Source organism: Myotis myotis, unplaced genomic scaffold (assembly GCF_014108235.1).
Source record: "Myotis myotis isolate mMyoMyo1 unplaced genomic scaffold, mMyoMyo1.p scaffold_m19_p_7, whole genome shotgun sequence".
Taxonomy (NCBI): domain Eukaryota; kingdom Metazoa; phylum Chordata; class Mammalia; order Chiroptera; family Vespertilionidae; genus Myotis; species Myotis myotis.
In genome coordinates this window covers 40313809-40385897 of record NW_023416379.1, presented here as the reverse complement: position 1 = coordinate 40385897, position 72089 = coordinate 40313809, and the positions used below count along the sequence as shown (strand labels likewise).

The 72089-nt window shown below is 43.1% G+C and overlaps 1 protein-coding gene and 1 pseudogene across 1 annotated transcript; both read left to right on the top strand.

Annotated features, from left to right (window-relative positions):
* The first annotated feature begins 39409 nt into the window (after positions 1-39409).
* LOC118660843 lies at positions 39410-39504 on the top strand (annotated as a pseudogene).
* Positions 39505-44877: 5373 nt separating this feature from the next.
* Positions 44878-49974, top strand: LOC118660800 (the record flags this gene model as incomplete). Its single annotated transcript, XM_036318446.1, is given in 1 exon segment — positions 44878-49974. A coding segment is annotated over 1 exon segment (5097 nt), but the record flags the coding sequence as incomplete, so codon positions are not given.
* Positions 49975-72089: the final 22115 nt, after the last annotated feature.

Sequence of the window (72089 nt, the reverse complement as noted above, 5' to 3'; positions counted from 1 at the left end):
ATGGGACTCAAGAAGAACAATAGTAGTAGATCCTGTCTAAGCCTGGATTCGACATTGGTCCAATAGGTGAAATCATCCAACCCAGAAAAGTAAGGTAGACGTAATGTGTTTGAAAATGGATCCTTTTGACAAACCCCAAACTCACTGATTTTATATATCTTACAAGGAGAGATGCCATAAGAAATAGTCTAGATTGTAAAACAATATATAAGCAAAACCAAGTATTTGATTCATAAAGCATTGAAAAAAATAAAAAGGAAGAATAGAACTCTAGCACACAGAGCTAGCTAGCCTCTCTGTGTTAGAGAAGGGAAGCAACCAAATTAAAAGGCATTTTAGGAAGATATTAGTGGAAATAGCGGAGAAAGGACTTCCAAAAATTCTCTTCTCCACGAAGCAATGAGAAAAGTGATTTAAAAAAAAAATCTGTCAGGCCCATCCAGCATGACTCAGTGGTTGAGCATTGAACTATGAACCAGGACGTCACAGTTCGATTCCTAGTCAGGACACATGCCGGGGTTTGGGAGTTCAATCCCCAATGTGGGGCATGCAGGAGGCAACCAATCAATGATTCTCTCTCATCATTGATGTTTCTAGCTCTCGCCTTCTCACTTCCTCTCTGAAATCAATCAATAAATATAAATATATATATATATATAAATATATATATATATATTTTTTAACTTCTGTGGTTAAATTTATTCCCAAATATTTTATTATTTTTGATGTCATTACAATGGAATTATTTTCTTAATTTCATTTTCAGATTGCTCTTTGCTAGGGTATAGAAATATAATGGATTTTTTAAATTGAGCTTGTACCCTGCAACCTTACTGAATTCATTTATAAGCTCTACTATCTAATAGATTTTTTGTAGAATTTTTTTGGATCCTTAAGATAATGTCATCTGCAAACAGAGTTAGATTTATTCCTTCCTTTCAAGTCTAGATTCCTTTAATTTCTTTCTTTTTTTCTCAAATGGCTCTGGCTAGGCCCTCCGGTTCAATGTCGAACAGCAGTGGCATACCAGACACCCTTTCTTGTTTCTGATCTTAGGAAGAAAGCTTTCAGTCTTTTACCATTATGTCTGATGCTGGCTGTGGGTTTTTGAGGCTTGAGGAAGTTCCTACTTCGTTGAGTGTTTTCATCATGAAAAGGCGCAGTATTTATTGAGATGATCATGTGGGTTTTGTCTTTTACTCTTTTAATATATTACATTGATTGAACTAGTAATCAAAAAACTTCCCACTAATAAAAACCCAGGACCAGATGGCTTCAATGGTGAATTCTTCCAAATGTTGCAAGAATTATCACCAATTTGTCACAAACTTTTCCCCAAAAAAGAAGAGGAGAGAACAATTCAGAAATCATTCTATAAGGCTAGTATACTGATATCAAAACTAGACAAAGACATCATAGAAAACCACAGACTAAACCCCTTATGAATATAGATGCAAAAATCCTCAACAAGATGCTAGCTGCCAAGTCCAGCAACATAGAAAAATGATTGTGCACTATGACCAAATGGGATTTATCCAAGGAATGTACACTCAGTTCAACATATGAAAATTAATCAATCTATATCTTAAGAAGATTTCTCTCAACTGAATTTATTTCATGGGTCATGATATATTAGCTGGAATTTAAGGACAAGGATTGTAGAAAGATTGAAAACTAGAATTTTTTTCCAATGAGTCTGCCATGGCAAAACTGGGTCCGGAGTTCGAGGAACATCGCTTACCTTAAAATAACCACCCTATGGCTCAGAATTTGCTTGTTTTCTAAATTGGCTATGGCTGTGATAAGCTTGTATATACTATTAATTTTGGGGACCTTTATAAAAAACGGCAAGCAGCCTTGGTGGTGAATTAATACAACCTCTGAGCCCTGAATACTTTGGCTCCTGAAAGAGAAAAAAAAAAAAAGAAAAGAAAAAAACCTTCACTAAGTAGAATAAGAAATTGAGAGGATAGATTTGGGATTCAATTCCTTTGTACTATAATTGAATTATAACTTATTAGGGTATTTCACTTTTTTAAAATATATTTTATTGATTATTTTACAGAGAGGAAGGGAGAGGGATAGAGAGTTAGAAACATCAATGAGAGAGAAACATCAATCAGCTGACTCCTGCACACTCCCTACTGGAGATGTGCCTACAACCAAAGTACATGCCCTTGACTGGAATCGAACCTGGGACCCTTCAGTCTGCAGGTTGCCGCTCTATCCACTGAGCCAAACCAGTTAGGCGGGCATTTCATTTTTTTGACTTGAATTTCTTCCTAAAAGATTAATAATGGAGGGGATTTTTATTCAAATTTGGGGCATCTCAATGTTGATGACACTTTATTATTGAAGTATATTTAGATATTTAACCTTATTGTAGAACTTTTATATTAGATAGATGTACATGGACATAATTTGGAATGGGAAATAGAGTAAGAAGTATGCTTTCAGGCGTAGATTATTTTAATAATCTAGGATTCTGCACTTTAACCCATTTAAGAGATTCTGGGGGTGGGCGGGGAGGATGGGAGGAGATTTACACTGCTTATCAGCAGACCCAGTAGGTTTTGGGGAGCTGCCTTATGGAGGTGAGAGGAGGAATGCCCTGGTAGACTGTCAATCCTTTCTTCCTCAGGTGAGCCCCTGAGTGATAAAAAGGCTTTATAGGAAAGCCAAAATAACTAAGCCTGGAAGTTGGGCAGAGGGGAGAGAGTGCCACATAATCTCTAGAGTGACATTCCTGGGTTTTCTCATCAAGACTGGCGAGTTTGAGAAAAAGAGATAAGCATGCTCTGTTCATGCCTAGCTCCTCTTTTTGGGACTGGTCCGGCCTGTAGGACACACACATTCCCTGTTCCTTTATGCCTTGAGTTTCTCAAGGGTGGAAGTAGTTTCGTAAGCAAGTTGGAAATATAAAAGTTGTGATCAGAGAGTAAGAATTCTGAATTAGTAATTTCAGAGTAAGAGCAGTAGTGGGTGACAAGAGTCCAGGTATGTGGCAGTGGATTATCAAAGTGGGAGACCACTGTAGGCTGAGAAGGCCACAGTCCAAGTCAGGCATAGCCTGCACATCTTTGATGAAGGAGGCACACCTGGAAGGTGACAGCTGACAGCGGTGAAGAGGAGCAGTGATATGTACAGCTGACCACCATGTACCTCAGTGGAGAAGTTTAAGGTGAGTGTGACACAATGTGATCTAGAAGCAGCAATGAAAAACAAGGCAGATCCCTGAGCCCCCACCTCCAAACTCTGAGATAGAAGCAAGTGAGAGAAGGAAAGCATCCTGGTGATAGATAGACTACAGGGGATGGGTGGAAACATTTCATATGAGATTGCAGACAGGGAGTGGATTTTGCAGGGAGAATGACAGTGGGAGTGATACAGTGTTGAGGAATTAGAGTGCAAGTCTGCCTGTGCAGCAGATGGGGACTAGGAGCAACCGGGATGGGGGTTGTGGAGGCTTCTTCTTTGGGCACAGACTGAGAAAAAGGCTCAGTACCTCCTCGGCAGAAAGGAAACTACCCACAGTTACCGTGATCAGGACTGCCATTCTCAAAACCCTCCAATGATGTACTATTTCTTTGAGGATAAAACCCAACTCTGCAATACAGTTTTCTAAACCCTTCAAGCTTATTTCCAACCCCACCGTACCCCATCTCTCTTCTCTGCCATACACTTGATGGCACATATCAACATACTAAACAATTCCAGGTCATGAGATCTGCAAACTCTCTCCTTCAGTGTCTGAGTCTTTCTACCCTCTAGATCCGTGGCCGGCAAACCGCAGCTCGCGAGCCACATGTGGCTCTTTGGCCCTTTCAGTGCGGCTCTTCCACAAAATACCATGTGCATGCACACACGTACAGTGCAATTGAAACTTCGTGGCCCATGCGCAGAAGTGGGTATTTTGTGGAAGGAGCCGCAGTTTGCCGACCACTGCAGAGAATCAAATATAATTTTCCTATCTAGCCTTCTTCAGGTCTTAAAAACCAGTTTCTTGCCCTAACTGGTTTGGCTCAGTGGATAGAGTGTCGGCCTGCGTACTGAAAGGTCCCAGGTTTGATTCCGGTCAAGGGCATGTACCTTGGTTGCCGGCACAGCCCCAGTAGGGGGTATGCAGGAGGCAGCTGATCGATGTTTCTAACCCTCTATCCTTCTCCCTTCCTCTCTGTAAAAAATCAATAAAATATATTTAAAAAAAAAAAAAAACAGTTTCTTCAGGAAACCTTTCCTAAATCATCTGAGTTGAGTTAGTTGTATCTCTCAAGTGTTCCCAGACTATGTTGTATTCCAATGTCTTATAATTGTGTATTGATGTGTGCTATAAGTCCTGCAAGCTCTGTGAGGGCAAACACTGTATGCTTCATCAGAATTGTACCCACAGAGTATAGCACAGTGCCTGCCACACTGTAAACATGCAATATATAACTCTGGTTAAATGGATTAATATACATCAAGGCCAACAGGGTGTTTTTTTAAAAAATCCATTAAAAGAGTCTAGATTGAGGAGGATCTATCTTAATGTCATTGGCAACATATATGGAAAATATATGGGTGTTTAGTTAATTACAAAGATAATAAAATGATAAAAATCCACTAAAAAGGTACACTATCAAGATCAAGAATTGTGATAGTACTTGAGCATTTTAATTGGAAAGTTAGAGCTATATGTTTTTCATTTTCCTTCTACTATAATATAGTCCAATACATCCCTCTTTCAATGACCTGTCTCAACCAAAATGAGATTCAAAATCTGACAAGTTGGGGCCTAATTGTTAGCACAGTAATTATTCAAATGTTTCAAAAATCCATCTCTGGGATGTTAGGAAAGTCTTCAGACTACAGAGGAACTATAGTTGGTTCCTATTCCAGAGTAGGTACTTATTCTAAACAGGGAATTCACCATCTGCACCTAGAAATCAAATGCTATGGATTGTCTTTCCCCACCCTCTACCCAAGTCTTCCCGTCTACTCAGTAAAATGAGTGAATCTGTGAGTCTGATCTTCCTGTCAGAGACTTTATAAAGTTAATTAGAACAGAAACTTTTCAAAAGGAAATAACATTTGAAAATCAAAGGTTTGCCATTGGCTTTGAAGTTAGAAAAACCTGATACTATTTTCTGAATTTCTATACCCTGGAATCACAAATAAATAAATAAAAACAACATATTGCTGCTAAACTTGTAACTAACAGTTATCCCTCTTTTTCTTGTTTGCTGCTGTTTTTATCATTACTACAAAATCTGATATTCTTAAAAAGTCTTGTTCACTTTGATGACAGAAGGGAGATAATTTCTAAAGAGGAAATGGGGAAAACTTACTTTGCTCAGGATTTCCTTCGCTAATTCTAACTTGTCTTTAAAAGCCCCAAAGGCAATCTTCCGTAGATCTTTAAAAATATATTTTTATTGATTTCAGAGAAGGGAGAAAGAGAAAGAAACATAATGATGAAAGCAAATCATTGATGGGCTGCCTTTTGCATACCTCACAATGGGGATTGAGCCAGCAACCCAGTCATGTGCCCTGACCAGGAATCAAGCAGTGACCTCCTGGCTCATAGGTCAATACTCAACCACTGAGCCATGTACGCGGTGTGCTCTTTCACAGATTTTGACTACTTCCATAGTAAGTTAAGAAGGAAGATCAATGTCTGGATGTTGGGGTTCATTAAATATTAACAGAATTCAAAAAGTTTGAGATCATTGACCTTCAGGATTTGTAGAGAAGAGGTCTCCAAAATGTGGTGCCTGAACCACAGCATCACCAGGGACCTTGTTAGAAATGCAAACCCTGGGGTCCAACCCAGGATCGACCAAATCAAGAAACTTCGGTGTTAGTGTTCAGCAACCTATATTTAATAGATTGTAGGGTTTTTTAAATATATTTTTATTGATTTCAGAGAGGAAGGGAGAGAGAGATAGAAATATCAAAGAAGAGAGAGAATCATTGATTGGCTGCCTCCTGCATGCCCCCTATTGGGGATCGAGCTCACAACCTAGGCATGTGCCTTTGACCGGAATCAAACCTGGGACCCTTCAGTCTTCAGGCCAACACAAATAGATTGTGTTTTAACAAGACCTCCAGTTGATTCTAATGGATGTGACATAGAAGAATCTCAGAACAAAATACAAGGATCATACTCATTTTGATATCATCAAACTGAATAATGGTCTTTAAAGAGATGGCAATAATTACCTGATAGAAACAGAACAAGTTATCTAATTGAAAGTTCAGGAAGGCTAATCTCCAGATTGATTAGTTTCTCTGTTTTCTCAACGGAACTACCAGAAAGAAAAAAACAACTCACACCACTGTACCCCAGATTTGTCTGTCTTTACCAATCTTTTTCTAGTGTTACCTTGGCTGTCTTTCAAGCTATACAAAAATCACTGCTATGAGAGGCGAACTTTGGAATCCCCCATTTCCTCGTGTATTCATTAACAACCTACTATCATTTGAAGATGAAAATTTAATTTTTAAAGCATCTGAGGACACTCTTCTCCTCTGTCTACTCACTTCCTCAGGGGTCTCATCTAGACGAATTGCTCTAAGTTCCCTCCTCCCAAAGGTGGCTCCCAAATCACATCTTCTATTCACATACCCAGGTGGACCTCCAATGAGGATCTCAAACATAATATCTCCAAGTTAAAGTTCATATTTCCTCCTCCCCTCCCTACCCTTATCCTCCAAATCTATTCCCATGGCAGTCCTTCTGCAGTGGTTCCAATAAATGACAATGGCCTACTTGCAGTCACTCTGACAGAAACCTTGGAGGCATCCTTGACCCCTCAGGTTCTCTCACACCTCACATTCAATGCACTCTCACATCTGTGTTTTATTTAAATATGGCCACTTCTCACCAACTCCCCACCAGCACCATGCTCTCAACACCATCTCCTTCACATGGACTGTTTTAGATGCTTCCTGACTAGTCTCCCTGTTTTCACTTTGCTCCATCTCAGTCTTTCCTATCTATTCAGTCTATTATCCACAAAGAGATCCCATTAAAATGGAAATCAGATCATGTCGCTTTTTTGTTCTAAACTCTCCAAAGGCTCCCATTTCCACATGGCCGCAAAGGTTCTTACAACAATCTGCCCCATCACTGCTGGTCACCCTTACCCTCTTTATTCTGCAAGAGACACACAGAAAAGAGCTTCCTTGCTGTCCCTGAAAGAGCCAAGCATGTATTCTCCTCAGGGCCTTTGTAACTTCCCTGAGCCTGTTTTCTGCAAAAGCAGAGTTGGAGACAAGGTTTGCCTACAGTACTGTGGTCTGTGTGGGAAGAAGGCAGGAGTGATAAGAGGAGTATCCCAGAGGAAGAAGGCAGATATAAGCATGCGTGATGGACTGCATCACCTCTGTGGGAGACAGGTACTCAATCCCATGGGACCATTCTTATGAAAGTCTTAGGAAATTCATCTCAACTGTCTACCATGGGTCTTGTTAAAAATGCAGATTCTTGGACCCCACCCCAACTACGGAATCACTATTTGCCTTTGAACAAAATCCCAGGTGACTCACTGCACATTAAAGTGTGAGAAGCGCTGTTCTAGAAAATAAGCCACCTGTTGTCCCCAATACCCCCAGAGGGACTAGCATTTTGATCTCTTGCCCTATTGATGTTTTTCTTATAACCATGTTTCTAGTATAAATTAGTAATTTGTCTGTAAAAATTAGTAAAAACACATATTTTTTTCAAGACATCAAAGGATAATAGAATGTATTTTAATCCTCTAAGAAAAATTATTTTTTCAAAGTATCATTTATTGTTTATCATACAAATGAAGTTTAATGTATACTACCTTGCATTGTTACTTGTTTATATTGGTCTCTCACCCCCTAGATGATAAACCCCCTGAAGGGCAGGGAATGGGTTTTATCTCTCTTTGCAACTCCAACTATAAGCAGTTCTTAATGATTGTAAAAAGAATGTATTCCCTCGCATCTTTTGTCCTAAACAATTAACCTGAGGATGCAAAAAGTTCGAGAGGCAACTGCATTTCTCAATCTCATTGCAAAAAAAACAAAACCAAAATTCTTGTTAAATCAATATAGATAAAATCCGCCATTTCCTTTTGTCCTATCAATCCCATTACCCTACAACAGTAGGAGATAAGATAGTCTGATCACATTTAGGACAGGCTGCCACTACCCAGGGCTTCTTCAACAATTAGATTAAATCCATGATTGCTTCCCCTCCCTCCTCCCCCCCCCCCCCCAATAACATACTTTTAAGGGTCATACTCTTTCTAAATTTCAGATATATCTTATATTATACACAAGTTCTTAAAAATAATCAGTGGCACTGCTATGTGTTGTGGGTACAACAGAGGGGTTTTCTTAAAGTCTTCAGAAACCCTATTTTCCAGTCTTCCCTTGGAAAGGCTGAGTACAAAATGGCTTTCTCACAGTGCTTTTCTGGACACTCCTATAAGCCTTCAAAGTTGTTTTTCTTTAATCCCCACCCAAGAATATGTCCACTGATTTTAGAGAGAGGGAGGAAGGGACAGAAACATCCATCAGTTGCCTCCCAGACTCACCCGGATGGGGATCAAACCCACAACCTTTTGGTGTACAGGATGACATTCCAAGTAACTAAACCTCCCAACCAGGGCTATTTGTATTTCTTTTTTTTTTTTTTTAATTGATTTCAGAGAGAAAGGAAGAGGGAGAGATGGATAGAAACATCAGTGATGAGAGAAAAATCACTGATCAGCTGCCTCCTTCACACCCCACACTGGGGATCAAGCCCGTGACCTGGGTATATGCCCTGACCAGGAATTGAACCATGACCTCCTAGTTCATAGGTCAATGCTCAATCACTGAGCCAGCCTGGCTGGGCTATTTCTATTTCTTGATAATCTACACAGCTACCCCAGTTTCTCTGGTCAACACATTTGCAAAAAACTTATTCAACAAACCATGGAAATATGTAGATTTAATTCTCTCATTTTTTCATATTTGTATGTTCCTAGAATACACACACACACACACACACACACACACACACACACACAATAACATAATATAAGCTCTACTTAGCAACACACTACAAACAAGTAGTTTGTATGATAGACCTTGAGAGCATTATGCTAAATGAAATTAGTCAGAAAAAGCCAAGAACTATATGATTTCACTCATATGTGGAATATAAAACTGAAAGTCATGAACACAAACCGCAGTGTGGTGGTTGCCAGATGGAAGGGGATGGGGGAAGAAGGAGGTCCTAATAGATAGTGACAGGAGAAGATGTGACTTTTGGTGGTGGGAACATGGTGCAATATACAGATCTTGTCACATAGAAACTCACACCTGAAACCTACATGCTCATGTTGACCAATGTCACCCCAATAAATTTGATTTAAAAAATAAAAAAGTAGCCAGAGACAGCACAGACTTTGTAAAATATCCAACCAGAGTAACAGATATTTCTCCATCTGAGGACAGTAATTCAATTCTTTGTATATATTATATCATCCCAAAATATAATAAATCATGCTGTAGCATATTTATTCATTTTCTTTAAAAATCTTACCTCTTTCTCTTTTGCAAGCAGAAAGAAGAAGGCATCTTCAATTTTACATATTGGAAAGAAATCAACAGGTTTTCTAATAAACATTAACATTAGCTTTCTTTTAAATTGAATTTCTCTGCACTGTGTACAGGGAGTCTATAGCTGTGTCACCAAAAAAATCCCTCACAAGACATGTATGCACATGAATTTGGAAAAATAATGTTATTATATTAATTTATAATCACCTCTTTCCAAAAAAGTACTTAAGATGGTTTACAGAAGTGCAAAGCTTCTCACACTTAAAAGCACATACACACACACACACATAATGACACCTGTTATGACCGAGTGAGCACTACAGAGAATCAATTTTACAGCAAAATTCAAGCTTTAGTTCCTATTTGATAACGTGTGCTTCATTTAACTACAGGAGGGAGAATATATAAATATTTTTACTATTTACAAGTTAAATTGCACTTAAGCTCCTGTGCTAGTTAGATTTCGCGAATACTGCTGCATACTTTGATTTCAGAAATATTAAGTAACAATGTACTGCACCATTAGTCATCTTCAAAGCCTAGGAGTTCTTCACACCTTTCTCTCGGTTTCCCCTTGCCAGGACCCAAGAAGGATACCATAAATGTCACGTTGTAAATGATAAATCACATTTTTATGGTCTTGGGAGCTAATTTTGCTTAGAAGCATTTTTATGGACTTTGGAAACTAAAGAACAAAAGCAGCTACGTTTGTAAGTTCAAAAACTTTCTTTCCAGGGGCAGCATTTGTTCTTTGTTCTGGGACCTTCACTGTTCGGTTCAGTTTCCTCTCAGTATTTTTCATTGCTAAGAGGTACAGGCATACGTCGTTTCATTGTGCTTCACTTTATTGCACTACGCAGACATTGCGTTTGTACAAATTGAAAGTGTGTCACAACCTTGTGTAGGTTTGTACGTTGATTATTTTAGACATGTATGCTATTGCACACTTAATAGACTACAGTAAAATGTAAACATAACTTCTGCATGCACTGAAGAACCCCCAAAAATTATGTGACTCGCTTTGTTGCTATTCTCATTTTATTGCGGTGGTCTGGAATGGAACCTGCAATATCTCTCAGATTTGCCTATATAAACTGAAAACAGTATACTTAGTGAAGGCAACTTTCACCAGCCTCCCAACTGAAGAGAATTTAATTTTGTTATGCATGGGAAACAATCAAACAACATTGGAACACCCTCTCCACTGGCCACCGCCCCTCCCCACTGGCCACGGCCCCTTCTTCCTTGCTGATGAGATCGTGATGTTTTCCAGGTGTCCACACTGTGCCACACTGATGCATAATTGGTATTCTTTGCATTAAAGAAACGGCATGAATTGGTATTCATAAAAATATGAGAAAGGCTGCCCAGGTCCAAGGGGTGAAGCTTAATTAGTCTGCAGTGGTCGGCAAACTGCGGCTCGCGAGCCACATGCGGCTCTTTGGCCCCTTGAGTGTGGCTCTTCCACAAAATACCACGTGCGGGCGCGCACGTACAGTGCGATTAAAACTTCGTGGCCCATGCACAGAAGTCAGTATTTTGTGGAAGAGCCACACTCAAGAGGCCAAAGAGCCGCATGTGGCTCGCGAGCCGCAGTTTGCCGACCACTGGTAGGGCAGTGGTCGGCAAACTCACTAGTCAACAGAGCCAAATATCAACAGTACAACGATTGAAATTTCTTTTGAGAGCCAAATTTTTTAAACTTAAACTATATAGGTAGGTACATTGTTATTAACTTAATTAGGGTACTCCTAAGCTGGCCTTTGCTAAAAACGTCCTCAATCTGATTGAGGTACGTTCGCTGAGGTCGACCCCTTCCAACTCTCCCATCCTCAACTCGTGCATGAATCATGCGCCCCTCCCAGAGCTGCATATCCCACGGTCCAACCGACCGACACCCCCCACTTCTTCTAATGCCACTTTTTCAAAATAGACTCGCCCAGGCCGAAAACCGACTTCTGTGCATGGGCCACGAAGTTTAATTGCACTGTACGTGCGCGCCCGCACGTGGTATTTTGTGGAAGAGCCCCACTCAAGGGGCCAAAGAGCCACATGTGGCTCACGAGCCGAAGTTTGCCAACCACTGGTCTAGGGCATTCAGGGTAATGAATGATAAGATTAGGAAAGGGGCATGAGACCTAGGTCTGGTCAATAAGATCCTATTTCTGCCCCTACTTGTCCCTCAAAGGGACTGTAAAACTACACTGGCCATCTTACTACTGCAGGGGAGGCTAGGCCACCTTGACAAAAAGGGTGGGACAGAAACATGGAGCCTGGATCTTTAGTGACACAATTGAACCCCTGAATTACTACCTCTGAAACTGCCATACTTCTGAGCTTTCTATAATATAAAAGAACAAATTATTAATCTTCTAAGCCAAATGAATTAGGAGTTTTGGTTATTTGTACCAGAAAACTAGTATACTCCCCTTCTATTTCATACTGTGAGGAGCTAGGGGGATATTAAACACCTAGGCAGAATTTATTGATATTTCTTTAAGCAGAAGGAGAAAAATGAATACAGGGTCTGGACATTAGGGTTCAGTTCATGTATTAACTGTCTCATTTAACCTCAGTGTTCACTCACTCATTCCATAGTCTGCTATAGAACACCGAATTCCCTGGCATTCTGCTGGGTGCGAAAGATACACAGATTAACATACTACAAGCCTCACCCTTAAAGAACTCATAGACCAATGAATGAGACAGATGTGCCTACCAAAATTTTTACTTCAATATAATTGAAATACATACGTGGGGGGGGGGGGGAATTATCTGTCACAGAAGCCCTGGGTGACAACTAATTAAACCTGATATTGAGGGACCAGTCATTTGGCTGAGTTAAAGGAAAGAGACTGTTTAGGGAGGATTGCAGAAGATTTTTTTTCAAGTTATGAGCTGTTTTCCTTTAATTTGCCCAAACATTTCACATTCATGAAGTCATTTATTTCAGAGCAAATCTAAGTGACCTTTGGAGTTGACCTTGAAGAAAGAATCAGCCTTCACCAGACGAATGCAGCAGGAAAGGGGCCATCTAAAAAGAGAACAGTGTGCACAAGGAAGCAACCCGAGAGCACAGCGGGAACTAGAGGTAACCTAGCAGGAGAGGGCAAAGGCGCACCTGGGGAGGGGGAAGCCATGGCCCTCGGGAAACAGACATGACAGACAATAAAGGTCTGTATCCTGATGAGAGCTATACTGCAGGACTGTAAGTGACAGAAGGACATTTCTATATATTTTTCTAGAAAACCACCCTGGCAATAGAAGGGATGATACATTTGAAAAAGAGAAAATTCAGAGACAGAGAAATAAGGTTCTCAAGCTATTACAGAAATGCTCCCTAAAATAGGAAGGACCTGAGCAAAGGCCCTGGCAACAGAGACAGAAAGAAAAAAAGGGAATATGAGGATGATTTTTAAAAATTGACTGATTGCAGAGTGGAGGGGTGAGGGGGAGGGATCATCTAAACTGACTCCCAGAGGACTGGATTGGAAGTAGTGGAGATGACTATACTGAGAACAGAGACAGGACAAGTGAGACCCAGCATGCGCAGGAGACGTTGCCTGGCCAGTAGCCCTGGGGACAGCTGCCATGTGTCCTGACTACAGATCTAAGTGACCTTTGGAGTTGACCTTGAAAAAGGTCATCACTGCAATCCTAGTCCATCTGAACTGAGTTCCTCTCAGCAAATAAGCTGCCTGTTGCCGTGAATAAACAAGTGTCAGTGGACTCTCTTCCTAACCCCTTGTGATCCTCAATTAACAGAAAACCTCAGAAGGCAATATAAATACATTGATTGTTTTATGATGCATGGCCGAAACACAACATAATAAAAGGGTAATGAAAGTTTAAGTTGAATATCTTTCTAGATCTAGAAGCATAAACAAGCCCCAAATTAAAACAACAAAATTGAAAGTGATTTTCTTCTTTTAGTTTGGCTAGTCTACATCACACAATGTTAGTGCAATGGTTAATCTACTTTATTTACATTGGTTTATCAGGTATGTTGTATAGGTAATAGAGATTTTTTTTATTTTTTTAATATATTTTATTGATTTTTTACAGAGGGGAAGGGAGAGGGATAGAGTGTCAGAAACATCGATGAGAGAGAAACATCGACCAGCCGCCTCCTGCACACCTCCTACTGGGGATGTGCCCGCAACCAAGGTACTTGCCCTTGACCGGAATCGAACCTAGAACCTTTCAGTCCGCAGGCCGACGCTCTATCCACTGAGCCAAACCAGTTACGGCGGTAATAGAGATATTTTAAGATACCGTCAGATTGTATTCTTAAAGATATAGATCTTGCCTCAATAAATTTGCTCACAGCCTTCAATGACATTCTCTATAAAGGCAAATGACCTTCGACCAAGAGAGGAGAAACTAAAACCCCCAAAGCTAGTTCTTTTTGGCTGAAGGCCAGCGCCTGGGAAACAGTGCTATTTCCTCCTGTCCCCTTCGCCCTGGCTGAGGGGAAGCAATGGCTGCACCACTCTCTTTCTCCAACATTTCTGGGTTATTTAACCAATGATGAAGGTTGATTCCTCTCACTTCCTACCTCAGAAAAACTGTTTTGGAGTTAGGCAGTAGGGATGCCTACTGCTCATTCAAAAAAAAAAAAATCATGGGGAAACTATCGTGGGCACAGTGCCTGCTACATGTGGTTCTGCCTTCAGAGCATACAGCAGTATTCCTACTCCACCAAACTGAAAAGAATGAACCAGAGAACACCCCAAGGGGCAGGGCACTTTTCACAGTTGAATGAGTATTTCAACTGAGTCTTAAAACTGAGCAAGGTTTGTAACAGGCAGACATAGGGAAAGGAAACAATATTTGACATTAAATAAACAGCATGAGCCAAGAAATAGAGTCCAGAAAGAACATGGTAAATGCACAGTGTAACTCACATGTCTCCTCTTCGGCGACTTCCCTCGGGCCTCTGATGCCAACACCCAGGCCCCTCCATAGCACCTACCCACACATCTTCTACTGCAGAGTCAAAAGTTATATGTGAATTTACGACTGTGCAGGGGTCGGTGCCCCTAATCCACATGGTGTTCAAGGGTCGGCGGTAGTTATTTCTTACAGCTATCGCTCCCCAGCTAGAATGCTGACTCCTGCGCTTTCTCATCTTTGCATTCAGAGCATTGATGCCACACCTGGTGCATAATTGGTATTCAATACAGCTGGTGCGTGAATGTGGCGGGCCGTGTGCATTGCTAGGCAATCCCACTTAGCCGGGACCAGTGGGGTGAAAAGATGGGAGATGAAAAAATAAATGGACCTTGGAGCCAGGTCATGAAAAACTCAAACTGCTAATTAAAGAGTTTAGACTTGATAGAGAATGTAGACTGTTTTCATGATGAGGCATTGGTGGTGGACAACCAGATAATAACCTATTATGATAGGCAGGAGGCGAGGAAGATCAGGGAATATGAGGCCCCAAATCTTGGCAGCTATTGGAAGTCAGTGCTTACCAGGTGCCAGGCATTGTGCTAATAGGCACTTTGCCATTTCAGTACATCTTCACAGCGCTCTGAAGCAGGCGGCAGTATTCCCAGCCTGAAGAGGAAGAACCTGAGGCCAGTGAGGACCCGGATAGAGTAAGTCTAAGATTCCTTCCCACCCCCATCTGACTCTGAAAACAAAGCATTATTTTGAGCAAACAAGTGCAAGAAACCCCAAATGGAAGAAAATTCCAACGCTTAAAAGAAGCACAAGTGTTCCTATAGAATGGGGGCGGGGCAGTCCTACCCAGGTCAGACTGTCTCCCAGGAAGCCACAGCACATGCCCATTGACACAAACATACCATTTATCTTTGCAGTGATTGCAATAAAGGATTTAGCCTTATGATGAACAACTTCAGACACCACCTTTAACATGTGCACAGTTCTTCTTTTGTTTTGTTACTTGTAGATGGTACAAGAAGGCCCGTGCCCTTGACTAACCTTCTACATAAAAATTCCCAGGCAAGGTAGGTTTAGAGAGCTTTTTGCTCCGTGAAGGCATGGATTTGCTCTTGTTCATTTTTGTATCTGATTTACCACCACCGTTCCCATGTGGAGTGGAAGTTCTGTAACATTTTCCACCAACCTGCGTTTAATCAGTTAAGGACGATAGGTGTGGCGGGCAAGATGACTACCATCAAGTCGACGGGCTCAAACTCTTAAGTTTTGTCTTGTGTGTCATTACTTTTGGGGATGTTTGTGAAGAAAGAGAAAGAGAGGAAGAGTGGACAAGAAGAGCACCGGCCACGGACCTCACTCCGCAGTAACCAGTGGTACTTTCCTGGGAGCAGCCTCGTACAGGTTGTTGTCCAGAGACAACAATCCTCACTGATGACCTGTTAAGGCCTATTGCCTTGGTAAAAAACAAAACAAACAGGCAAACATGAAAAAAAAAGTGAAGATCCTTCTTGCCTGGAATGAAAGCGTGAAGCAGTGAAATGCAGAACAGAGAAGGAATGCCTACCTCCTTTTGAAAGAAAAGAAACCCCAGGCGGTATCTTTATTATCACAGTTTAAAAAGTGAGGACATAAGGATTGAATTAGAAGAAACAGCGATATGGAGATAAGATCATGATACAGTTTACAAAGCACTATTGCTATTGCAAAGAAATAATTAGAAAATAACTGTCCCTTCTAAAAAGGTATAAATTTACTCCGTGTTCGTGCTAATGAACTTACTGATGACATTAAAGAACCTCTTAACGAATGTGTCCCCAAAACACATTCCTATCAAGTGTTCATCATTCTAAGTTTGTCGCTTTTAGTTGTTGTTTTCATTAGCACAAACGGCAAAAGCCTGGGACCGCATTATTTTTTAGGAGCCAAAATCCTTTCCTGATTCTTTCTCTGTACAAATCTCTTTCCCAACCACGTATGAGACACAAGCAGGCCATACTAGTGTGCCATGAAGAATGAAGTCTTAAGTGGGGCATTCTGGAACACAGGGCGTTTAATCCTGGAGAGGTGACATGTATGCAAAGAACTATATAAGTCAAGCAGTAAGGGCTGCAACAGAGATATGAACATGCCCCTCAGCGGTCAGAAAAAGGAGAACTCCTGGCCGAGGCGGTCAGGGAAAGCTCTGTCCACGAGGAAATGAGCAGGATTCTGAACCTAAAATGTTCCCCTTATTTGGCTTTAGAAAGAGATGTCACCTAATGCCTTTGCTTTCCACTCCATGTGCTTGCTGGTTGACTGAGGGAAAAATTCCTGACCTGTCGCCTTCAGGATTAGATGTTCCTAAGATAAGTACAGCAGCACACAAAATATATCCACCAACAGAATCCCTAGGCAATTTTTCAAATCCGTGACAACTGATAGAGGCTAAGTGGGTGGTAGGCACAGTGGCAAGTTGTGGGCCGATTCACCCTTTTCTTCTCTAAACTTTCCCTCATTCGTACAAGGAAACTGTTTTCGTTCAACCTAACAACACACCTGGAAAACAAATAATATAACAAGCAAACAAACGACTAACACTACTGGCTATCATGATCTTAACCTTGAATATTAGTCACAATGACACAGTGTTTGGCTTTAACCCCTGGCTCCCTGTGTTAACTAGAAGCCTTCCTGGTTAGAGGAGAGGGAAGGAGGGGAAATATTCCATCCTACCGCCTACCTCCAAATATCTGCCTGCTTCTGACCCCTTATATTCTTCACCTTTCAGCAAAAAAACAGGGTGTAATCACCCGGCTGGCTTGGCTCAGTGGTTGAGAGTTGACCTATGAACCAGGAGGTCACGGTTTGATTCCCAGAGGTCAGGGCACATGCCCAGGTTGTGGGCTTGATCCCCAGTAGGGGGTGTGCAGGAGGCAGCGAATCAATGATTCTTTCTCATCATTGATGTTTGTATCTCTCTTGCCCTCTCTAAACCAATAAAAATATATATTTTTTAAGTAGGTTGTAACAGTATTATAATGAGGGCATTATGCATGGGAACCACCTAGGGGGCTTTTTTTTCTAATCTTTATTGTTGAAAGTATTATATATGTCCCCTTTTTCCCCCATTGACCTCTCCCAACCCACTCCCACCCCTCACCCCAGGCCTTCACCACCCTATTGTCTGTGTCCATGGGTTATGCATATATGTATACAAGTTCATTGGTTGATCTCCTCCCATCCACCTACCCTCCCAGTCCCTCTAGGGAACATTTTAATTACAAAAGTAATGTAAATTTTCTGTAACATTTTGCCACATTAAATAAAATAATATAGTTATATATCCTTCCTTTTTTAAAAAAAATGTTAAAAATGGCTCTAAATTTTCTACCATTTCTAAACCCATTCACTTCCGCCAGACACAGACATTCCTCTGAGTTTGGGAGTATCTCCTTGCTTACATCTTTTTCAACAAACAATATCTGGTGTTGTGTTTTTGTGTGTGTGTGTTTTGTTTTGTTGTTTTTTGCTTTGTGCATATCTACAAATGGTATCACATTATTTGTGTCATTCTGCAACTTGCTATTTTTTCAGCATTGTGTTTCTCAGGTCTATTTGTTGTTTAGTATATATGATCTGGTTCATTCTTTTTAAGGCTTTATATCATTACAGTTCACTCTACGGTATGAGCCCGTTTCCTACTCACAGGCAGTTAGGATGTTTCCTTTTGTTCACTATTTTAGGGATGCAAAGATCCTCCTCCTCTGTCTCTGTGCAACTGTGCAACACTGTGGGACACTTGTACGATGTCAGCTTAGCTCAGCTGCAACTATTTCCCAGAATTCCCTCCCTGTATTTTTCTCATCATGAGAGTGATTTGCCCAAGGTTTGGGAGGCAGATGAACACCACCTCCAGCCCTGCAGTTCTCCTCCCTCAGCCTCTCCGCCTCCTGGGCCCAGGCAGTGTTGAGCTCTGAGACACAGGGCACCAGCTTCTCCTGCAGGTTAGTCCCATCGTCAAAGCTGAACACATGGAGGTGGTGACAGAGAGGCCCCTAGGCAGGCCCCAGACCCCTGTGGTTTCAGCTTGTCCTGGCTCTTCATGTCCATCATTCCTTCTCAACTACCTGGCCTGCTGACTTCAGCCTCCAGTACTGGACGCATAAGCAACAAGCTCACATAAACTGTTTAAACAAACTCCCTACAATAAAGCCCTGATTCGATAGCAGACCTACTGGCTCAGCTTCTCTGGACCCAACTCTGCCTCGTGCTCAGGGGACTGTCTTCAGAGTCAGAGAAACTCTCAGCTGCCCTCTCCTCCAATCATCACACCTCCTCCTGCTTCCCAGGGAGGTGGTGATGGAGAGTAGCTGCCATATGCCTCGGGAAGAAAAGCTGTTTCGACTAGAGTAGGATTGCCTCCCACCTCCTCTGTTGGGCTTCTCTCCTCCTTTTGAGGGCACTGTCTACTCTGTGGTCAGAAATCAACTGATCAGTGGATAAAATCCCTCCCTGCTTTCCTACAAATGATATTATAATGATGGATACATGTCATTATACATTTGTCAAACCCATGGAATGTACAACACCAGGAGTGAACCCTAATCTTAACTATGGATTTGGCATGATAATGTGTCGAGGTAGGTTCATCCATTGTTACAAATGTGCCACTCTGTGGGGGGATGTTAATAATGGGGGAGGCTATGCATGTGTGGGCATAGGGGTATATTAGAAATCTCTATACCATCCCCCCTCAATTTTGTTGTGAACCTTAAATAATGTTTTTAATTCCTTCTTGCCACGGGCCCCCAACGAAAGTAACTGCCATGTTTGTGAGTTAAAGGAAATTCACTTTCTTGATTTTAAATATGAGATATGTGTCATTTGAAAACAATGAGTAAGTCAACATAGCACATCCCTGGGGGCTTCTCCTTTACTAGGATTTCATCAATATTGAAACACACAGGCTTGAGAAGAACAACATTTTTTAAAATTTGTTTTTAAAGCTGAAAGGTGTAGCTGCGATAGGCAATAAGCCATGAGTAACAATCTAACATATATGCTTGTCCCAAGGAGAAATGGGACATAACCAATTGTTACATTCTGTACGCTATGGCAGGGCTGCCTTGAATGTCCCTCCCAAGAGGATGCCCATTAACAGCAACACAGACAGCAGTGAAGAGAGAATGTGATTATAGAAGCTCAGTGTTATCAAAGAATTTCCTGCCTCTTCAAGATTACAAGGATCTGAAAGCTGGGTCCCTGCAGAGAGCTAAAGCACCACAATAAGAAAGACTAAAACACACTCCCTCTCTCACTTTTTTCAGTCAGATTACTTCCTACTGCCAATAATAACACTTTTCCCTAATCATTAGGGATGATGAGGGAGAACTGACTGTTAGTTCTGAGAGAAAAGTGGAGGTGGGGGAGAGAAAGAGAACCTCAGAATAAGTAGAACACTTTTATCTCATGTAACTGTTATCAGATTGAGGGGTATAAAGTGAAATCATTTTTAAAAAGACCACAGCTGGCTGGTGTGGCTCAGTGGTTGAGCATAAAACTATGAGCCAGGAGGTCACGGTTCCATTCCTGGTCAGGGCACATGCCCGATTGCAAGCTCAATCTCCAGTAGGGGGGCATGCAGGAGGCAGCCGATCAATGATTCTCTCTCATCATTGATGTTTCTATCTCTCCTTCCCTCTCCATTCTATCTCTCTCTCCCTCTCCCTTCCTCTCTGAAATCAATAATATGTATGTATTTTAAAGAGCACAAGGTAGGGCAAGATATTTTGGGCAACCTAAGTAGTAGAGCAGATAGGTAGTCAGAGTTATCATTGTACCTAAGACTCCATCTACATGCATCTAATGTAGTTCTACACAGCATGGTAAGGACTATATCTTTGAGTCTACTTTTAGAGTGAAGGGTGAGTGTAAGTATGGTAGTGCCCAAGTTCATCTCCTATTAAATACTCCGATCCAAGTAAGCAGGGGCTCAGGAAAACCACAAGTGAGTCTTTGTTTCCATTAGGATGTCTTCATCATTGAGTAACTGAAGTTCCAACTAAAAAGGACAAAATGTTCAGGGAATTTATATTTCTACATAACAAAAGTCCAGACGAACATCATTTCCAGAGTTGATTAATTCAGAGGTTCAGCAACGTGGTCATAGACCCAGGGTCTTTCCATCTTTCTACCTCATCTGGTGTCAGCTCGGTCTTCTCATAATCACAAGGCAGTTACAGCATCACATCCTCAAATACCAATGTCCAGAGGTTCCCATCTCTCTTTAAGAGCTAAGATGCCTTTTTCAGAAACTCCTTCCCATCTTTCTCTTTGTTGAGAACTAGATCATGGGACATGCCTATGCCATTTACTAGTAAGAAGAATGAGATTTCTGTGATCCACTTAGACCAGTCGGGACTGAGCTGAGCCCCATGACTGGACATAGGAGCAAAGTCAAGACTCCTTTGCTGCTGCAAAGCTAGTGCCTGGTTCTACTTCTACATAAAAATAAAGTACTTTCTATCAGATTCAAAATGGGCATTTGCCGTAGTATTTTTTCTAGCATAATATTTTGCCCATTGAGAAGTCTAATGAATAAAATGTTAGCAGGACCTAACACTCACTGAAACATATTTATGCTGGTAGTCAGAGCTTATTCTAAATGAGCAATTTGAAGCTTTTTTTCTCCCTGAATATCAGCAAATAGCCACAGACAACCTAACTTCCCTGTTGAGAAAATACTATTCCATGAACAAATTCCAAAATGCTGGGTGTTTATAAGACAGCCACCTTGCAGTCTTCTTCCTGTTGGAAAACACAAACCCTATCACCCAGTATCCCTGCGTAGTTCTGGGACACCTGCTACCCACAGTGCCCAATGCAGAGCTGGACATATATATGGCCCAGGCCTCAACAACTATGGCACTCAGTCACTTGACTACAATATCAGACTATCAATTAAGATATTTAATCTTACCCCAGGCAGGCACACCCTCCCCCGCCCCACCACCACCACCAGAAAAGTCCTTCTCTGAGATTTTTTAGATTAAAAAAAAAATGAGTGTCACCCTTCTTTTGGATCCTGCCCTGTTTGGACCCTATGAGCCACGAGAGAAAATGTAGCCAAAAACCCACAAAAAGAAACAGAGAGACAGAGAAGGAGAGAAAAGGAAATAGAGAGGTGGGTTCGGCTGGCCTGAAGTTGTGAACTCCCCACCGTGATGGGTTGCACAACTGGCCCCAATTTTCACCCCAGCCTGTATCCACCACTTTTCCAGTTTCCCCTGCTTCCATGGGGAGAGTGAATTTTCTCACTCCCTGACTTGTGGCTGGCCAGGGAATGTACAATGAGATATGAACAGACATCGCCCCACAAGGGCTGTAAGTGCCTTTGCCCATCCGCCCCCCCTCCGAGTCTAAATCTGCTAATGTGTGAGCAAGTTCAGCTGAGATGAGCAGAGCTGGGCCAGTCACCCACACATGTGTGAGCTAAATAAATGCTTGCTGTCACATGTCACTGAGATTTGCGTGGTTGTGTAGTATACACAGAAATGGCTGACCAAGACGCCAGTCATATGTGCCCGGAGGTCACTCCCCTCTCTTCTGTACCTAATATTTGTTAGCTTGGTTTTAAGCACCAAAATAAAAGCTTCAAAAGGGCCGGGCTTTTTGCCTGTTTTGTTTTCTGTTTCATCTCTCATACCAATAAAATGGGCTGGGACATTGTAGGACATAAATATTTGATGAATAAAGCAAGTCTGAGCTGAATTTCTGTCACTTCAAACACAAGCCCTGACTAATACAAGCCACAGATCAAATGGTTTTGATTTTACAACATACATTTACGTCACAAAAATATCACATCATTAGAATTTAATCTAGTGGTTTTTTCCCCCATGTTTGGAGGACTTTTAGTGTTAACAAACCATTAACTTATCGAGGGCCGACAGAAAAGCACAGATTAGTGCTTAATGAAGTCAATCCTCAATTGTTCCTTGACCGGGAAAATGAAAGTCAGAAAGCCCTAAACGCACCCAGCCCAGGCCACACTTTGGCACTGGATGGCACCTTACTTTGGATTATCTACACCACCTCTATTTACTACTGAGACTAGAGTGGCTTTATGGCATAGGGCCCCATTTGATTTTGCTTCTTACTTTTTATTTCACAGAGAAACGGTGCAAGAATAGTACAAAGAACACTGTATGCCTTTTACCCAGATGCATCAATTAATAGCATTTTCCTCCTTTGCTTTATCTGCTCACTCTATTTTCCCCTGAATCATTTGAGTAATTGCAGACATAATGCCCCCTTATCAATAAATACTTCAGGGTATATTTCCTATGTATGAGGACTTTCTTTCACATAAAATAACCACAGCACATTTACCAAAATCAACAACTGTAACATTTAATACTGATATCCAACTCATTGTTCATATTCAAATTTTCCAGTTGTCCCAATAATGTCATTTATAGCCCACCCCCTGGTCTCACATCTAATACAGGATCACACAATTCCAATTAATTATAATGTCTTTTTATTTTCTTCTAATTCGGAACATTTCCTCAGGCCTTCATTGTTTTCATCATTTTTAAAAATTTGTAATTTAATCTATATTTAAGGATTTGGGGTTTTTTTTAGTATTGCACTTGAATCATATATTTAAATTCTATGAATTCTCTTACTCATTATATGACTGAGTACATAGTATCAAAAAATTATTAATCCTAAAGTTTTTAATTATAAAATACATATAACAAAATTTACCATCATAACAATTTTAAATGTGCAATTCAGTAGTATTGAATACATTCATACCATTTTACCATCTATCTCCAGAACTCTTCTTGTTTTGCGAAACTGAAACTCTGCCCAGGTCCAAGGGGTGAGGCTTAATTAGTCTGCAGTGGTTGGCAAACTGCAGCTCGCGAGCCACATGCGGCTCTTTGGCCCCTTGAGTGTGGCTCTTCCACAAAATACCACATGCGGGCATGCACGTACAGTGCGATTGAAACTTCGTGACCCATGCACAGAAGTCAGTATTTTGTGGAAGAGCTACCCAGAAGGAGCTATGGAGAGATCTGCAGATTTCTCTTCTTTGTTTGGGGTTTGGAGGTGCCCAGATGAGGCCCAGCTGTGAAGCAATGCAAACTGCTGTGGGGCCTTTGGCCTTCTTTTGGATGTTCTGGGTCTCTCTGACCCAACTGCAGTTTGTTAGGTAATTTTAGATTGCAAAGGGCCAGGCCATTCATATTGAAAAGCCTCTGAGCACAGCTTGGGTGGGGCAGGGTCTCAGGGAATCAACAGGGCAGAGCAAACAGCTATGGCTGATCCTCAGCTCTGCCCTAAGAGGCCCCGGGTCTCTGCAAGCACCTCTGAGAGAAAGCCGCCCTCGAGTTCCGCCTGATGTCAGACAGTCCAGTTTCTCCCCGTATGAATCTGGGTCCCCAGAGACTCACCCGGAACTGGAGTTCAGAGCAGTCCGGAGCTTGAGACTCCCTTCCAATTGAAAAAGACAACCGAGTCCTCAGTTGCCAGCCCTTTCCTCGTGCGCCTCTGTACCTCTGCACTTTACTTCCACACCTCCTCTGAGTCTCAGTGTGCTTTTCTCTTTCTAGTTGTAGAATTTCCACTCAGCCAGCCTTCCTGTGGTTCTGGATGATGTCTGTTTTGTCTTTTAGTTGTATTTTTGAAGTGGTTGTGCAAGGCAGCAATTTCCGGTGTTTAACTATGCTGCCACCTTGGTTTCTCGGGTCTGACTTCTTGTAAATGGCTCATAACACTTAGCATAATGTCTTCAAATTCATCCATGTTGTAGTGCATGTCAGCATTTTCTTCCTTTTTAACTCTGAATAATATTCCATTATATGTATGCATCTCCTGTTGTTTATCTATTCATCCCTCTAGGAACACTTGGGTGGCCTTTTGGCTATTGTAAATAATGCTGCTATGAGCATGGTGTACAAATATCTCTTGGAGAGCCTACTTTCATTTCTTTAGGGAATATACCCAGAAATGGAATTGCTGAGTCATATGGTAATTCTAATTTTAGTATTTTGAAAAATTGCTATATTGTTTTCCATAGAGGCTACACCAGTTTTACATATACCTCAACATTGCACAAGGGTTCCAATTTCTGTACATCCTTACCAACACTTGCTATTTTTGGGGTGGTGGGGTCTTTTCTTTTCTTTTTTTGATTTGCATTTCTCTGATGACAGTAATGTTGAGCATCTTTTCAAGTCTTATTGGCTATTTCTATATATTCTTTCAAGAAATGTCTAGTCTTTTGCTTATTTTTGAATTGGGTTATTTTTGTTGTTGAGTTGTAGGAGTTTTTTATGTATTCTGGATATTCACTTCTTGTCAGATATATAATTTGCAAATATTGTCTCTCATTCTATGGGTGCCTTTCATTCTGATTGTATCCGTTGATGTAGTCAATTTTACCTATTCTTTTCTTTTGTTGCCTGTGATTTTGATGTCATATCCAAGAAATCCAATGTCATGGAGCTTTCCCCCTATGTTTTCTTCTAATAGGTTTTATAGTTTTGCCTGACCAGTTGTGGCTCAGTGGTTGAGCATTGACCTATGAACCAGGAGGTCACTGTTTGATTACTGGTCAGGGCCCGTGCCCAGGTTGTGGGCTACATCCCCAGTGTGGGCCATGCAGGAGGTAGCCAATCAATGATTCTCTCTCATCATTGATGTTTCTATATCCCTTCTCCTCTCCCTTCCTCCCTGAAATCAATAAAAAAGTATATATTTTTAAAAATGATAAAAGGTTTTATAGTTTTGGCTCTAATATTTAGGTCTTTGATCTATTTTGAATTTTTGTAGATGGTATGAAGGCCCAATTTCATTCTTCTGAATGTGGATATCCAGTTTTCCCAGCATCATTTATTGAAAAAACTGTTTTCCCCATTGAACGGCCTTGACACCTTTGTCAAAAATCATCTTATCATATATACAAGGTTTTAATACTGAGTTCTCTATTCTATTCCACTAGTCCATATGTCTAGGTTTATGCCAGTACCACACTGTTTTGATTACTATAGCTTTGTAATAAGTTTCAAAATTATGAAATGTGAGACATTCAACTTTATTAATCTTTTTCATATTGTTTTGGCTATTCAGGGCCTCTTGAGAATGTATGTGAATTTTAGAATGGGTTTCTTATTTATGCAAAAAAATATCATTAGGATTTTGACAGACTGCATTGAAATCTATAAATCACTTTGGGTAGTATTGACATCTTTACAATATTAATTCTTTCCATTTGTAAACACAAGATGTCCTTTTATTTATTTATCTGTGTCTTCTTTAATTTCTTTCAGCCACATTTTGTACTTTTCAGTGTACAAATCTTTCACCTATTTGGTTGTATTTATTTCTAGGTATTTTATTCTTTTTTATACTATTGTAAATGGGATCCTTTTCTTCATTTTCTTTTCAGAGTATTCATTGTTAGTGTATAGAAATGCAACTGATTTTTGTGTGTTGATTTTAGATCCTGCAACTTCACTGAATTCGTTTATTAGTTCTAATGGTTTAGGGGAACCTTTAGGGATTTCTACATATAAGGTTACACATCTGCAGACACCGTTAATTTTACTTCATCCCTTCCAATTTAAATGCTTTTTATTTATTTTTCTTTCCTAATTGCTCTGACTAGGTCTTTCAGTACTATGTTGAATAGAATTGGCAAGAATGAGCATCCCTGTCTTCTTGTTCCAGATCTTAGAGGAAAAGCTTTCAGTCCTTCATCATTGAGTATAATGTTAGCTGTGGACTTTTCTCATATGATTTTTATTATGTTGAAATAGTTTCCTTCTATATCTAGTTTATTGAGTGTTGTATCATGAAAAAAATGTTTAATGTTATCAAATGCTTTTTTTGCATCTATTGAGATGATCGTATGTTTTTCTTCCTTCTTTCCATTAAAAGTAAATGATAAATAGCCTGTCCTTTTGCTCTTCAGTTAAGAAGGTAAAACAAACTACCATGACAGCAAATATATATATATATATATATATATAATATATATATATCCATCAAAGAAGGTTCAAATTAATTAATTTAGTCAACAAAGATTGATTGAGAAAATGTTCAGTTTTGGGCAAGCGACTTTTCTGCCACTGGAGCTACAAAGGTGAAGAAGACGGATCCTTCTTTCAAGAGTGTCACAATCTACTGAGGGAGACAGGCCCTTTCCCGAGTATTCCACAAACCCTGTGCTCTACTCACAACAACTTACCAACCACATCTTCCCCTTGCTCATGGAATTCCCTTAGAGCAGTGGTCGGCAAACTCATTAGTCAACAGAGCCAAATATCAACAGTACAACGATTGAAATTTCTTTTGAGAGCCAAATTTTTTAAACTTAAACTATATAGGTAGGTACATTGTTATTAACTTACTTAGGGTACTCCTAAGGCTTAGGAAGAGCCACACTCAAGGGGCCAAAGAGCCGAATGTGGCTGGCGAGCTGCAGTTTGCCAACCATGGCCTTAGAGCATTATGCTCTGTCTCTGCTCCCCTCTTGCCTGTCAAAATCATAGACATTTTTCCTAGTCCAGCTCAATTTCTACCTTTTCTGAGAAATACTTTCTGATCACCTTGTGGAGAATTAATTACTCCATCTCTTTGTCTCTATTATACCCTATTCATTACTCTGAAAATTAAAAAATAAAGCGAAAAAATCAAGCATATATTCTACCTCTCTTACATAGTAGCTCTTCAGGGGAGCTAAAGAGCAGATGGGAGAAAGTTATTTAAAGAAGTATTCCTGATACTAAAAGCATACAAATGATAGAGTGAAAAAATTACCATTTTTTAACCTCCAATGAAATAATAGGTCTGCTAGGCAAAATCATAAGTGAATACCAAAACCATTAGGTGAAAAGTTGATAGAGAGATTAAGCTGATACCCCTGAACCACTGATCATCACTGAAATCAGGATACCTTGACATTATGTGCTTCAAGAAATGATGCCATAGCATGCACTAAAATACCTATATACCTCGGGCTGTTTCGAGGTATATAAATACGTCTATAAAGTACGCCTGCCCAAACAAATAGAACCTTTATCCAATCAAGCTTCTAGGTCTAATCACCAGTCTGCAGGAAATACAGGCTATAGAGCAACAAGATAAACAACACCAGAAGGAAAGCAGTCTGCCAAATCCACAAAATGTAGTACGTTCCACAAGATAAGTGTTCTGGTTTCACCAACAAAGCCACTAAACAAAAAAATGAGGAGGGATAGTTATAGAATAAAAGAGTCTTTTGAGCCTCAACAACAATATGCAATGTGTGGACCTTATTTGGTTGCCAATTCAAACAAACCAACAGTAAAATAAAAAAAATAAAAAATAAGAAAAAGAAAAAGAGCTCTCTTTGAGACTGTTAGAGAAATGTAAATAGGGAGTAGGTATTAGATGATATTAAGGTTTATTGTTAATTTTGTTAGGTATGCTGATAGCATGGTTGGTTGTGTTTTGTTTTTTAGAATCAGAGTTGCATAGTAAAGAATTTACTGGTAAAACAATATGGATGCTGGAATTTGCTTTAAAAAACTGCAAAAATAAGTAAATAAATCAAAACGAGGCAATAGATGAAATAAGAATGGTATAAAACCAGGCTATATCTATGTTCATTATATTATATTTCTATTTCTTACACATTTGAAAATTTCCATAATAAAAAGCAAAACAAAACAAAACAAAAACAAAAACTCAACAAGTTGAACAACAGCAAGAGAAACCCTTGACACGGAGGAGCTTTGGAGTCTCAGAGGGTGGGCATTTACCTGCTTTAGAGTCCAGGTCTACTACTAACTGGCCACCAGGGCTCTGGGCCTCCACTTCTTTATTCATCAAGTAAAGAGCTGGATTTAGACTTCTAAAGTCTCTTCCAAATCTAACCTATTATGACTCTATTACTCTGAAATCCCCACCTCTGGTTCCTTCTCAAGAACCCTTTCCCAGCTAAGTAACTGTAAGCAACACAGGAGTTTCCTCTAACTCTCCCAAGACTACTTTCTCTGAACAGATGACTTGCATATCTCACTTTCTATTCTCTATGCATAGAAAACACCACAACTAATTCCTGTATATCGAAATCATTCAACACTGACTGCACTCCCTATATGCATCTACTTCTGTTATATATGTACATGTAGCAGTTGTATGTCTGAGACTATAAACTAGGACACCGTCAACCTAGCATATGGGTGTTCACTTTAATCATGCTGATGACTTAGCACATTGTCAACATGCAGCAAATGTAGAATACTAAAATACTATAGTATAAAGAGTGAGCTTTCTAAACAATCTGTTGCAGCTGGTCTAACTGTCCACAGACAGAATACAAAAGAAAACAGTATTTTCTCGCTTCATCTGCTTTTTTTCCTCCTGCGCAACATTATGAGTTGGCATTTAGTAGGTCACATTTCAGGAATGGATAATAAAGAATCTTTCTTTACCTTACATGCAAAATAGACTTAATCCACACGGCTTCTCTTTTCCCTCACTAAATACAAGTAAGTACATGACCCCCTTTCGTGTGTGAGGAATGTATACTTCCCCATATTTGTCTTTTAGATAACTTCTAAAAAACCAAGTAGTAACCACATGAAGGCTTATGTGGATTTCTTTTCTTTTGGGGTGGGGGAGGGATGGGTGGTTGTACTTTTGAGTGTTGGGCCAATTCCAACTGAGTCATCATTGTTTGCCTATATATAAATTTGATTAGATATAAATGATCTCTAATCCATTCTCTCAATTCTAGGATGACCTGATCTTAAGATGTTTTAACACTGTAGATAGCTTAGTTTCATACCTGCTGAGGCAGTGTTGGCAAAACCTTTTCTTCTTAAAAAAATGTGACCACAGATTCCCATCAAAGGTTCCAAAAAAGTAGCCCTTTGCTATTGCAAGTGACCTTACAGAACTAAGCTGCTCTGATAATACCTTGCTTACTGAATTACACAGAAACTCTCAGCTTACATTCTAAACACAGGGTAATGATATTCCCATATTTCAGGGAGCTGTTTTGAGGATTAAATGAGATATTACACAGAAAAAGTGTATGGGAGCAGTAGGTACACAAGATAGTTTTTTGTAAGCACTCCATGCACTCCTTGCAGTACCTAGAAAGAGTACATTTTCAATAAACATTTGTTGAATAAGTGCAATGAATAACATAATGAGAAAGACAAGTTATTCAATATTGAATAGAGGTTCTCCCTTAACAAGGTAATATAATTTGTTGAGGGTTTTTTTTTTAATATACAGATTGACCCAACATAGAATTTAACTCAATTTTGAAAATTTAACAGGAAGAGTTAATAAAGGAAAGGCCCATTTATTCAGATGAATCAAAGATGAATCTGAGACGTAATCCTGTTTTATTTGTACAAGTCATTTGCCCTAGAACCAAAGCACTCACCGCATAGCTCAGGAACTCTTACAGCAGGAGGCAGGCAGATGTCAAAGATGACCCCTTGTTACAACGGAGAGGGCCTGCGGCTCAGGACAGTGGAGGGACTTGCCAGAGGCCACATCAGTGAGTGAGTAATGGAGCAAGAAGCAGAGCTGAGTTCTAGTCTCTGTTTACCCTTGGTGCACGAATATGTTGTACCATGAGGTTGCCAAACACTTCAATTACTTTTTACTCTAAAATCCATTTTAAAATAAAACGTCCTTTAAAAAAAGAAAAAGCAGCCAATTGCACAAACTTTTGCATAAAGCAAATTGCTACATTTTAGGGCAAGTAATGTGACCTATAATTTTCAACTGACAACTCAGGGACTTGGGTTTGCGTTTCCAGATAGAAGTCTAGAGGTTGTGCCTATTCCCTCATTGATGTACCTGGGGTGACAGGCAAACGAACTCTTTTCAATTGGCTCCTTAGAAAAAGGATTACCAGAATTTTCAGGTATGTTAATCTCCAAATGTTCCCAGAAGTAGTTATGCTTTTAGTATCCCTTGACTGAAAATAAAATGCAAAATGACAAAAGACCTAGAAGGGCCCATAAATTCAATGGCATTAGGGAAGAATTTGTTTATACTCCCCCGCCTTCAATCACCCTACATTTGAAAGCTTTTGCTCAGCCGCTCTGCGAAAGCGAGGTAGGCGGACCGGTTTCCCTGTGGCAGGCAAACAGCACCCCCAGGCAAGGACCTTGAATTGGGGACAGGGGGCGGAGGCTCCTCCACTCCATCTCCTGCGCCCCGCCGGCTCCGCCAGCCCCGGGCGCTGGTGGCCGCGCGTCCCCGCCTGGGGCTCCGCGCCCTGATTACGGGTGCGCTCACCCCCTCCCCCTACAGACACCTCGGCCCGGAGCTCCCACCGCACGCCAGAGGCCAAGGGCAGCTGGGTTCTCAGTTCCCAGAGGCGTACTTCCCAGTTTCTAGTTTCCTTATCGACACGGTTTCTCCTTCGGGGTCTTCCAAGGGGATCAGAGGGTGGCGGGGCCCCCGCTGGGGAAACCCGCGCCGCGCCGGGCTCCGTCTGTCGGGCTTTTGGTGGCTCGCCTACATCCCACTGGCCGATGCTTATTCTTACCCCGAAAACTCGAGTTGTCTCAGCACCAGCAGGGAATTTGAAGGGGGGGCGTTTGAGAAGAGGTTTCTGGGCTTAGCCTGCGTGCCAGGCCTGCGCTGGCTTCGGGGATCTCCGCTATGGCCCGGAGCTGAGGGGCAGCCGCGGGACTGTTGAATGGGGCGCTTCGGGGGCCGCAGCCCTCTGGCCTCTCCACCCTCAGACCTTTCAGGGTCCAGGCTTGAACTGCAATCGGCCTCACCTTCTCCCAAAGAAGATCGGGACTCGCGCCCTGGCCCCAGGCTGTATGGATTCCGTTTTCAGCTCCACCATTTACCCGCTGCTGCGTGCCGCTGAGAAGTCACTGACCCTCACTGGTCTTCAGTTTCTCTGAAGTATGTAAAATGGGACTTATACCACCAACCTCAGAGGGCTGTTGTAGGATGATCCTGAGAGAATACATTTAAAGTGTTCTGGCACAAGAATTGCTCAACTTAGGCCACAGGTCTCTTGACAGAGTTAAAGGAGCTCCGTAGGAGGGCTCATTCAACAAGAAATTGACAGCGATCCTGTATGGCAGGCCCTGCCTGAGGAAATAAAAAGAAAGCAGAGGATGTAACAGACAAAAATTGCTGTGATCTTGGGGTTGACATGTGTGGAGGGGCGGCCAGGTACACAGCAAACACAGTGTGTCTAACATAGAGCAGACAGTGAGGTTGGGTGGGTGTGCCAACTGATGGGAGAGAGGAGACCTGGGAGAAGCTGGTCCAGCGAGGGGGAGGAGCGGGATGGAGCTGCTGTCCAATTTCCCTTACAAAATCACACCTCCCCTTCCCCACCCCTCAGCCCACCCCCTGACAGTCATATCATTGTGAGATCTGCCTAAGAAAACCTGGGTAGCCGAAAGGAGGTGTTTGAAGCCTGGTGCTTCTTCCTCCATTGCACCCCACACCCCACAGACCCCTCCTTTCAGTCTTCAAAAGAATTTCCCAGCTACAGTCATAAAGGTGGACCGCTCACATACTCTCAAGGAATCTAACTTCCCCTTCCTCCTTTCCATGGAAGATGACTACGAAGATGGTCGGTGCTGATGCAAACCAAGAAAAAAGTGGCATTTTTCCCGTCAGCTCTCAGTAGTTAACAGTAACTACATACTTCCAAGACTTTACACAAAGAAGTAGCAATAACAAAGAAACAATGTCAGCTGAGGCTACGCTCCTAGTTCCTGTTTATATTGCACCATTACAAATAGAGAAATAGCTTGTAAAAGGCACAAGACATGTGCACACACCTGGAAGTCTGGCCTGTATATTCACTATCAACCTTATATATCAGTACAAATCACTGCCACTTACTGTGCTTTTCTCATGTACTTAGCGTTTTGTGTGTATTTACTCATTTAATATTATTGATAAGCCTATGAGGCAAGTTGAGTTTTAAAGCAGTTAAATAATTCACCCCGGGTCTCAGAGCTAGTAAATAGTGAAGCCACTCCCCTCCTCCCATTTTATTGTGGGTTCGTTCATAATAAAACAAATATCTATTGAGTGCCCTCCATGTGCCAGGCATGTTCTAGGCACTGAAGACACCGCAATTTAAAAAAATCGCTGCCCTCATCTATATTGCTTACATTCTTGTGGAGGGACAGAAGCAATAAGAAAGGGAAAAAGCAAATTTCGTATGTGAGAAGTTAAGTATTATGGAGAAAAATAAAGAAGGGAAAGAGGGAAAACAGGGGAGAGGGTTGAAATGTTAAATAAGTGATGAGGGGAAACTTTAACCAGAAGGTGATATTTGAACAAAGGTAGGCAAACTGTGCCTATGTGGGGAGACGTGCTTCAAGCAGAGGGCCAAGTGCAAAGACTTAAGGTAAAGCTAACAGGAAAGTCCAGTCCGCTAGAGGGGAGTGGGCCTGGGTAAGAGGGGTGTAGAAGGGGTCAGAGGTAGAGTGGTCTCTCAGGGCTGTATACTCTGAAGGACTTGGACTATGACCCTGAGGGAGGTGGGGAGCCACTGGGGGTTCTTAGCGCCATTGTAGAACAGGGTCACTCTGGCTGCTGTGTAGAGAGCGCACTGTGAGGGAACAAGGTAGAAATGGGAAGAGGCTGCGGTAACAACCTAGGAGAGAGTGCTGATGGTGTGGGCCTATGTAGTAGTACCTGAGGTTGTAAGGAATGTCAAGTTCGGGATATACACAGAAGATAGAGGCACAGCATTTTCTAGTAGGCTGCACTTGGAGTGTGAAAGAAAGAAGGGTCAAGGATGGCTCCAAGGCTTTGGGCGTGAGCAACTCCTGAAAATAAAAAAGGTGTGTTCTTAACCAGAAGGGGATCCAGTGGATGGGCAGGTTTAGAAGCAAAGCTTCAAACCACTTCACTTTGTGCATCGTTTAGACATTTGGGTGGAGATGGATATCCAGCAGGCAGTTGAATAAACAAAACTGCAGGTTGGAGTTTAGGGGAGAAGTTCCCAGTCCTCAAGAATTTAGAATGAGGGAGCAGAGCACAGCCTTGGCACCTGGGTTAATCGCTGCTTCCACTGATAACCTCTGTCCATTCTCCTGGGCAGAGTTATTCTTTTCAGTGGAAGCAGCTGGGGGAGGCAGGAGTTTATTTAGCTGCCATGTCTGGCATCAAAGGCTGCACGCTGCAGTGCCATGGACCTAGGCAAGTCATTTCTTCTGTCTGGGTGTCAGTGTTCCCCTCTGTAAAATGGGGACCCTAGTGCCCTTACTGAGTAGTCCTCCGGATTCAGTGAGAGAAAAGAGCCCATAAAACCAAGTCTTTTGCGTCTTCCTGCTACTCAGGGCTCTCCCCCGCATTTTATGTCACATTTACACGGTCCCGTCTTCACGTGTGCTTCACAGCCCCAGCACCACGCTGGTGCAAAAATGGGTGTTGGCGGGAGTAGGAAAGCGTGACAAGCCAGAGATCAGGAGTGGACTTCCCGGACAGAAGCGAGCCCTGTCCACTCAGCCCGCCCTGAAGGGACGAGAACCGCGCACCCTACCTACGAGTGGAGCCTCCAAAGGGCGCAGGGTCCCCTGACTCTCAGCCCCCCAACACACACGGGGGGGGGGGGGGCGGAGGGGAGAGGAGGGGATAGGAGGGGAGGGAGCACCTTCTGCCCTCAGGCGGGTGGAAGTTAGTGGGGGCTCGTCCTGCAGGCCAGGCTATTCCTCACGAGCTGAAAAGGCTGGGGGACGTGGAGCCCTGACTGTGCTGCTGCCTGGATGCGGGTTTCGGGTCCGCAGGGAGGAACGGCCGCGCTCAGGACGGGGAACCTGCGAAACCCTGGAGGACAGCCCCGCCCGCGGACACGCACCGGGCAAAGGACAGATATATCGCTTTACTGCCGTCCCTCAGATTTCTGAAGGGAAAGGAAACCCAGGCTTCCTGTCGACTGGCCATCAGGGGACACTGGGAGGGCGCCCTCCGTTCCAGAGAGAGAGCAGTTGGGAGAGAAACAGCCTGGGCGCCCAAGCCGCGCTGGCGTGGGGTCTGCCTCAGACAGGGTGCGCCCGAGGCGAGAACTCAGATACTGAGACCAAGTTTCCCGTGCTCGCTGGTGACATCCCGAGGACTAAAGCTGAGGATCTCAGAGTCTATTGTAGAAATTCATTAAACCAAATTTAGGCCTAGCAGGACACCAGTCTGGCAACGCTGGCTGCAGGAGTTAATTTGGGTGTAAAGGGTCGTGGCTTTGGGGGTGGGGGGGATTCAAAATTGCACAGGAGCTATGGGCCCCGGCCCCAAAACTCAGCACTTTGGGATGCGTGTTTGGCAGTCCAGGGAAACGCACAGTCCTGGATGAGAACCCGCGCCTGCCGGGAAGTGTCCACAAGCTCTGTGATCTCGCAGGGTTCAAAAACAAAAACAAAGCATCCAGTTAAGGTCACAGGGCTTGTTTGGGAGGCGGTTTCCTCCTCAGTAACAACTGACAACAGTTCACCAAGAGCTTGAGTTTGTTGAATGTGAAAGGACACAGGCCTCCTGAGAGAGGAAAGACACAATTAGAATGGAATCATTCCCTTGGGTTGTCCTGGCCCCTTCAAGCCACCAACACACATGTAACTAGGGCGAAAATGTTTTGGAAGGAAGTTAACAAACAGGGAAGGTTTCCCTAGAGGTAATGATGACAGTTCTGTAACTCTGTTTTGTTTACCAAGAAATTTCTATGTTTTAAGCCAAAAAAGTTTTATGGCTTCAGACAAGCAGTACACACGCTGGCTTTTGTCTCTCCCCCCCTCCCCCCCCATCCCCCTTGGGACAGGGGAAGGCAATAATGCCATCCACACTGCTCCCAGGGCAGCAGCTCTCCACCATCTCACTGGCCTGCTTGGTGGAGCTTTTGTGTAACAGTGGAGGATAACATATCTGTCCTATTTTATTTCACCAGATGGAGAAAATGCAACAATATCTGGAAAAAAGAAAAAAAAAACATTTCCTGTCTTTTGTTCTTAACATAAAAAGTACTTTATGGCTATTTTTTTTTTTCAACATATTTTCTCCTCCTCTGGGGCACTTTTTAAAGCCTCAAAGAACATATTTGCCAGGAGTCTTTGGATTATCACAATATCCCTAACTCTTTCTACAACTAAGACTTGCTGGCCCTGCTCCATTAAGGAGACTTGTGTTTTACAAGCTGTAGACCATAACTGCAACAGCTAAACTAGAGATGTGTGTGTGTGTGTGTGTGTGTGTGTGTGTGTGTTTGGGGGGGGGTGTTTTTTGTGTGTGTGTTTGTTGGGTTTTTTTTGAGGGAAAATATTCAACTTGAAACACTTAGTATTTATGGGCCATTGCTTTTTCTTTTATTGCCCATTTAACCATGTCTTTTCTTTGACGCTCATCCAGAGGGACTCTCATCATCCATGGCTAGATCAGAGAAGCCCAAAGGGAAGGTCTTCATCATCTCTAATCTCCATCTCTCACCTCCCTCCAAAGCCGTTTACAATAAAGAGAACTCACTCCCACATCCTGATCCCTGCTCTTCTTTGATCTTCCCCATCATTTTCTTATTAAAAACAACTGCTCTGTTGCCACCACCACCACCACCAGTTTCAAGTTGTCTGAGTAACTATTTTCATCCTTAAAATTTTAATTTTGAAAATCCAGTCATATATTAGAGTTATTATGGCAAATACAATATCCCCACTTGAAAAACAGGGGAAATCTGTAGAGAACAACCTATTAATTTTCCACCAGTTACAAAGCACTAAAATGCCACCCTCTGAATATGGGTCTCTGGTTTTCCAGCCTGGCTTCTTCCTGTCTCAGTCACACCACCTTTCATGGTTTCCAGGGTTATTTCTTCCATTGAACAATTAAAAGTGAGCAAGTATTAAGTTTCATCCCCACCAACATAATTTTAAAATTTGCATTCTGTTACAGGCTACCGAACTCCAGCCAATGATGCAATATACCACCAAATTCCAATGGAACAAAAACAATTTGAAAAAGCCATTTGATTTCATAGTTTTGGAATTTATTAACTACTAAAACACACAAATCTCTTTACAAATGAGTGGGCCAAATAACTCATCAAATAACAATTTTAAAACAAAGGTTAAAAAGTTTATGCTTTAGTTTTATGCATAAAGATTGTAATCAGATTTGGGAAAGCAGCATTAATGTTAACCAAAGGTGGGGAAAAAAAGCAAGATTCTTTAGATTTTTATCTAATACCTAGTACTGTATACAAGTCTATGGGTAATTGTTTATTCACAGCCAGACGTATATCTCCACTTTCTGAACTTTAGTGTCCCTAAGACCACCGGTACATTCCACTTGGAATTCTCTTTCTCCAGAAGATTTGCTCTCATCCTACAGCTTTCTTCAGGCTGAGCTGCTACTACACTTCCCTCAGCTGCACCTTTTCCTTCCTTTATCAGAGCACTGGCTGTGCAGTACTGCCCTTGCTTACGCAATTGTGAGTCTCCCCTGCTATAGTGTAAACTGCACAAGGAAAGAAACTGTATCTGTTATGTTCAGTATTGTATTTCAAGTGCCTGGTGCACAATAGATACTTTTAAAATATTTAATTAATTGTTAGACAGTTGAATTGAAAAATGGCTTGTTTTAATACTGGGGAAGCCAGTGCAAGAAACAAAACTAGAGATAAATTCCTTCAATGTCTTTCATTCGATCTAGTGAAGAGCCCTCATAAGTGAGCAATTGGCCAAATACCTGAGTTTGGAACCCAGCTCAGATAGTTACAAGTTGTGTGAGTTTAAATAAATTACTTAATCTCTCTGCACCTCATTTCCTCTTCTATAGAATAGGTATATAAAAAAGCCCACGTTGTAGGGTAGTTGTAAGAATTTATAAACATATAAAACATCTGACTTATGCAGGCAAATGATACACGAACATTGGCATTCATTCATTGAATGTTTGCATGCCTGCTCTGAGCACCAGTGTTACAAAGATAAATAAACCAAAACCCTTCTTCAAGATCTAAGTCTCAAAAGTAATATGGCAAATGAAGTAATAGAAACGACCAAAAAGTTTGGGGAACAACTCAACTGAAAAGAGGGGTACAATCCAAACGGAAAGGAGCATATAATTAACAAGATCTAAGCTCTGTGGCTTGTGGGGGTGACTACAAGTAGTTGGCTTCCCACTGAATGCAAAGTAAGTCCCCAACTTATTACAATTGCTGATGAGAACCTGTCCAAAAGCACACTCACCCCCCCTGTTTTCCCTCTGACCTCATCTCCTATCACTTGCTGTGCTCCCTCCTCGACTTGATGTGCTAAACACACTCCCATCACTCCCATCTTAGGGCCACTCCCTCTGCCTAGATTTTTTCCTGTATATCCAAATAGCTCACTGTCCCACCTCCTTTCATGTCTTTGTTCAAATGTTACCTTTTAATAAAGCCAACCTTGACCGGCCTATCTAAAATTACACCCTCAGATCCTATAAAATGTGCTTATTATGTTTGCTGTTTCCTGAGACCACCCACCCCCTTCCATATAAGCTCCACAAGACAGAGATCTGTTTTGTTCCTCAAGGTATGTGCCTAGGACCGTGGCTGGCACATAGTAGGATTACGTGACTGAGGGAAGTGCGACTGGAATGTAAAGTCAGGCTAGGAAGTGGAGAGAGGAGAGACTGGAGAGGTGCATGAGGCTTTGAATGATCTGGTAAAGAGCTTAGATGTGTATCTGGTAAGTAAAGGGAAGCTATTATAGGTGAGTGGCATGTTCAGATCTGCTTTTTAGATAAATCATTCAGGGAAAAGATTTGAAGGGAATAATGTCAAAGCCTTACAGTTAAGAGGCTGCAGCCGCAGCAAATGAGTCAGAGAGCAAGACAGGAAAGACCTACTAAACTAGAGCAGTAGCAATAAGAAAGGAAGGGAGGGGACATATGTGAGGCATAATTGAGATTTGATAACTGACTGAAAGGGGAGGGAGAAAAAGAAGACTCAAAAATGACTTTCAGGTTTGTAGTATGGGTGACTGGGAGTTGAACTAAGGGAGATCTATAATGTGGAGTGGGATAGACAGGGGGGGCGGGGTGTGTGTGATAATTGGGCTCCATATAAAGTCATGTACAGTGGTCCCAGTGTCATTTGTGGAAGAGGAAATTTGGAAGAGAGGTTTAGACTGGAGATATTTTTTCTACCTAGTGATAATTACATTAATTTTAAAGAGAAAACAACTTTCATTTCAAACACCCAAATTTACTTACAGAAACAGCAGGAATTAAAACTCATCTGTTTGTTAATTGAGATCTCATGTATCTGCATACTATATATACAGGTGGGGCAAAAGTAGGTTTACAGTTGTAAGTACATGAAACAGTTTATTCTTGTATTATTACTTAATTATTATATTATTTTCCATACAAACAACTGTAAACCTACCTTTGCCCCATCCTATATTTTATTCCCCCACCTCCAGATAGCAAAAAAAAAAAAAAAAAAAAAAAAAAGTGATTAGGTGTTGTTGTTGTTGTTTTGGGGGGTGGGGGAGTTGCTTGGTTGGTGTTTTGTTTTGTTTGGGGTTTGGGGGGTTATTGATTCTTGCTCCAAACTTCACTTTTTGTTAGGAGATTTTCAGCTAACTGTTCCCTCCCAAAAATCATAATCTATTCCCCACAAACAGTTACCATGTTTAGGTTGTGAAATAACTAGTGATATAATTCAAAGGGCATGCCCTTTCGTTTTGTAAAAGCTTAAGGGGAAAGTTAAAGAAATTCAAAGGCAATATTATGTACTCTAAACAAATTTGAGCAAATACTTTTGAAATGACATGTAATTAGTTGGTGGAAGTTACTATCACAACATAAAGTGCTTTATGATCTTTTCCTTCTCCCTAATCAAACCTCTATATAAAGCATGAAAGAAAAGGCAGCACTATATTGTCACTTAAAATTACAAGTAGGCACACTCACTACAGCAACACATATACTAAAGTTGGAACAATACAGAGGAAATTATCATGGCCCCTATGCAAGGATGCCATACAAATTGGTGAAGCGTTCCCTCTTTTGTGCAGTGCCCTCACACTTTTGATTAGCTCAGAAGAAACAATATGAGTCAAAGCACACAGTGTGACACTTAATAGCAAGATTGTGACTTTTCACTATTAAAATGTAAGGCAGTCTGTGAAATGAAAACAAAGCTGAGTTACACTTGGATATTTGTGCTAATATGTCAACTTGGCAATTCCTTCATAAGCCTTAAAAACTAATAAAATGATAAGTTGGAGGAAGTGTAAATTGTTTCACTTTAATAATGATGACAATTTATTGAGCATTTACTTTGTGCCAGGCATTGTGCTAGGCAATTGTCCAAGCTCTTTACTTGGTTTATCCTCTTCCCTTGGAAGGGAATGGATGAAAAACAACAATACAGGCGTAGGCAGTTGAGCAACTTGCAAAAGGTCACTTTGCTATCAAATGGTGGAGATATCTTTCAAGAGAAGGGGAAATTTTTCTTTTTCTTTCTAAGATTCAATTAAGTGTTGCAACTTACCTTGACCTGCTACATACAGATGGGCACTATACCTGCACTGGATGTGACACAGTCTGGCTGGTTCACAGGTTGCTATTATACCTAGAACCTAGCAGGCCAAACACTTGAAAGAATGTAATATATATAACTTTGTTATATAAATGGAAAAAACAATACACAAATGAATGGGCTAACCCCATGTTAGTTGATCTGAGAACTGTCTACTACACAGCGTTGTTAATAACTGTTTTCAATACCCTGAAATATTTTCTTTCTAAAGGTGAACTTATTACTTAGGACTACACGGAGAAGGTTTTTAACTGACAGACAGTAACCAGCTGTGATAATGGATAATCAGTAATAATAGAAGCACACACATTGGATTGGTAGCTGGGCCTGGCGCTGTTTCACAAGCCAGCTTCGGTGGGCCTTTACTGATTCTAACCTAATAAACTGCATGGAGGACTCTCCTCCTCAAAACCAAATCACCAAGGCAGCGTTCACAAGGGGAAACACCGACAGTTTTCTCCTCCTGTTTGCGATCCTGGCCGCTCTCATAATTCGCATTGTTTTGTAGACCCGCATGTTCAGCCTTATACTTGCAAAGCTGGAAACACCCATTTCCCAGACCCTCTCCTTCCCAGGGAGCGCACCCAGGGTCAGCCCCCACCGTAAGCGTGCAACACTTATTTCTTTAGAACGCCTTCCTTCTGTACTGGTCCCCTCAACATCCTTTTATTTAAAACAAACAAACAAAAAACGCACGCTTACGCTGGAGTACGAACCCTTAGCGCAGAAAGTGAAAGTGGGCGCGAGGCCGGGCAGCTGGCGCGGAGCGCGCGCCTGGCACGGGGGCGGGGCCGAGGGCGCCGCGCCCGTCACGTGACTCGCAGCCGCCGAATCCCAGCGGCGTGGCACCGCGCGCGGAGGGGAGACCCGGCCCGGGGAGCTCTGCTCGGTCAATGAAAGTTGTCATTTGAGCTGTTGCCGCCTAAACGCAGAGGGAAAGAGGACTTTGCACCTCCTTCCGCTGCAGATCCCCACGGCCTGTGGACGGCGAGGGTCGGACATCCCGAACTCGGGCGCTTGGGCACTGTGCACGGTCACTCTCACCTAGACAGTTAATTGTGTGCATTTTCATCATCCTCTGCCTACTCAGTGCGCGGGGAAGAGCCTTTCCGTCTAGGCGTGTCTCCAGGTGGGCCCAGGAAGGATCCGGGCCTCCTCCTCTGCGGTGTGATTGCTGGGGAGGGAGCGAGGACTGTACCCCTCCTTCCTCCAAAGCAGAAGTGCAAAGTGCTGATTAGAGGGAGTCTGAAGCCTTTGGGCCCCAACCTGCGACCGGGGAGTGCCGCTGTCGCTGCCAGCTTTCCCAATTTGACGGAGGGAGCCCCGTGAGCCCTTAGAACGCAGAACAGAGAGATGCAGGCGTCAGTCCTTTTACAATGGTTCAAATGACTGACTTTCCCTCCAATGGAGTCAGTACGCTGAAGTCGGTGTCTTGAACCATGTAAAAGAACCGAAGTCCTCACTTAAAGTTTTGCTCTTTCAAAGACTTCTGGGAAGCTTAACTGTCGTTTCTCGGTTTCTACCGCCAATATCCTCCACCGAGGGAGGGTAGGGAGGAAGAAACACAACACACCTAGCTTTCCTCAAGTCGGTAGCAATAGAACTGGCTTAATCCACCTCTGGGTCGGCGATCCCCCACCCCCCACCCCCAGAGCCCTCCTTCACACTCCAACCTGCCCCTAGGTATGTTTGTGTAATCAGAGACCGATTGTAGCTGCATTGCCGTTTCTCCTCGGAAAGCTGTTTGCAGTCACTGAAGTTGCTAGTTTTCTAGGTTTTAGGCGAGCGGAGAAGATGCCCCTTGGAAGAAAGCTGAGTTTCCTGCTGGACGATTTCTGGAGCCAGCTGAGCTGAGCAGGTGTGCGGGTTATGATTGCAACGAGGAGGGTAACGTTAGAAGGTCTTCAAACGTTACTTTTGAGCTTTTAGTAAATACATTTTCAAAGAATCAAGACTATGGTCGCAGAAATATGTATATTTGGGCTAGGATTTTAATGAAGAGAATCCCGCCCAGGCTTTGGGACAGTAAGAAGCGTGGTGATTAGGGCTCTGCTATTGCTTAATCTGTAAACACGGGCAATGTTGCCAGTTACCCCTCTGGCACTAATTGTTCTGTATTTTAAAACGGGGTAGAAAGAGGGACGTTAGGGCGGATCATTACGGTTTGTTTGAAGGCTAGAATTCCGTGTCACCACCTTGTAGAGAATCGGTTACTCCGTATTTTTGGAATGTTAACTTTCTGTATATTTCCCGAATTTGTGAAATGTGAAGGGAATCGAGGTGGTCTACGTTAGCTGAACTAGGACAGCAGCATTTACTCGGAAAAGCTGAGCCCAGAGTTTTAAAAAGCGCTGGACCCGTGTGGAGGGGGGCGAGGAGCCGCCGGAGCGGCTCCGGGATGAGGCTCTCCGCGACCCGGGGGCAGGCGCCGCGAGGAGCAGGTCCTCCACGGGAGACGGCAGACGTCGTGGGAGACCTGGGGGTCGAGGTAAGACGCCGCCCAGGGGGATGCGGCTTGGGGCAGACTTTCCCTCCAGGGTCATTGTTGTAGGAAGACATTCCACAGTGAATTCTGAGCTCTGCGTGTAGGCAGGCAACTAGCTGCTCTCGATTGGAGCACATTAGCCTAAATTGCGTAATTTAAACACACACACACACACACACAAATTGCCGCGCCGCTTCCGCTCAAAGAGGAGCTGGGACGAGCGACCGCGGAGATCGCGTCTCCATCGCGCACCCTTTGGCACCCTCGAGCTCCTTTCTTTAGAGTCGCCCACCCCTCCCCCCAGTAGTAGGCAGGGGGATGGGAACGAGAATTACCACGATGTTGTGTTCATTGGGACGCGCTGAGAAGGAAAGAATTAGGGTCCTGATAGCAGGTCGGGCTGGTCGTTTAGTCTCGAGGCGCGCGGGCTCCGGGCGCAGGACGAGCTCGTTGGGAAGTCCTTGCCCCGAATGCCCAGCGGTCACAAGCATCAGCCCCGCTCGTGACTTCCTGAGTGTGGCTTTTCTGGAGCAGATTTCGCGGTGGGGACGGCTGCGTGCATAAACGGCAAGATCACTTGCAGCGCGCCAGCCTGAGGCTGCGCGGCGAAGGCTCCACCAGCATCCCCCCCGCGGCGGGACCCTGGGGGTCGCTCCATGCGCCCCAGTCCCGTGACAGTGGGCAGGTCCCTGGGGCGTCCGCAGACCTCGGCTTCAGCTTTTGGATCGGGAGAAGAGGGGCCCCTTATTGAGAGGGTTGGAGTGCGCGTTTCCTCCCGCCTAGCACACCGCCTGACTCCATAGCAGCTGCGCACTGCCTTCTTCCCGGTTTTGAAAGCCGGAAAGATGCGTCAAACACTAACACTGCGGGATGGCACTAGGAGCTTCTCCCCCAACCAGTCTCATCCTCTGTCTCCCCCCACCCCGCCCCACCTTTTAGAGTTCGACGCCAGTGTGCAGGTTAGGCTTGGGCGGAAGAGGGTCTGGGCAGGTGCCACCTAGGGGCACCTACCTGGTGATGTCACCCTGTCCTTGTGGGTAGTGAACCACCGACCGCCTTTCCCATTGATAACCAGGCTGGGCACGTTAACTCAGCCACGTGGGCCTCCAGAGGACGGTCCCGTAGTGGTTTTGTTTTCTTTTTTCCTTTTCTTTTAAACGGAGCTTTCTAGGAAAGAATATTTTTTTAAGTTTTAAATATTTTGATGTACGTAGAAACGAATAACATTTTCAAAACGGGAGGAGAGAACCAAAGGAAAAAGTCTGACTTGGAGGTGTGTTTACTTAGCAGTCACTGCTAAAGCGACCACGGTGCGGGACAGAGGAAGAGAGTTTTAGGAGAGAATTGGTTGAGTTAAACCTTTAGCTGTAATGTAATGGGAAAGACACAAATGGGAAAAATAATACAATGTGCAGTAGATGCATGATCTGTAAGGCCGCTGAAAAATCCCCCTTCCCCCTAGACCAGCTTTTCCAGTAAGCTCTGGTTAATGTAAAGATTAAAAGAGAACTTCCCCCTCCTGACCTTTCCCGTAAAGCTCTGGCGCCCTGATCTGGTCATAGCATAGTTATCTTATCACTCCTCGGGATCGGCCTGCGCATACCAGACCACCCTGGCCCCTTAGGAAATGAGTCAACTAATAACAAAGACCTGTCCCTGTAAAAGATGAGTTATGAGTTAACTGGTAACCCAGTTCCCTGTTTTCCGGCCACCTGCGTGTGGTTTTTGCCTTTATAAACCCGTGTTCTGCAATTGCTCGGGGCTCCAGTCAGCAGCACTTCCTTTGTGTTGTTGCCTGCCTGCCTGAGAGCCCCTGCGCTGCGCTTGTAATAAAAATCCTCTTGCTCTTGCATCAAGCCTCGGTCTCTGCGTTTGACTTGGGGTCGTCGCCTCCTCTGCTGGACTCTCCGGGGGTCTTAGGGCCCAACATTTGGGGGCTCGTCCGGGATGAGGCGACCCCCTTCAAGCGCTGGGATCGGTCTTGGAGGTAAGCAGACTCCGGAGTCATTCAGTGTTTGTCTTGTCCTTTGTTCGTTCTTAGTTTCGGTTTTTCAGGAAGACAGGGTGTCGGCTCCGTAAGGAGTCGGCTCCTCTGGTCGTAGGGGCTTCGGCCAGAAAAACTGTCACCCTGGGGGACGCCCCAGGATCGGGCGGTGACCAAGAGGTCTTGGTCACTTCAGGTTCTGGCTGTCCGGCAACGGGCACTCGCGTGTCCGGCCGGACTAGCATTAGGGAGGGATATCATCCCTCAGCGGCCGTTCTGTATCTGGGTAAATTCTTGTGGATCCGGTGTCTTGTCGCGTCATTGTTTGTTCTTTGTTTTTGTCTTTTACTCCTCTTCTCCCATCCAGGTAACATGGGCCACGGAAGCAGCACCCCTCTTTCTCTTACAGTAGCACACTGGACGGACGTCCGGAGTCGGGGACTCAATCTTTCCGTCAGTGTCAAGAAGGGTCCTTGGCAGACTTTCTGTTCATCCGACTGGCCAGCCCTAGGCGTGGGATGGCCAGCGGACGGGACTTTTGACCTGTCTATTATTTTTGCAGTAAAGAATAAGGTGTTCCAATCAGGCCCGGCGGGCCATCCAGACCAGCAGCCGTATATTGTCGTCTGGCAGGACCTGGTCCAGAACCCTCCCTCTTGGCTGAAACCCTGGCTGCCGTCCGGAACCTCCCGGGTTCTCGTGGCCCAGGCTCCTCCCGCCGCAGATCAGACGAAACGTCCCCTGGCAGATTCTCAAGCCGATCTTCTCCTCTTGGACTCTCCACCCCCTTACCCCTCTCCTCTCCAGCCAGAGCCGCCGGGGAGACCGGAGCCTTCAGCACCTCCTCCCGCCCCTCCAACAGAGGGACCGGCCCAGGGAACCCGGAGTCAGAGGAGACATCCCGCGTCTCCAGATTCGACCGTAGCCTGCCCTCTCCGACCATACGGGCCTCCACCCCCCCGCGGAGACGATAATGAAACGGCTCCGCTCCAGCCACTCCAATACTGGCCCTTCTCCTCGGCAGACCTCTATAACTGGAAAACTAACCACCCTCCCTTTTCAGAGGATCCCCAGCGTCTAACGGGGCTGGTTGAGTCCCTTATGTTCTCTCACCAGCCCACTTGGGACGATTGTCAACAGCTTCTTCAGACTCTCTTTACTACAGAGGAAAGGGAGCGGATCCTCTTGGAGGCCCGGAAGAACGCCCCTGGCCCCGACGGCCGGCCGACTCTACTCCCTCATTTGGTGGATGCGGCCTTTCCTCTGGCCAGGCCGGACTGGGACTTCAACACGGCAGAAGGTAGGGAGCACCTGAAGGTCTACCGCCAGACACTAGTGGCCGGCCTCAGAGGGGCAGCTCGGCGCCCCACGAATTTGGCTAAGGTAAGAGAGGTCATACAGGGGCCCACTGAACCGCCTTCTGTTTTTCTCGAGCGATTAATGGAGGCGTTCAGACGGTACACCCCGTTTGACCCCACCTCGGAGGGGCAGAGGGCCTCAGTAGCTATGGCTTTCATAGGGCAGTCAGCATTAGATATTAAGAAAAAGCTGCAGAGACTTGAGGGATTGCAGGACTTTACCCTCCAAGATTTAGTTAAGGAAGCAGAGAAAGTGTACCATAAGAGGGAGACCGAGGAGGAAAAGGAGCAGCGGAAGGAGAGAGAGAGAGAGGAGAAGGAGGAGAAAAAGGAAAAAAGGGAAGAGCAGAGACTAACCCGTATCTTGGCCGCAGCAATAGAAGGGAGTAAGCCACAGGAGAGAGGAAAAGGAAGACAGGCAGGGGCCCTGGGCAACAGGCCACCGTTAAGGAAGAATCAATGTGCTTATTGCAAGGAAGAAGGACATTGGAAGCGGGAGTGCCCAAAGAGACTAGCAAAGAAGGCGCTGGCACTCCAGGAAGATAGTGATTGAAGAAGTCGGGGCTCGGATCCCCTCCCCGAGCCTAGGGTAACTCTTAAGGTGGAGGGGAAGCCTGTTAACTTTCTGATAGACACAGGGGCCCAATATTCAGTTCTTAAGAAACCACTAGGACCAGTCTCCCAGAAGACCTCCTGGGTGATAGGGGCAACGGGAAATGAGCAATATTCCTGGACCACCACCCGGACAGTTGATCTAGGCACGGGAAGAGTGACTCATTCCTTCTTAGTAATACCCGAGTGTCCAGCCCCCCTTCTGGGAAGAGACTTGCTAACTAAAATGGGGGCTCAGATCACTTTCACCCCACGGGGGCCGACCCTGACCCAACATGGAGAGCCAATTACTCTCTTGACACTCCAGCTCGAAGACGAGCATCGGCTGTTTGAGAGTAATGTCCGAAAGGACGAGAGGATAGCGGGATGGTTACAGCAATACCCCAAAGCTTGGGCTGAAACCGCGGGGATGGGCTTAGCTACCGAACGACCCCCCGTGATAGTAGAGCTTAAGTCCACTGCAACCCCGATTGCAGTACGACAGTACCCCATGGCAAAAGAAGCCTGGAGGGGGATCAAGGTTCATGTCCAACGCCTCCTACGCCTTGGAGTCCTCGTTAAGTGCCACTCCCCGTGGAACACCCCACTCCTCCCGGTAAAAAAGCCCGGAACTGATGACTACCGACCGGTGCAGGATTTAAGAGAAGTCAACAAGAGGGTACAGGATATTCATCCCACGGTCCCCAATCCTTACAATCTCTTAAGCTCTATCCCTCCGTCCCATGTGTGGTATTCAGTCCTAGACTTGAAAGATGCCTTCTTCTGCTTGAGACTGCATCCTGCCAGCCAGAATATTTTCGCCTTCGAGTGGAGAGACCCAGATTCGGGAATAACGGGGCAGCTGACTTGGACCCGACTCCCGCAAGGATTCAAAAATTCCCCCACTATCTTCGATGAGGCTCTTCATCAAGACCTGGCTGCTTTCCGTGCTGACCACCCGCAAGTCACCCTTCTCCAGTACGTGGATGACCTTCTCCTCGCCGGAGCTACTAAGGAGGACTGTGAAACAGGTACCGGGGCCTTGCTTTTAGAGCTCTCCCGCCTAGGATACCGGGTCTCGGCCAAGAAGGCCCAGATATGTCAGCGGAGAGTGACCTATTTAGGATACGCACTAGAAGGGGGAAAGAGGTGGCTCACTGAAGCCCGAAAAAGCACAGTCACCCAGATTCCCAGACCACAGACCCCCCGGCAGGTACGCGAGTTCCTGGGAACAGCTGGATTCTGCCGCCTCTGGATTCCAGGTTTTGCAACCCTAGCGGAGCCCCTATACCCGCTGACAAAACAAGGGAACCCCTTCGAGTGGGGGGAGACTCATCAGAAAGCCTTTGACGACATTAAAAAGGCTCTTCTCTCGGCGCCGGCATTGGCCTTACCAGATGTGGCCAAGCCCTTCACTCTGTTCATAGATGAAAGAAAGGGAGTAGCCAGGGGGGTCCTAACTCAAACCTTAGGCCCCTGGAAGAGGCCGGTAGCCTATTTATCCAAGAGACTAGACCCAGTGGCTAGGGGGTGGCCAGGCTGTCTAAGAGCAATTGCAGCTACTGCCCTGCTTGTAAGAGATGCGGACAAACTTACCTTGGGGCAGAAACTAACTGTGGTGGCCCCACACACTCTCGAGAGTGTTATCCGGCAGCCACCGGACCGGTGGCTATCCAACGCCCGGATGACTCACTACCAGAGTCTCCTGCTAAGTGAAGATCGAATCCGCTTCGGGGCTCCGGTAGCTCTCAACCCAGCAACCTTACTACCGGAAGTAAATCCTGAGAGCAAAGAAGTCCTACACTCATGCCGTGACATTCTGGCAGAGGAAACAGGGCCGAGGAGAGACCTCAAAGATTCCCCCTTGCCAGAGCCTCAACTCACCTGGTACACGGATGGAAGCAGCTACCTCTATGAAGGTAAGAGGGTGGCGGGAGCGGCTGTGGTCAGCAAGGACCGGACTATCTGGGCTAGTAGCTTGCCCGAAGGGACTTCGGCCCAGAAGGCTGAATTAATTGCTCTGACACAGGCTCTCAGGCTGGCAGAGAGCAGCCGGGCTAATATTTATACTGACAGTCGTTATGCTTTTGCCACTGCTCATGTGCACGGGGCTATATACCGTCAGAGAGGTCTCCTCACCTCAGCAGGAAAGGAAATTAAAAATAAAAAGGAAATCCTCGACCTCCTAGAAGCCATTCATGCCCCCCAGGAGGTAGCTATCATCCATTGTCCCGGCCACCAGAAAGGGACTTCGGAAACAGCTATAGGAAACAGGAAAGCGGATGCCGAGGCAAGGCAGGCCGCTCTAGGGCCCCGGCTACTCGCCCTCGCTGTTGGCCCCGCAGCACCACAGCCAGAGACCCTCCACTACACCCTAGAGGAGGAAAAAGACCTGCTTAAAAGGCCAGAAAAATACCATAAGGACAAACTAGGAGTGTGGAGAACTGCAGGGGAAAAAATGGTAGTACCAAGGGCGGCAGCCACTGCCTACCTCCAACAACTGCATCGCCTTACCCACCTGGGGGCCAAACACCTCAGCTCCACCAGCCGGGCAACGGGACACTATGTCAAAGGACTCGATCGCCTTTCAGAAGAAGTAGTTAAGCAATGCAAGGCGTGTCAGCTGGTAAATGTACATTCATCCCAGGTCGGGACCGGACACAGGCTCAGGGGAGACCGGCCCGGGAGTTACTGGGAGGTGGATTTTACAGAAGTGAAGCCCGCCCGATACGGTTATAAATATCTTTTAGTTTTCATAGATACCTTCTCAGGTTGGGTAGAAGCCTTCCCTACCAAAAGAGAAACTGCAACTGTGGTCGCCAAGAAGATCTTAGAAGACATCTTTCCACGGTTTGGAATTCCTAAGGTAATTGGATCAGACAACGGTCCAGCTTTTGTTGCCCAGGTAAGTCAGGGAATGGCCAAGATACTAGGGGCGGATTGGAAATTGCATTGTGCTTACAGGCCCCAGAGTTCAGGTCAGGTAGAAAGAATGAATAGAACATTAAAAGAGGCTATGACTAAATTGTCCTTAGAGACTGGCGTGGCAGACTGGACGGTCCTCCTTCCCTTTGCCCTTTTCCGCGCGCGAAACACCCCAGGCCCCTTGGGGGTGACACCGTTCGAGGTTTTGTTTGGGGCCCCTCCGCCCCTAGCCGCTGACCCTTGGTCCGTGCCCACAGACACTCACACCCCTCAATCCCTGCTTGCCAGGCTGAAGGCCCTCGAGACTGTCCAGAAGGAGGTGTGGACTCCCCTGGCCGCCCTCTACCAACCAGGAGAACTGCAAGTCCCCCACCAGTTCCAGGTCGGAGACTTTGTGTACATCAGACGCCATCGGGCCGCTAATCTCGAGCCGAGGTGGAAGGGACCCCACCTGGTATTGCTGACAACCCCAACAGCGGTCAAGGTAGACGGTGTAGCTGCTTGGATCCACGCCTCCCACGTCAAGCGGGCACCCCCATCAGACGACACCGATCATGGATGGACTGTGGAGAAGACAGACAACCCTCTCAAGCTACGGATTTGCCGCCGCCCTCTTCCTGCTGAGCCTGCCGCTGATAAGTAGCAACCCCCATGCCCCAAAGAGACTAACTTGGAGGGTAATGTCCCCCCACACCGGACAGACGGCCTGGTCGGTCACCAATATAGCACCTAAAGGGACATGGTGGCCAGACTTAACGCCAGACCTCTGCGCTATGGCAGCAGGATACAGACTATGGGACCTCCCTGAGAGAACAGTAGAAGAGACTAAAGCAGGTATAGAGACCCGAGCTTACATAGGAAAAGGAAGAGATTTGCAATTTGGAGTTCACTGTAGTTATCTGGGGGCCCGTGAGCGTCTTACGATGACCCAATTCTATGTATGCCCCAAAGACAGGCAGGGACATAGAAAGAATTGTGGATCTGAACGAGAGTATTTCTGTGCAGAATGGGGATGTGAGACAACTGGTACTGGATATTGGATCAGAGGGCCCCCCGAGTGGGACCTCATCCAGGTTCGGAGAAATGAGAGCCAAACCTCCGGACATAGGGGTTGGGTTAACGCCCTGAATATCTCCTTCACCTCAGCTGGGCGGTCATACGACCTAAACAAGTGGCGCTGGGGAGTGACATGGGGGATCCGGCTGTATAAGGACCAACATGATGATGGCCTCCTTTTTAAGATAAGATTAGATGTACAGGATTACAGGCCATCAGTTGCAGTAGGACCCAACACCGTCTTGTCCAGCCGGCAGCTCCCCACGAAAGAAAGGCCTCTTGCCACCACCACCGTGGCAGGAACTAGCCCAGCCTCCAGGGAGGAACAGGCCAACCCCATAGAACTAGAGACAAACTCAGGTCAGAGGCTATTAGGCTTGGTAGAGGGGGCCTTTAGTTCTTTAAACATGTCCAAGTCTAACCTAACTGAGTCTTGCTGGCTCTGCCTAACTACAGGGCCCCCCTACTATGAGGGCATAGCCTTCCAGGGAAACTATACCAACACCACCAGCCATGACCACTGTTCGTGGGGACAGCAGGGGAAGTTGACCCTCACTGAGGTCTCAGGGCAAGGCACATGTATAGGACAAGTGCCAAAGGACCGCCAGCATCTCTGCAAGGAGAACCTGGCATATCCCTCCTCTGCAAGCTATTACTTAGTGCCCCCAACAGGGGGATGGTGGGCCTGTAGTACGGGACTTACTCCATGTTTAGCAGCCCAGGCCTTTAACCGTTCTCAAGATTATTGTATCCTTGTCCAACTAGTCCCCAGGATCATGTATTATCAAGCTAATGCATTTGAAAAAGAATTTGACTCCTATTCTCCTTCCCATCGGGATAAACGGGAACTTGTTTCACTGACCTTGGCTGCTCTCCTAGGTCTAGGGGTCGCGGCAGGAGTAGGAACAGGGACAACAGCCCTCATTAAAGGCCCCACCTATACTGAGGAGCTCAGAGCTGCTATAGATGAAGACCTCAAACATATAGAGCACTCCATAACTAAACTTGAGGAGTCTCTAACCTCTCTGTCTGAAGTAGTCCTACAAAATAGGAGAGGACTAGATCTCCTATTCTTAAAGGAGGGAGGGCTGTGTGCAGCTCTCAGGGAACAATGCTGTTTCTACGCTGATCATTCAGGGGTGATAAAGGATTCCATGTCAAAACTTAGGGAGAGATTAGAAACTCGCAAAAGAGAGCGAGAGGCCAAGCAAGGCTGGTTTGAAAGTTGGTTTAACAGCTCACCGTGGTTCACAACCCTGATATCCTCTCTCGTGGGACCCCTGATCATTTTACTCCTCCTTTTGACATTCGGGCCATGCATAGTAAACCGCTTAATCGCCTTCATCCAGGACCGGATTAGTGCAGTTCAGGTAATGGTCCTCCAACAGCGGTATCAGCCTGTACCCTCAAACGTTAGCCTGTAGTTCCATGATTGGAACTTCCCACAAGAAAAGGGGGGAATGTAAGGCCGCTGAAAAATCCCCCTTCCCCCTAGACCAGCTTTTCCAGTAAGCTCTGGTTAATGTAAAGATTAAAAGAGAACTTCCCCCTCCTGACCTTTCCCGTAAAGCTCTGGCGCCCTGATCTGGTCATAGCATAGTTATCTTATCACTCCTCGGGATCGGCCTGCGCATACCAGACCACCCTGGCCCCTTAGGAAATGAGTCAACTAATAACAAAGACCTGTCCCTGTAAAAGATGAGTTATGAGTTAACTGGTAACCCAGTTCCCTGTTTTCCGGCCACCTGCGTGTGGTTTTTGCCTTTATAAACCCGTGTTCTGCAATTGCTCGGGGCTCCAGTCAGCAGCACTTCCTTTGTGTTGTTGCCTGCCTGCCTGAGAGCCCCTGCGCTGCGCTTGTAATAAAAATCCTCTTGCTCTTGCATCAAGCCTCGGTCTCTGCGTTTGACTTGGGGTCGTCGCCTCCTCTGCTGGACTCTCCGGGGGTCTTAGGGCCCAACAGATCCAGATGGTTTGAGAAGCTCTCCTTCCGCTGAACGCCTGGTGAAGAAAAAATATTTGGTCATTTTCACAGTATTACATCTCCCTTTGAATTTAACTTTTTTTTTTTTTTTAAATCAGCCAACTAGAATTGGTTCTTAATTAGGTGACAATGAAGTTTCTAACACATGTAAGTCAGCTACAAAATCTGATCCAATATAGTAAGAATTGATTGTAGGAGACATCTTTAGTTTATAAGGCCTCTGAAATTAAAATATAATATTTTTAAACTCTGTGGTACAAAAATAAAGGGAAACATTATTGTTCCAGAATCTTGTAGTGACACCATTTCCTTGCTCTTTGTTGAAAAAGGCTTCAGTAGACTATGGCTCCCCTCCCTCACTTCTACCCTTTCAAACTTGATTTCTTTCTGATCAGAAACATCTTAGGAAATTCTACTTTTAAAATATTTCCTGATTTTAAAAAGTCAGCAAGACAAGGTGAAATCTTGAAAATACCACATGGTCCTGGCCAGATCAAACGGTTCTTTTTCTCATAACCTAAGTGTGATAAAGACTTAAGCAGCTGGTCATTTAAATATAGTTTTAAAATATTCATAATTTAACCTGAATAAATGTTATCAAACTTCTAGTACACTGAAAAGCAAAAAGATCAAATTCTCTATAATAATGATCATGTAAATGTGATCATCACTGGTTCTGCACAGTGAAATGAAAGTCAATTAATGATTGATCATTTCTATTGAATATACCACATTAAGACAAATTGTTAATGAGATGTCCAAATATATCCAGTTCTTAATTCTTACGAAAGCATGCCTACTAAGCTCTGTATGTGGTATATTAAAGATTTGTCTTTGCAAATTATCTGTTTCCTAAGTATTGGGAAGAAATGAAAAGTCAACACATTTTCTATAACATTCAACTCCTCCCAGACAAGACAACCACAAACAAGCATGTATTTTAATGCAAGCCATGTTTTGAAATCTCTTTGGTTTTTAGCAAACTTGAACCTCTGTGCAATATAACTTACCATTCTTTAGTAGATCTTTATGGCTATTAAATAAAAGTTTTTAAAAAGTAAATACCAAGAGAGTTGTTACAAAGTGAGATCTGTATCTTCTTGGGAGTCCATATCTGTTTGAGTCTTTGGGCTCACAAGTGCATTTCATTTTATAGTGATAACATCTTTGAAGGGGACACAGGGCTTGATATTATCATCTTTTGAAGAGAAGGGACTAGAATCCCGTGGTTCTGTCACAGATTAAATGTTGTTTCTGGGAAATAGACTGTCTCCTGGATTGCAGTCACATCAACAAGGTTTGGGTTTCTCCCGTCCAAGTAAATAAGAAAACAAATGCTGGCCTTGCAAATACTACTGCTAATTTATCTGCTCCTTTTATGACTATGTAATTCCATCCCTTACCTGCCCTGCTCTATATTTTCACATTACACACTTATAAGCTACTGGGGCATTCTGAGCAGTAAAAGTCTTGTTGAGCAACCTAAGCAAATACTATAAGGGGTAGGGTAAAAGGTGAAAGATAAGGACGTGTTTACAAATAAAAACGCCTCACAAATAATCATAAGATACTGGGATGGCTGGATCATGTTACTTTTCCTGCAAATTCTTTTAATAACAGTATTTTAAAATTTGCACTAAATAACTTCTCCTGGCTGTCAAAATTGTCCGTAAGCTTTGTCGTGTAATCATGGGAAGCCTGAAATTGTGCGCAGGGATTATAATTTTTCAGTTTGTGCTCCTTTTTTAATACTAGGATAATTGCTTAATTGATGGTACAATTTTAATGCTTTCTACACAAAATTAGTTATTTGTTTTTTAAAGTTAATGACATTTCTCAATTGCAGTTGATTAGGAGTCTCATCATATTTGGAAAACCGTTCATTCTTGTCTCCTTAACTGCTTAGAGGTGATGATACTGCATTTAGGACTAAAGGTTCTCTCAGTACTGCTATCGGTGTATTTACAAGCCTTTTTTAATAGAAGTAGGTTGGAGAGGTTGTCCTTAGATAGCTTGTACTCTCCATATTTATAAAAGGGATTTTGAAGTATTTCTTTTACTTTTGCAAATTATAAAGTAATTGGAGGCATTACAGACTACTGGGAAATAATGAAAAGGAGAGACCACTGGGCTTGGCAATCAGTATTAGAGGAGAGCTTCCAGAGTATGTATTGGAAAAAGGAACCAAACCATCCATTTCAGTACCAAATTTTATTGTTGGGTAGTTAAATAGGTTGGTTTCTTGCCCTTCAAAAACGTACTGTTTTTCCACAGAGATTTTTCTCTCAAGATTTTAGCCACATTTGCTCATAACTTTTAAATAGTTCTGTAAACAAAGTTACTTGTGTAAGCCGTGCAAGGCTTTGTACACCAACCAGAATGACTTTCAACAGTGGCCCTAGTAAAATATGTTTTAGGGTTTTCCCTAATGGAATTTTAAATATGGTTCTGTGAATTCTAATACAATCTGCGAATAATACATATATGAACAAAAGCATGTGTGGTAAACATTACCATTGCCGAAGAAAAGTACTTTGTTTCTTTTGACTGGAACACAGTGGTGAGGACCATTGCTTTAAATAAAAGATCACTGGATGTAGTATTTATTCACCTTACAACTGAGAGTTAATGTTTTGTAACTAATTCACTTAGTAAAATGGTACTGGATGCTCAGGCACAATTAAAAAGTAAACTGGTAAGGGTTTAAAAATATCCTGTCCTATCTGGTTTGGCTCAGTGGATAGAGCATCAGCCCAAGGACTGAAGGGTCCTGAGTTCAATTCCCGTCAAGGGCACATAACTCGGTTGCAGGCCTGACCTGTGCAGGGAGGCAACCAATCCATGTGTCTCACATCAATGTTTCCGTCAGGGCAGGCAGGAGGCATCTGATCAATGGTTCTCACTCATCATTGATATTTCTATCTCTCTCTCTCCCTCTCCCTTCCTCCCTGAAAAAAACATACATGCTTTTTAAAGAAGATATGTTTTTATTCCAAAATAGGAATAACGACATGTACAAGGGGATGATTTCATAAACGTTGACCTAAATCTGTTATACTCACGGGCTTTTTATTTCCTAGGGGAGAAAGGGTTGGCATCCATTCTTTGGCATCGTCTTGTAAAATAACGTCTTCTTGACCTGTTACATTTTTTAAAAAGAGTTTAGAAATATTCTATTAGAAAGCTGTGTGCTCTGATCAGTTTCTATTTTTCCTCATATATGTAATTATAAAGTGTAAGAAGTTACAATATATGAATTTTAAGTATTTTTATTATAAACTTAGTTTGCATCTGGTTGTAGTTACCTAACAAGTTTGTTATTACAGATTAATATTGCTGCCTCTCACAGCATTTCACACTTGAAATATCTGTGAATTGTATTTTGAATCCATCAAACTGGAAGTTTGAGGCTAAATAGTAATATTTTTTTATTAAAAGGGTACTTTAAATATGAGAAGAGACATACTTGAAAAAAACTTTTTAGAATACTTTATATTTGATAATATTTTCTGCCCTAAACATAAATTAATCTAAAAGATGAAACAGCCTAATCTAAAAGATGGCTGATGTGGCTCAGTAGCTGAGCATTGAAACAGCAATCAAATGGTCACAGGTTAGATTCCCAGTTAGGGCACATGCCTGGGTTGCAGGCTCAATCCCTGGTGGGGGACATGCAAGATGCAGCTCTGATGGTTGTTTCTATCTCTCTATCCCTCTCTCTTCCTCCTTCTCTAAAAATTAATAAAAACCTACCTATTTTTTTTAAAAAAAAAATAAAGGATGAAACATAATTTTGTTGATAAGAGGTTTAGACTGTTAATAAACCCGTGCATCAAATGGGTATACTGAGTAGTCTCCTTCTGTACCTTTGAAAGTTAAATTTACATTATTTAGATCAGGGGTCCTCAAATTAGCCACATGCAAATACAAATATTGTATTTGTTCCCGTTTTGTTTTTTTACTTCAAAATAAGATATGTGCAGTGTGCATAGGAATTTGTTCATAGTTTTTTTTAAAACTATAGTCCGGCCCTCCAACTGTCTGAGGGACAGTGAACTGGCCCCCTGTTTAAAAAGTTTGAGGACCCCTGATTTAGATTCTTACCTCTCCAGGATTTCTGGTCTCTATCTATTGGTGAGTCAGATTCAAGGAAGCTAGTCTACATGGTTTAAAATTAAATGATGTTAATTCCAAAATTTTCTCAGCACTTTTTTCCTTCTTCTCACATCTTTCCTTTGTCATCCACAGGAAACTTTATCAGTGATGACTCTGCCTCTGCTAGGCTGGTATCATCCATCTTCCCTCAGTGGGTAATGACAAATCGATCTGGCTAGGGTTTTATATTGGGATTTAAAAATATATACACACGTACTCTTTCATCCAAATTTAGAAAATACATTGTGATTGATTAGTACAAAACTTGTATACAAAAGCGACGCATAAGCTATCCTGCTCCTGGCACGTTTCAGGTTAGTGATTAGATGAGAGACCTGGACCTTGGAACCAGAGAGAATTGGTGTCCCAAGTACAAAGCAGACCCAGTACCCTCCCAAACGCTTCTCCGTTCCGAACTTTCTCCTTCTGATCTTTCTCCCCAGCTCTGCTCATCGAAACTGTCTGCTCTTAATGGTCCCAAGTGGAGTTGATTCGTAGGGAATCTTTTTGTTCAGTCAGTGGCAGCCCTTCTATGGGCTTCCTTACACAGGTGTGGGTACTTCGGTGCACTTGTCTTGTATTCAGTCCTCGGGGATTTGAGTGCCATTGTGTGATGGGCTCAAGTGTACCAAGGCAGGCCTTCCGATCTCCGGCCCTCAGTGCTGTGGCCCTGGCTCAGGGCCTTGAGTACAATAGAAATAGACTTGGACCCCATGTCTGCCAACAAGCTTATGTGACCTTTGGAATTAACTGCAGTGCCTTGGTTTCCTTATCAGTTAAATATGGGGTACTGAGGTGAAATGATATTTGAAAAAAAAATCCAGCTTTAATCCTAGAGTTTCAGAGTGTTACGTCATATTTTAAGGTAGGGTAAAATACGGAAATTTCCTTACTTACTAGGGTTTTTGTTTTAGTAAATATTTTGACTATAACAAAAAGTAGAGAGAATAATATAACCATCTATCAACAGTGTACTTATCTCTATGTGCCTATCTCCAAGACACTTTAAAGTCATCATTGCTTCCACTTTTACAAATACACACATTTTTATTTTAAAACCTGTGTACTCTTTTCATCTCCTTTTCTTCTCTTGTTAACCAAGGTTATTCCCATCCATGGTTTTAGACTTACATTTGTATGTATCCGTAGTGTTGTTTTGTCTATCCTTGTACCACTACAGTGAAGAAAATTATTGTAAGGCTTGATATCTGGCAGGGTGAGGTCCTGAATTGTGTTCTTCAAAATTGTCTTAATTTCTCTTGATGTTTTGCTCATCCATATGGATTTTAGGGCTAGTGCATATACTTTTTACAAAAGTGGAAAAGCAGATTATAAAATTTTTTGGACGCTAATACCCACAGATAACTTTTTGTGTAATTTCAAGCTGGGCATACTTCTTGTTTTTTTCCTAGTTTTTCTTTTTAAAAAATGTTATTTGCTTATTTAATATATTCTCTTTAATTTTTGGATCTTCATTGAAGTACATTATGTAGTTGATATTAACCTAACTTCAAATCTGCTGATTAATTCAGCTGTTGAGAATTTTGGCACAAGAACAGATTTACAAAGGTTAATTTAGCTTTTTAAAAACCAAAGTTTGACTAAGCTGAAGAGTGTTTGGTTGCAAAAAAAAAAAAAAAATGAGGGTTTTTGTTTTCTTAAGTAGCATTTGAATTGAGATGTAGAGGTAAGGCCAGGTAATCACTTTTTTTTCTCCTTTTGTCCTTAAGTAGAGATAGAACAATGGGTGTTATTTGAGAGCTGCCCTTGTAACCTTTGCTGCTCTTAAAATGCCTTCAGGTCATCACACGTTTCTTAGTGGTGTTTTAATTTTTTAATTTAATGTTTAACTTCAGAGAGAATTGCTGAGAAACATTTATCTTGTTGAGCTGCAGGGAAATAGATAATTGTGTCTGTTGGTGACAATAAGTGATTTCATAACATGCTTATTTTGGGGAGTGATTAAAATAGAATTGACAAAGTTTTATTTAATTGGACGTTTACTTTGAATCATTTCACCCTTAAGGCATCTAGCAGAGTAAATTAATTTTAATACCAAAAAGCAGAAAAATGTCTAGGGCTTTGATTTTTAAATTGTGTTCTACTTTATACAACCTTAGAAAGTACTTATATTATTCTTATCAATTATGAATTTACATCATAGTTGTTTCATAAATACTTTGTGGTATTTTTTTTACTTACATCATTTGCCTTTGTCCATTTTGAAGAAGTGATGCTTAAAGCATTCAATTCATTCCATTCTATGCTTGATTACAAATTGGCCCTAGATGCTTCTGCGTATACCTATAGAGCAGTGATGGCGAACCTATGACATGCGTGTCAGAGGTGACACGCGAACTCATTTTTTTGGTTGATTTTTCTTTGTTAAATGGCATTTAAATATATAAAATAAATATCAAAAATATAAGTCTTTGTTTTACTATGGTTGCAGATATCAAAAAATTTCTGTATGTGACACGGCACCAGAGTTAAGTTAAGGTTTTTCAAAATGCTGACACGCCGAGCTCAAAAGGTTCGCCATCACAGCTATAGAGAGTGCAGTTTCTGGTTCATAGTCCTGATTTTTCTCAATTTCTCATTCATTTTTTGTTGTGAACTTTACTTAGCCAGATTCCTCAGCTGTGTGTGGCCAAGGAAGAAAAAACGAAAACAACCCCCCCAAAAAAGAGTTAGCCATTCACCTTTAGAGCAGGATTACATATTAAGGTGTTTGGGAGTTTTTACTTTGTGTATAATGTAATGTACTTACATTACGTAAGTTTGAGGTTATCTTCCTTCTTCTATTTTTATGTTGGTTGGTTTATTCCAAGTTTAGTAAAGACTAAGATTTTGCCTAGTCAGACAATCCTTTATAGATACATAAAAACATATACTTAGAATAGAAGATAATTGCTCATTTATTCATTATTTCGTCATACATATACATACACATTATGAATAGAGGGGCCATATAATTTGTTGTTCACAAGCAGGACACTTCTGAGAGTGAAAGGGGGCATTAAAAACAGCAAATGCAAAGTAGGGTCTTCCCTGGCAAACCATCGGGAGCTGACCACTGTGTATCATGCTTCCTAAAATCCGGAAGTTTTAAAATAACGTAGTTAACTTTCTCAGGATGGGAAAGAAAGGGAAAGAGTTGATTAGAAGAAAGGGGGAGGCTTCTGTACAGTCACTGCACCTTTTAATATAAAACAAACACCAGAGACTGCAGGTTTATTGGGTGCTAAGTGTGCCCTGGCTGTAATCTGCTAGTTTCATTGAATTCACATACCCTGTCTTGCTCAGTCCTGACTTTCTAGAAATTGTGCCTCTACCTTGCTTCCTTATTATTCTTAGACATTTTTCTAAAAAAAATTGAGAGGTACTTGACACATAACATTGTATTCATTTGAAGTATATTGTAGATATTTCTAAACATTATTTTTAGCTTTTGCATTTCTTTTCTTTGGGGCCAGTAACATACTTCTGGCTCTAGTCTTTGTTACTATTTTTCTTCTTTTATAGTTAGATTAATTAGATTTCCAGACCATTCTCTAGGCACAATCGGCTCTTTCCCTTGATCACTTGAGAAGAAGGCCTCCTAGTAGTTATAGTTAGTTCATGTGCTTTCCATTCCTATCCTGTTGCTGAAGTCACTGGGTTTTGTAGGTGGCGTATGGATTATAAAGGACCTGAGAGGAGCACAGACCTTCTCCTTGATCTGGATCTTGCCAATCTGGGGGACAAGTATCCCTGACTCTCAAGGTGGAGGAGCAGCGTCCTGCGCCTGAGTTCCAGCATCTCTGCTCCCAACAGTCGCCTCCTCTTCAAAGGCTAAGGGAGCGGGAGTGAGTGGAGGGATGAGAGATGGTGGAGGGGTTGTTGTGCTTTCCTTGTGCAGCAGACAGGAAGGTAGGCTGTCCACACTGTTTTGGAAAGAGTCACTTTGTTTTGTGGGTAATACTCCCCTCCCTCTCTGAAATCTATAGCTGACAGTACAAAATGTGGGAGTGTGTGTTTGCTGGTAGTCGGATCAAAGGTTCCCCGGCGGTTCAACTACCTGAAAAGGGAAAGGAGGCGGAGCGGCCCTCTGCAGCCTGACCCTCCACTCTCTCATTGTAACCAAGTTTTTGATAGGCAGCCAGATAGCCACTGGGTCTGACCTCCCCAGGTGCTTCTGAGCTGGAATGTGTGTATGTATGTGGATATGGTAACCTTGAGCTATTGGAGGCGGAGAAAAACACAGTAACGAAAATGCTAACATAAATATTGAAGCAGATTGTTCATCTTTCACCAGAGCCCCTTGATTTGGAATCCTTTAGTTAAGAAATAATGAATGTAACTATTGACCAATATTGTTTCAAAGACTGATATTTGTGGCACCAAAAGTAAGCATCACCTGAGTAACTTCTTGACCCTTTGCAAATATTTACAGGTTGAAAGCATATAGTTTGATAAAAGAGCCAAGTGATTTTGAAGTGGTTTACTTTTTGGTTTTCTTACAGTCCCGAAGATAACTAATCTGGGAGAAAAGGGGAGGTTTTCCTTGGGGATGCGGGAGAGTAGATTATTCTAAACCTCATTCTTTTTCTTTAAGGTTTATTGTATTGTTGCTTTGTTGTTTTTATGTCTTTGGAACACAAAGCCTGGATGGAAAAAAGAAAATTTTTTTTGAGAGAGGCTGCTGATAGTGGTAATAGCATGACACATTATGCTGTCCTATGAGCTTATCAAAACAGCTGTTAGAAATGATATCTTTACGAAAAGAACAACTTCCCCACACAAATGTGTTTATGGAAACAATGCGCACTCCTTGCTAGATGTCCGCTTCTGGTCTATGGTTCTTCGAACGTCATAAGTTTACCCCGGGACTGATACCTTTATTTTGCCATCCTTTTGTACAGTTAAGTGTTGGCTGGGATTTCTGGAGGCTGAAAGAATGACACATTCAAGAAGTCTTTGACAGTGTTTAAACACCTCTTATCAAAACTTAATTTCCATGAATGATTGATTTTGGCACTTGATGGAAGGCTAAAGAATGTTCAATTACCCCATTTTCATGTGCTAATGAAGTCGAAAGTGACTTAAGGGGATTTCTTTACAGGGGGGGGCAGCCTGTTTGGATATGCACCGGACTTCTTAGGTTTCTCTCCTAGGGCTTGTCTCTCCTAAACAGTTGTTTTATTGAGTAACTGTGGCTAATCTGTCTGCGTGGCCACAGGACTTGGCCTTCCTCTCCAGAGCAGGTTGTAATTAGTGAAGTTGTCAAACTAGGTGTTTAATTTCAAGAGAACGTATTTTGTACAAATCTTCCAGGAACTTGCAAAATCTATGAGGTTTAGATTTTCTATTTGTTCACAGGAACTCCTCGGATATTAGGATTTGAGTAAAATCAATACAAAAAAACGTTTTAAATTGGGGAAAGAAAGCAAGCAACTTTTCATTCCAAACATTGGTTTAGAAGCTTCATCACTGTAATCCTTTTTTTTTTTTTTTTACACAATGCACTAGAATTTTTATTGAAACATTTAGTCCAAGCCTGGCTGGAAATGTAAAATTTAAGGATTTCCTGTCCTCTTTTTTGAAAGGGGAATTGAATGAGGGAGAAGAAAAATTGCACTATAGGAAAACATTTAGATTCTCCCCACTAAAGTATATGCTGTTTGTGGATTTGAATCTCGATGATTATGCTACATGTTCTTTTATAATCATCTTCATTACAATTTTAACACTAGAAGCCAGAAAACTTTAGTTTTAGATATTCTGAAGGAGTGAGTTTCCCTTGGGTTTATGATTCTGGATTCCAGAAAGATTATTTCTCTGGCTTCTGGAGACTGCAGAGGCCTGAAGTAAGTCGCCAACTGGTTTTGTGACCCCAGATGAGCCACTTGTAGCCTCTTAAGTTCGAAACAACAGTCCTCATCCAAACTGTTTACTACTTCCTCACAGGTTCCACTTCGTTCTCATGAAGGTGTCTGGCTCCTCTGCGCACGGAAAGTGCTGTATTCCTGGGAGACGAGAATCTTGTTTAGATTGAGGCAAACAGGCTGTGTGTAAACACTTAAGCCTCTCTCCTTAGGGGTGTGTTCAGACTCAGCCAAGACTGATGGTGTCCTGACCTCCCCCCTTTTTTCTTTTCCTCCCCTATAGGGATGGTAGGGATGACTTCTCTACACAACAACTGACTCCCTTTCCATCCCTTTCTGTCCTTTCCATCACTGACTCCCCGCATAATCTTTACTTCTGCAGGGAGGGGAGACCTGACAAGGGAAAGCAGCTGCTTTGCCTCCTCCGAGGACCCCTGCCGAATGAGCTTGCCATGGGTCTTGAATAAATTTGCCATGTGGAGTGAACCTAAACTCAGAAGACACCTTCCCTTTTTTCTTCCACACTCTCGCTAGTTACCCCCACTCTGCCCACCCCCCCCCACCCCCAAAAAAGAGGAAAGAAAATAAGATGTCGCCACAGTATCCTCTGGGCTCTAGTGGTACACATAATGGAGAAACTGCTCTCGTCTCCTGTCACCTGGAGGTGAAGGCCTGTCCTGGTCCCAGCCTCCCTCTGTTCTCCATCAGAAGCTGCCTGTCAGCTCCTGCTGAAGTGCTGTGTTGTAGCAGAAAAGTATTAAATTGTAAAGCACGACTCCTCTGTGCCTTCTCTACTTTGACCACAAAGCAGTCATCTCGTTCCCTGGGCGAGGCTGTATGATATCAAGTTTGAAATGTCGAAGGTTTCCTCTAACTCCCACATTCAGGGATTGCTTATGCCACTTACACATCATTTGAAAGTTGCACTAACAGATAACACACGGCTCAGATGAATTATTGCAGTTGCCCAATATCTTTCACCAGGCCCTAGCCACAGTTCGGCCTGACCTATTTTCCTTCTGACTGGCTGCGCTCTCGTTTTTTCGTAGTCTGCTTCAGTACCATGGCACCTGCTATTTAGGAGCTGGTGAATTGAAGATTATTGGAAACAAAGGCAGCTATCATTTTTGTTGCAATGCTATTTGAGCAGACTGTTCACGTAAAATGATCAGCTCTATTGCATCTTCCAAATTATATGAAACTAAAGATAAAAGGGAGTTGGCATTTAAAATGTTATATTCTTAGTTTTCGTGGTACTTTTTAATTTTGTAAAACTTGTAAGTAAAGGGGATAATACATACATTTCCCACATTATCTGGACCTTTTCCGACTTCTTTATTCCTTAAGACCTTTTCCTCCTGTCATTCCTCACTGAGGGTTAGCAAATCAGGGCTTGCCTGGCCACTCCTTTTGTGTCATGCTGGTGGGCCTTCTTTGTATTTTCCTAAACTCAACGACAACACTTTCTCCAGCTCCAGGCTCTCCCAGGCCCAGTGCTTCCTCCAGGATGGTGTCTGCCTAAGCCTCTTAATGTACCCTCTGAGGGGGTTGGGGGGGCGGGGGGGGGCGGGAAATGACTGTCCTCTGCCCTAGTGCACCCCTTTCACTCACTGGGTGTGTTTGCTCAGAGGAAAATGTACCATTCTGATGAATTCTCTTTGTATCTCCAGAGCCTCTAATGGCTTTACATTACACACACACTAAACTCCCAGCACCTTAATCCTGCATTCTTGTGAAAGCCTTTTAGGAAATGCCCGGCGGTTCTCACATAACTCACACCGGTGGGAATGCTTTCGCAGGCTTACCTTCCTTCCTGTCCTGTGCAGCACTGCGCACTTCGGTGCTGAGGGCCTCCCCGAGCTGTCCTGGATTCCCACCCTGTCAAGATCGCACTTTATTTTGCCCCTAGTGTCCTCTTTATAACAACAAGGACTCACCGAATATCTACTAAGTGCCTGGTCAGGATACCAAGTATGTCAAGCAGGTCCTGCTTTCTAGGTTTTCCTCCCTCCCTGACAGCAGGCAGGCAGGCAGGGATAGGCCCGGTCAGGTAAGATCTGATTGTGGGAGGGAGGGTGCGGGTGCTCGGTGGGGCACTATTCCTGGAGTGAGAACAACGACTGGAGACTGCTCTTTACTCAGTGATGCCTGATGCTTTCTTTAAAACAGATGTGTGGGCAATACCTACAGGTTTGGGTGGATTCCTCAAGTCCCCCCAAATGTCTTCCGGCTCTTTCCTGGCCATCCCCCAGGAAAGCAACCTCAGTCCCTTACCTGGAAAGGCTGCCAGGAACCATGTGAATGAGCAAGATAGCAGGCCATTATTTCCAAGGGGCTTGTATCAGCTTTAAAGTCCATTTCTATTCCTTAAAGCTTTCTGGTGACATCGAGAGTCTAGGCATGTCTCTTTCGGTCATGACATCCTAGTCAAAGTCTTGGTTAATAAAACCACAATTGGAAACCGGTTTTGTGTGTCCTATTATAAAAAGGACAGCTTCTTAGGGGATTTATGCAAACAAACGTATTGCCATGAAAATAATAATACTCATTAAGAGCTGCCAAATTCTATAAGGATTAGACAGAAAGAAAGATATAAATGCTTTAATATTGCTTATGAGGATATAATTTACCAATTTATTCTAGAGGGGGAAACCAAGTTTCCTTATTACCTGGAAAACAAAAATATTTTAAAATCAGCAATATTTTGACCAAGGTCATAAGAATAAGTATTCTCAGTTCATTCAGTCCCATAACCAATTTTTGTTCATACTGATTATTTGCCAGCATTTCCATGAATCCAGAAAAGAATAAATAAAATGGATGTGTGATTACTGGCAATCTCTCCCATCTTACTTGTCTTCTGCTTCCACCTGGAATTTCCTCCCCTTTACCCCTGGCTTTCACCAAGGTCCAGATTAAATACTACCTTCTCCACAGAGCTCCCGGCCAGTTCATGGCCAGACGTCATTTTTCCTTCCTGAATTCCCCAGAGACTGGACACAATTCCATGAACATTCTGCAATGTGTTTGTGCCTTCCCCTCAGTCATGCTACCTTCACTGTCTTAATCACTGTCTTAATCAAGATCATCTCTCCTAGAACACTTCCGTGGGGGCTGTTATGCAACTTGCTTTTGCTTCTTCGCGTCAAGTAAATTCACTTTGACAAAAGATATGTGAAGCAAGGATACTGGACAAATTCCAAATGAATGAAATCCACCCGAATTACGTATGTGACAGGCAGATTTTCAAAGGTTACTTATATGCTTCAGAGTGGATTCATTCTGGTTCTAAATTATACCATAGCAAACATTAACATGGGTTTTTAGGATTACTTTCTTTTCCTTCTGGTCCCGAGAGCTGGAGCACACTACGATAAGGGGTGGCGGGGTGGGGGGGGGGACATTGGGGGGGAATTAGAAGGCTACAAATTTACTTGGGTGAGCACCCTTTAGGTCAATAATTCCCCCAGGGGGTTGTGTGTATGTATGTGTATGTGTGTGTGTTTCTGCATATTCAAAAATATAGTAAAGGGGGAAGATGGTGCAGAAAATATATTACATATGTACATATGGAGGAAAGAAAAAACAAAGTGGGGAACAAAATGAACCAGGGGTGCACGTAAGAAAAGAGACACTGAAAATTAAAGGAGAAGCCATCAGAAGGGGATGGAGGCCAAAGAAAGTTGCTGAGCATCTGAAAGGAAATGTGATTTTCTTTCCCTTCTGAATATCGGAGTCACCAACATGGCAGGTCAGAGGTAGCAGAAGTCCAGCAGGCTACTCAGAAAACTATGGGCTCTCCAAATGTGCCCAAGCCCCTGTCAGGGGAGCATGGTGAGGTTGGTAAGCCCTCTGCAAGCTAATTTAGTTTGTATAATTAAGTCTCACAGCTTGAGATGCTCAAGAATCTGCAGGGCATTCTCCTACCTGAGTTTCTAATCCTTTTTTCTTTCCTTAAGTAGAACCCCCTTTCAAAGAAAAGTTTACTCAAAATCTTAATAACTAAAAAATATATAAAGGATAGCTTAATATTACAAATAGTATGCACATAAAGTAAATTTATTTTATATATTTAAATTTAAAACGTGAATGTGTGTATATTTATTTATTATGAGATGAAGCATTTCAACTCTTGTTGAAGCCCAAATATGAAGTCTATGGTTACGGATGATAGGTACAGCCTTCCAACCACCTGGGCATCCGAGTAATTTCTGTATATTGTTTTGTGTTCACTTTAGCCAATCAGTCCATTTCAGAAAGCATTGCCTAGTTCAGTTCAATTTAGCTTAAGACTCATTAATTTTGTTACATCAATCATCAGGTTCACTTTTTAATTTTCCCTTTTTTGTTTCTGATTTTAAGGTCAAAAGGCACGCAAGTGCTAAAGCTAGAGCTATCTGCCGCATGCCACTGCGGACCTGTGTTATCACTGCATGCCTGTTGTGTCAGGAGTTCTTTGTTATTGCACAACTCCCTTTTGGCAGAGAATCTGCATGGGACAATGCCCCGAGCTTTTCCTGGGATCTCTGGGAGCTCAACCTGTGGGAACTGGAGGTCTCTTCACATTGCTTCACAGGCATGGACTTGCTCAGGGATACTTTGTTTTAAAAAAGACCCATGCAAAGCAAGTGGCCTTCTGATCAGTAATACACATTTGAGGATTTCAGCTGCAGCCACGGGAAAACAGCAGAAACATCCTGCAAAGCTGAATTTGAACACTTGCTCTGGTACACAGGCCTTGTTAGTCCCCGCTGGGTGTGACGTCTCGTCTTCATTATGCTCTATCATTTTGTCTTTTTGTCTTGAAGTAGTTCTCTTCTGTCGTCTCATTTTGTATAGATTTTTTTATTTGAAGGAATCAAATTGTATTGTTACAAATATCACCCAAGATATTCAGAAGGCTGAAATTTCTCACTTTTTATAATAGACAACCCCAGAGGTAATTAACTCTGTGAGGAATATGATTTTGGCCAGGCCTCTGGGAAGGGAAGTTGACGCTACACTGTGACATCCTGATGTTGGCTACAGTCATCAGAAACCTTTTGGTCCTTTTTTTCATGAGGCCCAAATTCTTCAGTCAGTCTCAGGACTAGTGTATGGAAAATGTTTAGGCCTTACGTTCCTGAGCTAGAGGTAGGAGGGTGGTTTGTGCATGGAGTAAGCCCGTACGTGTGAGGGACAGGTCTATGCTGTGCTCCCTGATCAGCTGTACCCACAGATACAAGTCACCCCAGTGTTCACCCCAGGAGAGCAAGCATTGGAACCAGAAGTCCTCATAGTTACTTGCACAAATTGATATTTCTGCTATTCATCGACAGTGGTATTACCAAGCTGGGCAACTCGCAAGTGCCTCAAGCTCCCCTCAACATGCAGTTTAAATGAAAACAGTGTGTTTGGTAGCTAAACCCCCAACTCTCAATCAGCCTCCTGGTCAACGTCCCACCCCAGCCCATCATGCCCCCCTCCCAAAAGAGCCCATAGTTGTGCTTGCTTTGTAGTTTACAAGGCTCCCCACTGCCAGCATGCACTGAGAGATATTCAAGGGAATGGTTTTCTAGAGCAACTTCAGGAAATTCAGGAATCTGAACAGTTGAATCTGAGGGATGCATTCTAAGGAAAAGATTGTTTGCTCCTGTGGATGCTTGAAAAGGCTGATTTTTTTTTTTTAAGTTTTGGAGTTTGTTTTCTGCTTTTTTTGTTGTTGTTAGCTGACTGAATAAATATGCCACGTTCTTTCTTTTTCCTTTACAACTTACTCTTGAACAATAAATAGATCCTTGATATTTGCAGTATATGTCCATTATCTTTCCATATCCTTCAGAAACCAACAATTTTATAGGCATATGTCCTCACTAAGCTTATCTTACCATGTACTTAAATTACCTTATGACCTTTCCTTAAAGCTTCATCTTCCATTCAAGAGTCATTTTCACAAAGAACCAACATTTTTCATCTTTGTTTGCACTGCCAGGAGTTTTTTGGGTTTTGTTGTTATTGTATTTGTTTTTGTTAATCCTCACCCAAGGATATTTTTCCATTGACTTTTAGGGAGAGTAGAAGAAAGAGGGAGGCACAGAGAGAAACATTCATGTGAGAGAAACACATCGATTGGTTGCTTCCTGCATAGGCCCTGACCAGGTCCCAGGGCCAGAGAAGAGATTACAATCAAAGTACGTACCCCTGACTAGAATCGAACCTGGGACCCGTTGGTCCCCAGGCTGACGCTCTATCCCCTGAGTCAGACTGGTTAGGGTGCGCTGCCAGGAGTTTTGGAGGCGCCCACCTGTACCAGTGGAGATTCGGATGCTGAAGTGCTGTGGGGGCTTGCCCACTGCCTGGGTCTTTGTGGGTGTCACATGAAGATCTGTTGAAATGAATGACTCAGAGTCCCACCTTAGGAGAATAACTTGTCAGAGACCTTCAGGATGTTAGAAAAGGTCAAACCCACTCTGAATGGTTCAAACAGCAAATATTATATCTGCTCATTTAGCATAATCTGACCCTCCACTCTTTTCTCATTTTTTTTTAGGATAAAAATCTCTAGCCTATAACAGGGGTTGGCATATTTTTTCTGTAACAGCCAAATAGTAAATATTGGCTTTCTGTATGTTTTAGTCTGCTCAGACTGCCATAACAAAATACCATAGACTGGGTGGATTAAACAGCAGAAATGCATATTCTCACAGTTCTGGAAGCTTGAGGATTTTAGATCAGGGTTTCTAGCATGGTGGGTTTATGGTGAGAGACCTGTTTCTGGCTTCACATGGGTGGGTGGGGGTGGAGTGCAGGTGGGAGAACAAGCTCTCTGGTATCTCTTCTAAGGGCACTAATCCCTTCGCAAGGACCCCACCCACCTTCATGACTTAATCTAAACCTAATTATCTCCCAAAGGCTCCAACTCCAAACACCATGACATTGGTGGGCAGGAGGCTAGGACTTCCAACATATGAGATTGAAGAGGACTATAGCCATGGGCCATACCATCTCTATCACACTTGTTGGCATTGGTGGTATAGTGGTGAACATAGCTGCCTTCCATCTCTATCACAGCTACTCAACTCTGCCATTTAGCACAAAAGCAACGGGGGGGGGGGGGGGGGGGGAGAGTAAATATGCTGAACTCTAAGTGTCATGAATTTTCATGTGAAAACATCACAAATTATTCTTTTTTGACATCCCTCCCCAACCATTTAAAAATGTAAAACTTAATCTCGTGCTCATGAGCCACAAAAAACAAGCAGTGGCCCAGATTTGGCCTCTGGGCCACAGTTAGCCAATCCCTGACCTATGACGCCAGACTTGTCTGGTTCCTTCTTGCTTCTCTGACCTTCTCTTACCACTCCCCTCCCTTTGCTCTGTCCTCTGCCGGACTCTTTTCCCCTACCCCCAACCTCGCTTCCTTGGGTTTGGCCACCTTCTCACAGGCCTTTCCTGCTGGTCATATCTAGGAGGGTTTCCTCCTTCCCCATCCTGTTACTGTGCTTTATTTTGTCTTTCATAGCTCTTGTCACTGTCTAAATCTAATGCCTGTTTGTTTGCTTATTTGCTGTCTGTCTCTTCAGCCAGAGTGCTGACTTGAGGAGGAATTGACTTGCTGACTTGCTCACTGTTATGTCCCCAGCGTCTGGAATCCTTTCTAGAATATAACAGACACTCTAAAAATACTTGAACAAAAGACACTGAATAAATGAATGACTTGAATGAATGCAAATGGTGGAAGAGTTTAAGATGTGTTTTAAAGTTTGAAACCAGATTACCTTAATATGTTATCTACCTTTAGTGTGAAATCCCTACCATTGTGGCATTTATAAATTTTGGATTTATCCTAAAGATAGAAAGTGTTTTGTGTTTTGTTGTGTTTTTATAGAACCTTAACATTTAGGCAGCAGTTGGTTTTCTGATGACAGCGCTCTCTCTCTCTCTCTCTCTCCAAACTTGTTGTGACCAAAATAGTTTGGGAGGATGACAGGCTAGGTTTTGGGGCTGGGTTTTGCTTGTTTTTGTCTGTCTTTTGTGAGATTGGGTTGGCACAAGAGAAGGAGGCCCAGGGACATAATAGGTTCATAGAGTTCAAGACAGTCCCCTGGGACGCCAGTGAACTTCCTTACATTTAAAAGAACAGAGCCTGGCCCAGGGAGTCAGGGTAGTGGTCATCTAGAGGCCGTCCCCCCAAACCCCCACCCCAATGTTCCCTTTTGGATAACTCAAAGGTGGGGTGGTTTCATTTCTTCCTTTCTTTTACAAGGTGGTAATCTCCTAGCTGCCTATGGAAATAAGGCTGCTTTGAAAGAGGAGCTTTACACATTGTAAACTTTTCCCCCAGGGCAAGTCAGCCAACCTTAATGCTTCTTGAAGTTAAAATTTCTTTCCTTTCTCTCTCTCTCTCTCTCTCTCTGTCTCTCTCTCTCTCTCTCAACTTTTGTTAACAAAGTAGAAAGTGAACTTCTCGGCACTTATTGCAAAGTGCTACTTTGGTAAAGAAATATGTTCTTTTCCCCAACAGATGTGTAAAATGATCAGTTTTGAGTGTTTCATACTCAAGATTTAAATAAAAGGCGAGGTGCTAGACAATGAATCGAATATGCACCTTTCCTGTAGGAAGAGGGAACAATGAGGATATCTATTTGTGTTTGCTTCTGTTTGCTAGAGAAGCACTGAGAAGAAAGAAGAAAGTAGTAAGTGGTCTCTGATGGGCAGAGGGAATGTGAGGGGTTGGTGGAAAGGGCAAGGTTGGAGTCGGGACCAAGAGTGAGACTCTTCTTTGTATGTCTTTTTATATTGTTCTAAGTTTTGAGTCATACATTGTGTTCCCTATCCAAAAATGTTAAAGTAAAAAATAAATATGTTCTAAATTCCTAACTCTTATTTTGATTTTGACATTTTAGTGTTTCCTTTTTTTTGAAGGAGGTTAAAAAACTGTGGTAAAATACACATAACAAAATTTATCATTTTTTGCCGAAACCGGTTTGGCTCAGTGGATAGAGCGTCGGCCTGCGGACTGAAAGGTCCCAGGTTCGATTCCGGTCAAGGGCATGTACCTGGGTTGCGGGCACATCCCCGGTGGGGGATGTGCAGGAGGCGGCTGATCGATGTTTCTCTCTCATTGATGTTTCTGGCTCTCTATCTCTCTCCCTTCCTCTCTGTAAAAAATCAATAAAATATATTTTTAAAAAAAGATTAAAAAAAATTTATCATTTTAACCATTTTAAGAGTGCAATTCAGTGATAGTAGTTACATTCATAATGTTGCCCTACCATCACCAATATCCATTTCCATAATTTTTATCATCTCAATCAGAAGCTCTGTATACACTGAACAGCAACTCTTTCCCCTCACAGCTGCTGGTAACCTCTATTCTACCAGTCTCTATGAGTTTGGTTATCCAAGGTACCTCATATAAGTAAAATCATACAATATTTGTCATGTTGTGTCTGGATTCTTTCATTTAGTGTAATATCTTCAAGGTTCATGAATGTTGTAGCATAGCATGTAGAGAATTTTATTCCTTTTTATGGCTGAATAATATTCCACTGTATATACATATACGCGCGTGTGTGCATGTGCGTGTGTGTGTGTGTGTGTGTGTGTGTATGTATGCTCAGCACAGGTAGAGTAATAATAGGCACTTAATGCATATCTGTCTGTCAA